At 43.1% G+C, this 72,089-nt stretch overlaps 1 long non-coding RNA gene across 1 annotated transcript; it reads left to right on the top strand.

Annotated features, from left to right (window-relative positions):
* Positions 1 to 40,751: 40,751 nt before the first annotated feature.
* Positions 40,752 to 65,771, top strand: LOC133049500 (uncharacterized). Its single transcript, XR_009691342.1, has 3 exons — positions 40,752 to 41,226; positions 47,775 to 47,855; positions 65,727 to 65,771. It is a non-coding gene; the product is annotated as an uncharacterized LOC133049500 (long non-coding RNA).
* The last annotated feature ends 6,318 nt before the right edge of the window (positions 65,772 to 72,089 follow it).

The raw sequence follows: 72,089 nt of genomic DNA, 5'->3' as shown, positions 1-72,089 counted from the left end.
GACTGCAGGGAGATCAAACCAATCCATTCTAAAGGAAATCAGTTCTGAATATTCATTGGAAGGACTGATGCTGAAGCTGAAGCTCCAATATTTTGGCCACCTGATGCGAAGAACTGACTCATTGGAACAGACTGTGATAATGAGAAAGATTGAATGCAGGAGGAGAGGGGATGACAGAGGATGAGATGGTTGGATGGCATTACCCATTTGATGGACATTAGTTTGAGCAAGCTTTGGGTGTTAGTGATGGACAGGGAAACCTGGCGTGCTGCATTTCATGGGGCCACAAAGAGTTGGACACAACTGAGTGACTGAACTGAGCTGAAATGATTGATCATCAACTTAGTCACAAACTAGGGATTCAAATATGAATAAAAAATGCTTTACTTGTCCTGACTTCCTGCTTTAATCACTGAGCTTGTTTCCTTGGTCCAGAAGAAAGTTCCATGAACCAGAACAAGTAAATCCCACTCCAGAAACATGGATAGATATAGAGAGGTGGAGAAAGGGAAGGATACTGATGATACTGGTTCTAGCCCTGAGGTTCTAATGGTACCCCAGGCGGCTATTTCTACCAACGGTTGGATGTGGAGGCTGGGGTGGGAGTTGAGACTAGGAAAGAGATCTCAACTACAGATGAGGGTTTAGGAGTCAGTTCTGGTCTTCCCCGGTGGCTCAGTGGTTAAGACTATGCCTGCCAACGCAGGGGACACAGGTTCAATCCCTGGTCCAGGAAGATCCCACGGACAACTAAGCTCATGCTCCGTAACTACTGAACTAGTACTCTAGAGCCCGAGAGTGGCAACTACTGAGTCCATGCAACCTAGAGCCTGCACTCTGCAACAGGAGAAGCCTGCACTCAACCAGAGAGGTGCACCCACTTGCAGCAGCTGGAGAAGGTCTGTGCGCAGCAGTGAAGTCCCAGCACAGCCAAAACCCAAGAAACTAGTAGATGTTAACATGTTAACACATGTTAAAAAAAAGAGTCACCTCTGTTGAGAGGAGTGTTTTTTTTTTTTTTTTTACTGCATTTGGGAACCTATGAATGTTTTTAAATATGTCTATTTGGCTTAGATTTTAATTTTCCTATCTGGCTTATAGTTTTATCAGTAAGTGTTTGATATGCAGATTTATTTATTATTGCCATCTGTTTCTGTGAAAGCAATTTTGAAGATGCTAAGCCGTTTTCTGAATGACGTTCAGGTCTGTGTGGGGGGTAATTTTGGAAATCAGAACCTCACAAAGACAGCTATTCTGTTATTGAGACAGAGATCATACACAGATCAGCTTGCATAATACTACACTGTGATCGCCACACATGTGCCATGTGTAGCTGAGTCCTGAGGATTTTCAGGATGGACTGGTAATGACTTTTTTTTTTTTTTTTTCCTGGTGGTAAATTGTTTTTTTCAACACACCTAGAACACAGCTCAGCAAAATTTATTTAGATGTGTTAATGTCTTTGTTCCCTCCTAGGCTACTTTCTTTTTTATAGTATTTCTATTGAATTATAGTTGATGGGCAATATTACATAAGTTAGAGGTGCACCCCTAGAGCCCTTAAAGGTTATATTCCTTTTATAGTTACTATAGGGCTTCCCAGGTGGCGCTAGTGGTAAAGAACCCACCTGCCAATACAGGAGACATAGAAGAAGTGGGTTCGATCCCTGGGTCAGGAAGATCCCCTGGAAGAGGGCATGGCCTCCCACTCCAGCATTCTTGCCGGGAGAATCCCACGGACAGAGGCGCCTGGCAGTTAGAGTCCACAGTGTTGCTGAGTCGGACACGCCTGAAGAAATGTAGCACACACACACGCACACACATAGTTATTATAAAACATTGGCTACATTCCCCATGTTGGGCAGTGCATCCTTGGAGCTTCTTTTATACCCAACAGTTTGTACCTCTTGGTCTCTCTCACTCTGTATTACCACCCCCTTGCTCTCTACCCTCCGGCAACCACTAGTTTGTATCTGTGGATCTACTTCATTGTTATTACATATTCACTAGTTTGTTGTATTTTTTTTTTAGATTATGCATATAAGGGATACGATAGAATATTTGTCTTTCTCTGTCTGACTTACTTTACTTAGCATAAAGTCCTGCAAGTCCATCCATGCTGCTTAGATCGCAAAAAAAAAAACAAAAAAAAACAAAAAAAACACACACACAAATTTTATAGTTGAGTAGTGTTCCCTTGTATTAATATATAACATGGGTATCGCATTTTCTTTATCCATTCACCTATCCTTGGACACTTAGGTTGCTTCTATATCTTGGTAATTATAATAATGTTGCTAGGGACATTGGGGTGCATGTCAGGGAACTGAAAATAGAACTACTATATGACCCAACAATTTCACTCCTGAGTATATATCTGAAAAACAAAAAACAAAAACAAAAATGTTAGCTCAAAAAGATACATGCTCCTCTAGATTATTTTAACACTGAAGCTGCATGTACAGAATTTCAACAAAATGTTCTATAATCAGGCATTTCAATGGGTTCATTTCTCAAAAGTTCAAGTGGGGTCTGAACTAGTGTTCTCTTGGTCAGAGTCGGTCAGTGGGTCAGAACAAATTGGAAGCAAGACATCTCGTAATTCAGTTTCATTTCACCTTGCCAACAATTCCCGGCCTGTAGAATATTTTTGGAAGGCTACGACCGGCTTTACCCATTCTATGTAAATCCTTTCTGGTTCATTCTTAATCATTCCCCGGCTCCCCATGATATTTCTACGTGTTTTGCTAACATCAGGTGCTTCCTATGAAGGGCTCTTCCTTTTCAACTGGTCTTAGAGTGAACTATTCAAAAGTCTATCTTCCTTATTTTAAGTTACTAGAATGCAAACTCAAAGTCATCACGATACCTTCTATGCCATTTTTCAAAACTGCTTTTGTCCAGTTAAAAAATCAAGCAGCTATTGCTTATAATAAGAAGCTTTCTAAAGCAGCAGTTAATAATCAAATGTTCAAACAATTCCTCAGATCTCTCCCACTTCCTTTTTCCATTTAGCAATATATCATGGACTTCCTTCCAGGTCAGCATATATAGACCTAACTCATTATTCTTAATGTTCAAGCTTGTTATCTATTTCCATGATGTTGGATATCAGATTTTCCCAGATTTGTCATAGTTGTTGCTGTCTTTCCACTATATAAAAATACTGCAATAAATATCCTTACACATATATCTTTCTTTGGGCTTTTCTCTGGAGACTAGCTTTCAAAAGGGCAACCACCAAGTCAAAAGTTATGTGTATTTTTAGTTAAAAAAGATATTTCCAGAAATTTTTTAAAGATATAATCATTCACTTATTCAGCAGAAATATGTGAGAGTGTCCTTTCCCTTCCTCTTTGCCAGAACTGGATGTTATTTCTTATCTAAGTTGTGGTCTTCCTATATTTAGAACAGAGTGGTACATAGTGTGTGCTCAGCTCTTGTTGACTAGGTCACTTAAAGCTTTTGAAGCTACATTTTCCAACTTTTCCTACATTTTCCAACTTAATTGACACTAATTTCCCTTTATTCATGTACAAAATCATAGTTTTTGTTTATAGTACAGATTTGCAACTATTAACTTGCTTCAAATGTTGATCAAATTATGCTAGTATTGATATGTATTTGCACATTTGAACATGAACCTCTTTTTTTTTATTTATCACCCCTGCCTCGTTAATACCTCTATTACTGCTGCGTTTAACACCATAATCACTAATAGCAATGGTTAGTACTGATAAGACATGTTTTCTATGGTTAGTCCACTTTCATTGACAAAATGAAATGATGAAAAGATTAAGTCTGCTTCTGATTCTGGATTCTTAAAAGTGTGTTTTGCCTTTTTCTTCTATGTGCTTTCCCAAGGTCATGCCTGTCCCCAGTGCTGCAGTCTGTTATTCTTTTGCAAGGCTCCTTGCTGGAATCAAAAAAAAGAACAAGTTCCTTTCGTCATTACTTTTGGATGATCTAATCATTTATTATATATATATATATATTAATATCTCTGGCATGGATATATATATGTCAGAATATTTAAACTTTTAATACTAATACATGTCTGGTATTTATATGTCATAAAACATGCTTTTTCAACTGATCCATATGATAACCTTATGATACTGACATAATGATATCTTATTTAAATTTTACTGACAGAGACAGTGAAGTTCCTGAAGGGGGTTTAGATAGTTTCTTTAAAGACCAAGAGCCAGTACATATGGGAACTAAGATTTACAGCAGGATTTCTTGACTCTAAGTCAAATAGTCTCTGAGACTGGTGCTCAGAATCCCAAGTGCACACGAGATCCTTCCGATCTTTCAACGTAAACAAGACTGAGTTAAACAAGCAACTGGTGCATCTACTGACTACTAATGACAATATCTCCTGAATTGTTTATTTCAGTTTCAATTAAATTTGTCTTTGGATATAATGGAAAATGAATTAATTACAAATGAGTTCAGTTTTTTCCTGAAGAAATTAAAAACCTTTTAAATGGAAGTTCATAGAATAATAACAGAAATTTTAATTGCTAGGGTGACAATGTTTTAGAGCTTGTATTTTGCATTGGCGTGTAGCTGATTGACAACATTGTCAGAGCTTCAGGTGTGCAGCAGAGAGACTCAGCCACAAACACTCATGCATCCTTTCTTCCCCAAACTCCCCTTCCATCCAGGCAGCCCCACAACGTTGGGTAGCGTTCCATGAGCTATACAGTGGGACCTTATTAGTTATCCATTTTCAATACAGCAGTGTGTACATGTCCATCCCAAACTCCCTAATTATCCCTCCTCCTCCCTTCCCCCTTGTAGATTTTACCAGTCATCTAGCTTTCCAGGTAGCTCAGATGGTAAAGAATCTGCCTGCAATGCAGGAGATCTGGCTTTGATCCCTAGGTCGGGAAGATTGCCTGGAGAAGGAAATGGCAATCCACTTCAGTATTCTTGCCTGGAGAACCCCATGGACAGACCATGGGGTCGCAAAGAGGTGGTCACAACTAAGCAACTAACACTTCCCTCTGGTAACCATAAGTTCATAGAGTAAGAATTTCTAACTTTTTTAAGAGTGATCCCATTTTCATCTGGAAATATCACTCGAGGATCAGCCCTGGGTTACATGATGCTCAGTGGGATAAGTCAGACAGAGAAGAGCAAATACCACCTTGCACTACTTCTGTGGGGCTTCCCAGGTGGCCCAGTAGTAAAGAATTCACCTGCCAAGCAGTAGACTCAGATTCAGTCCCTGGGTCAGGAAGATTCCCTGGAGAAGGAGATGGCAACCCACTCCAGTATTATTGCCTGGGAAATCCCATGGACAGAGGAGCCTGGAGGGCTACAGTCCATGGGATCACAAACAGTCAGACATGACTGAGTGACTAGAGAGAGAGATTCTCATGTCCAAATTCTCAAGTTGGACTTGTTAAATTTGTACAGCTTTATCTGTGTCAATCATATCTTAATAAAGTAGTTTAAACAGAAGGAAAAGAAAAAAAATATAAAATTCTTCTTACTTTAAAATAAAATGTACCTCTGTGTGTATACACATATACATATTTTCAGTTCTATTCCTACCCCCTACTAGTTTCTTGGTAGCATTTGTACATAATGGTTTTTATATTTTTAGAGAGGTACAGATCTAGAATCAAAGATCATCACAATTAAGCATGTTTGTAGCAGAAACTAATACTTTCTTGTGTTTCCTAAATTTCCTTGAGAGTAACTAGTAGTCATGTATGGATGTGAGAATTGGACTATAAAGAAAGCTGAGTGCCGAAGAATTGATGCTTTTGAACTGTGATGCTGGAGAAGACTCTTGAGAATCCCTTGGACTGCAAGGAGATCCAACCAGTCCATCCTAAAGGAAATCAGTCCTGAATATTCATTGGAAGGACTGATGCTGAAGTTGAAACTCCAATACTTTGGCCACCTGATGCAAAGAACTGACTCATTGGAAAAGACCCTGATGCTGGGAAAGATTGGAGGCAGGAGGAGAAGGGGACAACAGAGGATGAGATGGTTGAATGGCATCACCAACTCAACGGACATGAGTTTGAGTAAATTCCAGGAGCTGGTGGTGGACAGGGCAGCCTGGCATGCTGCAGTCCATCGGGTGAGCGACTGAACTGAACTGAATTGAACTGAACTGAACCATAGTGTTGAGATGCAATTTTCCATATATTATCAATTTGTGTGTGTGTGTATGTGAGGTGGTTGATGGAGTCCCTATTCTCTTTGGGATTATATTTACTTGGGTATAGATCTTAAATATAGGAGAGATTAATGAATTCTGAGGTTTGTCTATTAAAACTCTGTGTGCTATTTTCTTGAACTCATTTAATGATATTTTTGTGAAAAGGGAATTTTTCAAGAAAGGGAAAATTCTATAATTCTGTTATTTACCTAGATTATATTGTATCTAACCCAATAATACTTTTCACATGTACTATTTAGGGGCTTCCCTGGTGGCTCAGCTGGTAAAGAATCTGCCTGCAATGTGGATGACCTGGCTTTGATCCCTGGGTTGGGAAGATCCCCTGGAGAAGGGAACGGCTGCCCACTCCAGTATTCTGACCTGGAGAATTCCAAGGGGTTGCAAAGAGTTGAGTCAGGCAGGACTGAGCAACTTTCACTTTCACTTCACTTTCATGTACTATTCATGAGGTCCTTAGGTTGACACTTAACTATTTTTTCCCCATTTGAACAACAATGACAACAGCAAAATCTGAGTCTTTTTTGTGTTGCTCTATTTTTTCCAGTGTGTAGTTTGGCGTTGGTTTTGAGTAAGCATCCACTCTTTTTTTTGCTGTTGATATTAACACCAATTTATTAAAGGGTAAGACACCATATGTTCATTTCAGAATACCAATTCCATTTTGTTCATCTGAAATTACAGTATTTGCAAAGCAGTTTATTTACTTCTAATTTGCTATAATTTGTATGCTTTCCATTCTTTTCATTTTGACTTATTTTCAGATAATTTTGTTATCTTACAGTTCAGATGCTTTTTATTTTGTTAAAAAGATATATTTTTATTCTCACTGAAAGGAAAAAGTAGAAAAGATGGGCAGCAGAAGTTTTTGTATTTAAACAAAGCTGAAGAAGCATGGTGCTGATTTTTCTTTTGTTGTCTTAACATATCAAGGGAGCCCTTTCCTGGTAGCTCAGTGGTAAAGAACCCACCTGCCAATGCAGGAGACACCCGTTCCATCCCTGGGTGAGGAAGATCCCTGGAGGAGGAAATGGCAACCACTCCAGCATTCTTGCTTGGGAAATCCCATGGACAGAGGAGCTTGGTGGGCGACAGTCTGTGGGGTTGCAAAGAGTTGGACACGAGGTAGTGACTAAACAGCAACATGTATATAAAATACTTAGAGTGATAAGGATGGCCCTTCAGACCCTTAAAATAGCTCATCAGAAAGATCGCTAATCTTTCCAGATTAATACAACCCTCAAAGAATGTTTATACTAAAATAATTTTTGAACAGTAATTTCCTTTAAGCATCATTATGACTGTAATAATCTCTGCATGTATTTCTACTCTAATCCTTCTATTAAACCCAAGCTTCTCAAGAGACAATGGATGCCTAGTTTCTGCTTTGTTTCTCAAACACTCCTTGGGACAGAAAAACTTGATGGATATGGTAGAGGTTGAACAAATATGTTCCCAGGATTCTGTGACGCCAATTCCATTATTTAAGAAAACTGGAACCAAGGATTCAATATCTCTAGAAACTAGCTCCATAGGTAGATAAGGCTTTGAGTCATTGCCATTTATCCTGCTGGTTGGACATACTTCAAATCTAACCAATGTTTCCCTCTTTCACTACCTTCCTATGAACATTAACATCTTGTGATGATAATGATGAAAATAAAGGTGGAAATCATCACAAAAGGGATGAAATTAAATGGTTAAGTATGATGCTCTAAAGCTATGATGTTGTTTGATCCTTAAGTAAGTCAGCTGGAATAAATAAGATGTTTTTTGCAGAGATTGTACACCTGAAGCAAAAGTTTTGTTATAATTAACAAAAACCATGTCCATACTGCAAGACTAAGAAATCTTGAAGAGGACGGGTGTGACTCCATTGCAAGTATTGGGATTTGATTCTTTTCTGAGTCCCTAAACTGGGGTGAGATTCAGGTGGGAGGCCCGATGTTGATATGTTTCCATTGCTATTTTGTCTCTGGGTAATATGAGAATGTATAACAAAGGATTTAAGTGTTGGATGTTTATAGTGCTTTAGCAAAATAATAACAGTGGCCTGATGGTTCAGACAGTAAAGAATCTGCCTTCGACGCAGGAGTCCTGGGTTCCATCCTTGGGTGGGGAATATCCCCTGGAGGAGGGCATGGTGACCCACTCCGGTACTCTTGCCTGGGAAATCCCACGGACAGAGGAGCCTGGCAGACTACAGTCCATGGGGTTACAAAGAATTGGACACAACTGAGCGATTAACACTTTCACTTTTCACTTTCAAGAGCGTCAACATTAAAGGCTCAACTTCTAATATTACGTATTCTATTGGGAGTGCTCGTGGAGAGAGTGATGTAGGATACTCCCCAAATTTTAATTTCCTTGGAAATAAGTGTTAGGCAGAAATGGAGTGCAGTTCTAAATTGGTAAGAATAGATGCAATTCTAAACTCATACATGCAGATGTTGAAAAGGAAGAGCTACAGAAATTTTAGGTCAAATCACTCAGTAATTAAAAACTGACTTAAGAGCCATTCTGAATTTGTCATAATTTATAGTCCATGGTTTTATTACAACTGCTGCTGCTGCTAAGTCGCTTCAGTCATGTCCAACTCTGTGTAACCCTGTAGATGGCAGCCCACCAGGCTCCTCCGTCCCTGGGATTCACCAGGGAAGAACACTGGAATGGGTTGCCATTTCCTTCTCCAATACATGAAAGTGAAAAGTGAAAGTGAATTCGCTCAGTCGTGTCCGACTCTTCGAGACCCCATGGACTGCAGCCTACCAGGCTCCTCCATTCATGGGGTTTTCCAGGCAAGAGTACTGGAGTGGGTTGCCATTGCCTTCTCCGCTTATTACAGCAAACCAGGACAAATGTTCCTTTTCACATACCATTTCATGTTTCTAGAATTTGCATGACCTGTGTTAGACTGCCTTTTTTTTTTGGAATTGATTTTTAGTTTTGCAGATGATGTTATTTAGTTCATATTGGGCACTGGGTTTAATAATAAAAATGCTAATTCAAGAGTTTATTTTTCGAAAGCGTATTTGTCAATGCTTATTCCTCAATCTTACCTAGTCAATGTGTGGATTTTGCACACAGTTTTTTTAAACGTTCATCCTTTCCAGAAAGACAATAAAGTACTTCTTGTATGAAAATCTTTTACTTTGAGCATTTGAAATACAGTGCCCATGAGCTGAGCCAGCATAAACTCCTAAACCCAGAAGCAAGAATACAGCTTCAGGAGCAAGTTTATCAAGTCCAGTTCATCGGCTACACGCAATAATACAGAAAGCTTGAAATGCTTAAAGAAATAAAAGAACTCTATAAAATGGCATTCTACTAGTCAATCGATATCCAGCCTTATTGAATTGCTGCCATTAGTCACAAAAATAAGTATCAGACTGTGTCCATTGTGTGTTCATGATGTTCATGAAAGAATTCCAAGGTTTCTATAGAGCTTAGGATATGAGATATGCCATTCTCTATTTTTAGATGAACATTTCTGATAATTTGCTAAAAAGGAAGAGCTATGTGTATCTTAGGTGTCTGGGGAGTGGATGCCTCCAGAATGATCATGTTACTAAAGATAAACAGTTGCACGAGTATTGCTTTCTCTCAAGCATGATCTATTGCTTGGTTACTTACCAGAAAGACTTAACCTGAGTGGGAAAATGTCAGTGGGCATCTTTTCATAAAGAGGATAGATGCTATTTCACTAAGACATAGGTATCGAATCTTACTGAGACAACCCACAATTTTTTTTCCCCAATTCAATCTAACAAATACTATGTGATATGCCAGTTTCTATGCAAGATAAGACAGCATGTGCAAAAATGAAAAGCCTTAAGGAGTTTGGAATCTAATTGAGATGGCAAATGTATACAGGTTACTGTAACACAGAGCATATCATGATACCAGTATGTTTACATACAGTCTTATGAAGCAGAGAGATGAAAAGGCTTGTTTGGAAAAGTAGATTATAAAAGCCATCACTCAAGCAGTGGCATGTGAACTGGATCTGACCAGTGGAGACGGGAGAAAAAGGACAGTTCTGATGAGGGACATTGGGGGGTCAAGTCCTGGAGAGCAGATGGCTTTGGGGGGCAAGGGTGGGGAGATTCCAGTGTTCAGGAAAGGGTCGGAAGCAGTGTAGTAAGAGGTGCATTTGAAGAGCAAGGGTGGGTCCTAAGAGACTCAAGCTCAAGATTTTGGACTCTGTTCTAAATTTAGGCGATAATCGTCAAGTATTTTGAGCAAGAGAATGACCTGCCTGTCTGCTGAGTCTCTGCAGTTGTGTCTGACTCTTTGTGACCCTATGGACTGTAGCCCGCCAGTGGATTCTCCAGGCGGGAATACTGGAGTGGGTTACCAGGCTCTTCTCTGGGAGGATCATCCCCAACCAGGGATGGAACCCAACATCCCTTGGCTCCTGAGGCTCCTGCATTGGCAGGTGGAGGCTTTATGGCTGAGCCCCCAGGGAAGCAAGAGAATGACAAGAGTCAATTTGGTCTCATTTCAATACAAGGGATGAAGAGGAGGTGAACGGAGTCAGAGCCTTGATGTCATTGATCATTAATCTTATCATCAATCACCAGTCTTGTCATTTGTATGATAAACAAGTGCTTAGCACGATTTTATGCTGAAGCCTAAACAGCATCAGTAATGCCGGGAAGTGTATTATTTCCTAGCCCCCCCCAGAACAAACAGCGTGACTTAAATAACAACTGTATCTTCTCAGAGTCCTGAAATGTTGGCCAGTGACTTGTTCCCTCTGAAACCTTCAGGAGAGCATCCTTCCTGGCTTCTTTCAGCTGCTGCGAGTGCCAAGCACTCCTTGGCTGACAGCAGCAAGCCTCTGGTCTCTGCCTCTGTGTTCGCTTGGTTGACTCCCCCCGTGTCTGTCTTCTTATAGAAGCTGCAGTCAAGTCACATTAGCGCGTGCTCTGATGGCCTCAGCTTACATGGGTCACATCTGAGACGACCTGCTTGCAAATCAGGTCATGTTCACAGGTAGGAGGTTAGCACTTCAACCTGCCAGTCTGGGAGGGGTGCACTTCAACCCCTCACAAGAATGAAGAGCGGCGCCTAATGGGAAAGGCAGCAGGAAGACAGAAGCACTCTGTGACCACTGAGACTCGGGAGAGGGTAGGATGAGATGGCTGGGAGGGGAAGAAAACGCGAAAGCTCAAGAGTGGTGGGACATCCCTGGTAGTCCAGGAGTTGAAACTTCTTCCAATGCAGAGGGTGTGGGTTTGATCCCGGATGGGGGAGTTAAAATCCCACATGCCTCATGGCCAAAAGATCAGGATGAAAAGAAGAAGTATTATTGTAACAAATTCAATAATGTCTTTAAAAATGGTCCACATTAAAAAAAAATAATAATAACTTAAAAAGCTGAAGAGTTAGGCAATTGGGAGGGGAAGGAAAGGAAAAGTAGGTGATATCAGCTACAGGAGTTCAGCATCTGTGAAGTTCTGATCGCATCTGTGAGCTGACTCCTGACTTCTGTCATTCAACAATGGTTGGGGAACCCCCCGGGAATTTGACTTGTGTGTGGTAGGGGCCACAAGCATTTGTGACTACAGCCGGAGTGTCTCTATCGCACCCACATTTTGTTGTTTGTCTTACTATCGCATGGGTGGTGGTGTGGTGGTTTTGTTGCTAGATCGTGTCTAACTCTTGTGACCCCATGGACTGTAGCCCACCAAGCTCCTCTGTCCATGGGATTTCCCAGGCAAGAAGATTGGAGTGGGTTGCCATTTCCTTCTCCATAGCGTGGGTAATGATGATTAAAGCAGTTATCAGATGGAAATCCTCCCAAAGGGAAGGCATTATTAGCAAGCAGGAAAAAGAATAAATAAATAAAAATGTCATGGAGATATTTATAAGTGCAGAGGCACCTCCATTCTCTTACACATTCTGACAAGCCCTTGGCATGAAAGCTAATTCTGAGATGAATGCAATTGTATCTGGCAGGGTTGACCAAACTTCTAGGCAGATCAGAAGAAGTTCTCTCTTTGTAGTTGGTAGCGGGAGAGCAGGAGGAGGATGAGGTGAGTAGGGGCAAAGTGGTGAGTCGGGGCAGGGGACAGAGAATGGGACAGGGGATGGGGATTTAAAACATGGCCCAAAACAGCTCCAGGCGTGAGACTGCATGCAGTTAGCAGCCTGCTGGATCTTACATCTCATGCAAAGGCAGTGGGCTCCATGAACTCTTTTGAGAACAGTACTGATTTCACCAGCGAAAAATTATGCCAAGATACATGCCATCCTCTCCATGGGATTTTTCCCTCTCCTCTAAAAGCTGAGACACTTTCTTTGATACGTGATTGATACAATTATTGGTACAACTGTAGCAGTTGTTCCTTCAGGGGTACGTCCACCACATCGTCGTTCACATCATGATTGTGGTGCTTTTCTGCAGTGAACTCTCTTAGTTTCTTAGGTCTGATGTAGCAAAGTACCACGAACTGGGTGGCTTAGCACAACAGGAGTGTATTTTCTCATCGTTCTGGAGGCTAGAAGTCTGACCTCAAGGTGTCAGCAGGGTCTCGCTCCCTTTGAAGGAGGAGAGGTTGGAGGTTCCTTCCTAGCCTTGTCCCAGCTTCCAGTGGTTGCTGTCAATTTCGGTGCTCCTCGGCTTGCAGACATGTCGCTCCAAGCCCATGGCACGCAGCCCTCTATGAGCTGAAGCCTCGAGCGCCTGGCTAATGGCTCGTAAGTCAGTGGCATCACCTCCATGAACGCATCAATAATACAATGTAATTGGAACACATCAAAACAAATGGCCATCTGCAGTGGGCTCCATTCACCGAGTTCTGGAAGTTAATGATGCCTTATTGAGAAAGCGTTGCATGGAGTTCTGTGGCATATGCCTGGTGGTGGTATATAATTTCATAGTCCACAAACCATAATGATTCAATTTTCTCAGAGGTGTATTTATCTATGTGTGGTATTTATCCCTTTCTACTGTGTTCTGATTTGATAATTATTTAATGTTTACATGAGACAGAAATTGAGCAAGAGGGGAAAGATTAAGCAATGTGGAGGGTTTGAGAAGTTTTGTTTCCCATAGTTTTATTGAGAAGTAATTGACCTGCAGCACTGTATAGGTTTCAGGTGGACAGTATGATAGTTTGATTTAAGTATATTAAGAAGTGATCACTGCAATAAGTCCAGCTAACATCCATCATCTCATAGATACAATATAAAAGAAAAGAAAAGAAAGATTGAAATTTCTCCTCGTGGTGAGAAGTCTCAGCGTTTAAACTCTCAGTGAGTCTCTTAGGTATTTTTCAGTTCAGTTCAGTTCAGTTGCTCAGTCGTGTCCCACTCTTTGCGACCCCATGAACCGCAGCACGCCTGGCCTCCCTGTCCATCACCAACTCCCGGAGTCCACCCAAACCCATGTCCAATTAGTCGGTGATGCCATCCAGCCATCTCATCCTCTGTCGTCCCCTTCTCCTCCTGCCCTCAATCCCTCCCAGCATCAGGGTCTTTTCCAATGAGTCAACTCTTTGCATCAGGTGGCCAAAGTACTGGAGTTTCAGCTTCAGCATCAGTCCTTCCAATGAACACCCAGGACTGATCTCCTTTAGGATGGACTGGTTGAATCTCCTTGCAGTCCAAGGGACTCTCAAGAGTCTTCTCCAACACCACAGTTCAAAAGCATCGACTCTTCGGCGTTCAGCTTTCTTTATGGTCCAACTCTCACATTCATACCTGACCACTGGAAAAACCACAGCCTTGACTAGATGGACCGTGATTGCTTTGCAGTATTAATTGTGCATTGCATCCCTATATAACTGGAAGTTTGTACCTTTATGTCCACATATGTCCAATTCCCTTTTCCCTGCAGACCCTGCCTCTGGCAACCACAAGTCTGCTCTTTTTCTCTGAGACTGTTTGCTTTTGTTTTAGATTCCACATATAAAGAGATCATGCTGTATCTGTCTTTCTCTGAAGCCCTTACTTCATTTAGCACAATGTTTTCAAGGTACTCAAGGTACTTGTGCTAAAATGATAGGATTTCCTCATTTTTTATGGCTAAATATTATTCCATTACACATAGATATCACAACTCCTCCATCCATCTTCTGGATACATTTATAATGACATGGACTCTGAAAATCTGCTGCAAACTTGCTTTTCAGAGCAGACTTTCTGTCTGCATCTTTAATCGGTCAATTCATTTATTCAGACAGGTGATAAACACGGCTAGGCAGCCTCTTACCGGGACTTGTGCTAGCATCACACAGGACACAAAGGCGAATTTTTTAAATCTTGCCATTTAGGACTTTAGAGTCTAATTGACCAGATAAGTCATATAAACTCTGATCCGCATGTCTGCTAGTGAGGGTCCACACACACAGGCTGAAATTAACCAAAACTGTATAATTTAGTTGAGGCTACCTGGGAACTATAAAAAAGACAAGGAACATGTCATGGGTGTTCAGAGAAAGGGAGAAACATAACTTGTAAAAGATTTGCCTAAATTGGGAAATGGGGGTTTGCCCCCATCCTCCTCTCCCCTCGGCCTTCTTCCCCCATCTCTTTCCCCCTCGATCCCTCTCTTTCCCACTATTTTATCTCTTTCTCTATCACAATCTCTGTTCCTTCCATTCTTCTTGACATGTCCACCTCCCTTTGTTTAAATGATAAAATGTTTGCACTCCACGTATCTGTCCGCTACTATTTAGCTTCCTTTCCAGAATCTCCTTTCTCTGCTGCCTGTGATTCCCAGAGTTTTGTCAAAGGTCCCTGTTTCTCCTGATACCACACAGGCTTCAAAGGCTAAATCCTGTGACTTCATTTATACGACCTCCTGGAAAAGGCACATCTGTGGAACAGGAAACAGATCAGTGTTTACCAAGAGCAGAGGCTGGGGAGAGGGGTAAATGAGAGAACTTTCTAGATCTTAACTGTGGGGATGGTGATGCTACAGTGTACTTGCAAAAATTCTTACAGGTGCATACCTAGAGAGGGCAAACTTCGCTGTTACATGCATTTTACCTGAACATACCTGACTCGCCCTCCAAACCCTCGCTTTGCATTGAACGGAAAGGCTCAAACAATTTTAATTTCCTTTTCCCACCACCCTTCTTAGTTTTGGATTTAGTAGCTTCTGATTCAAATTAGAAAATTATTTTGAGATTATGGACCAAGAAATTATAATTACATAAGCATGTGTTATGTGAGTGTGTGTGTGTGTGTTTGGCGGGGGGCGGGGGGGGGGTGTTCTAATTTGTAACCGGAAATGGAAATCAGTGAAAAAAAGCAATAAAGAAGCCCTTTTGAAATGTCTCAGACTTGAGTATTGAAGTATCAATCAAAGGATGGGAGTACAATCTAGAAAATTATATTGTGTGCTATTTTGTACTGGTTGCTGTTCTAGAACAATTAGGGCAATAAAAATTTAGCTACCTTTATTTCAGTTGTAAAAAGCAAGTGAGTTTCCATGCCGGGTTAATTCATAGTTAAAGGGCTAAAGTCATATTTTTCCCAACTAGTGGTGCTGAGAAAGACTCCAGCTTACAAAGGGAACTTAGTGTTTATAAATAAAGCCCAACACTTGTTGCTTTGCGGGAAGTCAGTTAGAGAGATGGTCCTTTTCAGTTCTTTGGATATAACCTGAGTATATGCTTGTAGTGAGAGAGGCTTTTCAGAACTGAACTGTAAGGGTTCAAGTCTGTAGGACACACTTCGTGTTTTAAAGAAGCCACGGAAGTCTTCTCCCTCCCGAGGAGAGCCTCCTCACTCCTAAGACGCGTGGTAGAGCAAAGGAAGGAGTTTCTGATTACAATTTCAGAGATGCAGTTTCCAGTCCTAGCTCCGCCATGAAATGAACTCTGATTCTGGGAAGGAGGTGGGGAGGGCACCCCAGCCTTAGTGTAGTTTTGGGTTTGGTTGGTCTGTGAATGAGCAGGAAGTGGGACTATGTGACCTCTGAGGGTGTCTCCTTAAATTACAGCTTCACCAGGGTTCTGTATCTTGTTATACTGGAAATGTCCACAACCTCAGCTTCTCTCCTTCAATCCCATACTTTTGATGGTTTCAGACTTTTCCACCAGGATGGCTTGCATTTATCCCTAATACCTTCCTGGACCCTGAATTTCGTGTTGTTTCCTGACCTTCCATGGCTCCGAAGATGTAGGCAGCTGTTGTGTGTTGCAATTAAATAACTCAAATGTATTAGCAAGCACGTGAAAGTGTTCATTGCACAGTCGTGTCTGACTCTTCGCGACCCCATGGACTGTAGCCCACCAGGCTTCTCTGTCCATGGAATTCTCCAGGCAAGAATATTGGAGTGGGTTGCCATTTCCTTCTCCAGGGGATTTTCCCGACCCAGGGATCAAACCCTGGTCTCCCACATTGCCTGTCTGAGCCATCAGTGATGCCGTTAGCAAGCATGGAGGCTTTCTAAAGCTTGTATTTGGCTCATTCCAAAGAGTGTGATTCAGCATTTCAGCACACTAGCTTTTGGAATTCACTGAGACCTTAAGATTTAGAATGCATGGTTTTAAAGGACAAAAATGCTTTCTAATTTAACACTAAGCAGTATATATTTTTATATGTTTTCTGAATCAGGGTGTCATTTGACTGAGGAAGCTTTAGCTGGCAGGATGAGTTTTGGGAAAAGGGACCTGGTTTATGGATGAGTTTGTGGGGAATGAAGCAGAAAAGAAGTAGGTATCTCTGACCTAGAGCCCTGGAATCGTTACTTCACAAAATATTCGTCCTTATAGGAAATGTCAGATTTGAGGAAACATGAGGTACCTTATCTCCCATTCAATTTCCGGGCAGACTAAATTTTTTATTTTTTACAAAAGAGTCAGTTTGAGACCCGTGTCATCAGCGGGTGTGTACGGTAAGAACGCCCTGGGTTTTGCAATTCTTCTCTGGAAGGCTGTGAAAATAGAGACGGCATCCCCAAGTTTTTGCTGCTCCACGGCATTCCATATAAATTATTCCAGATATTTTGGGTTTTTTCCCAACTCTAAAGGTCCTCAGGGAGGAATTCTATACTCTCACTAGTCTCAGACAATGTGTCCTTTGCCAGAAAGTTCCTGATAAATTGAGTATCTCCTGCGTTTGTTCAGGCCTACTTCTTGCTCAGTCTTGAGGAGGAGCACGGAGCCAAAGGGAAGTTGAGCCCTTCTTTCCAGGGTGAGGCCCTGAGCAATAAGACACTCGGGGGAAAATGAATCCTTACAAGGCAACTGGGGAGATTTGAGCTTAGAGGCAGGGCCTTTAAGAGAAAAAGAGGCAATGGAGGGAAAAGCAAGACGGTTTCGGAATTAATGACTTCATTGTCACATAAAACCTTACGAAAGGAACATGGCTTGCAGGAATTTGTCGAAGAGGTACAGTCTTCGGATCTGTACCCACTAGGACGCTGGCAAGACATGCAGGAAGCATGAACTAGCTGGAAGATGACAAATAGAGAAAACTGGGTGGGTAATATTTTGGAAGCAATAAAGGATTGGGAGGAAATGAATAAAGTCAGAGAACTGTATGCTTAAGAACCATAAATGCAATGAGATGGTTGACATAGCTTAAAACAGAGAAGAAACCCATGGCAGGGAAGGGAGAGGCCGGGGTTTGGCAGCAGGACACGTGCGTGGGCTGGCTGGGCGAAATTCTGTCCTGTCAAGTTGTGTTACGCTTCTATCATCTTGGAGGAATTTGGATGTGGCTGTGATGAATGTCACATTCTCTGTATTAAAACCGTAAAATGGAAACCACACAATGCAAGAGGCTCTGGAGTCATTATTTTTTGCATCATTACCTTCTCTGTAATTAGAACCTCTCCCCTTCCACGTCTCTTAAGCCAATTATGTGTGACACAGTAGGTGATGGTGAGGCGGCAGTGGGGAAATTGGCAGGACTACAAGGCTTTCCTTATCTTTCCTTTTACTTCAGCCAACTCTTCATTTACTAGGTAGGTCTGGGCCTATGGTGCAACCCACTCAGGAGAACTCAGGCTGTATGAATAAACCTTCCCATATACTTCCATTTACCCTTTCATTCATGCAACGAGTCTAATTTGTTTTAGGCACTCCTCGAGCCATAGATAAATCTGAAGTACGCTTGTCTGATATTCTCAAAGGATCAATTCTTTTCAATCTACCAGTTCTTTGAAACATAGGTTTGAAAGTCACCTTAGGAAGCATCTTAAACCTCCGCAAAACCGATTGATTCACCTTTGAGTACGTTGTTAATGAATTCACTTGGTAAATATTTACTGAATTTACATTAAATGTCAGGAACTGGTGGAATGGTGGAAACCCAACAAGGAGAACAAAGAAGTTTCCAGCCCTCAAGGTGCTGGTTGTGCTCAGGTGTATGAGTGCATGATTAAGGCTTTAAAATGAGAGACAGGACTAAAATTGTTGGGTTAGCACACGTGCGTGAACGGGAGAGTGGGGTGCACTTGAACGGGTGTAGTCACAACTCTGATTTTCCTTCATCTGTGTGCCTTGTAACTCAATGACTCATCTTTATAAACCCATGTCCAGGTAAGCAGTCACTGTAAACAGCTCGGAGTGGGATGTCTCCTTAAAAAAAAAGTCAGATAAGGTCTATTGACCAGAAACGGGTTCACGTTTCTCAGGCTCCTTGGGAAAGACTGTAAATCACACTGTCTCTTCTGTATGTCTCTCTTCAAGCTATCATGGTCTCTTGTCATCTTGAGACCTTTAATAATAGATACTTAATACCTTAATCTCTGTCAGGCAGAGTGACATTCAATGTCCTCTGGCCCAGAACTGGGAGAATATTGGCGCTGTGAGGGCAAAACTGTCCAGAGCTCACTAGTCAAACATCTTAAAGAGCTGCAGAGCATCCCTAATGCTCGCCAAGATGACGGGTTTGATCATCAGATACGTTTTCAAATCTCTCCTCTTGTGACTGGTCCATTCCTTGACAAGCCCCAGTTTCTCTCCTGATGGTGGCAATAACTGTATCTACTCTTCATGGTTCTTTTGAGAGGGATGTGGGGATGACTATGAGAAGCCACTAATCCATACGTTTTCCTTTCACCATCAAGCTGTGATGAATTCACAAACATATCACAACAGGTTATTTGCTTTCTTAGGGGAAAAATACATGCCATCATGTGGCTCACGCAAAATGAGCCACAGCCTGTTTTTGGGTGGGTGAGTAGTAGGATGGCATGAGGTTAAATGTTTCAGCTAAATTTTATGAAAAGTATAGTTTGTCAGGAGGCTTCCCTGATGGCTCAGTGGTAAAGAACTCGACTGCCAATGCAGGAGAGGCGTGTTTGATCTCTGGGTAGGGAGGTTCCCCCGGAGAAGGAAATGGCAACCCACTCCAGTATTCTTGCCGGGGAAAGTCCATGGAGAGAGGAGACTGGTGGGCTACAGTCCAGGGCGTCACAAAGAGTTGGACAGGACTTAGCGAGTGAGCAGGAGCATGAGCGTAGTGTGCTAGAATGTAAATTCTTAGAATAGGTGGGGCTGTACTTTTCTGATTTCCCAAGTTAAATAATACGGGACTGTGTAATTCCAAGGCTCAAAATGAATTATTAATTTGTGACATGTTCCTATGAAGTATATTGCTTTTATTTTATTGTTTTGCTTTATCATCAAGTGTGTAAGATTAACCTCTAACCTGGGAGAGTTGATACGAGTTAACTGATGCAGGGCATGTATTTGTGTTTGACTCCGTGCCTAAAGGTACATAAATCATTTTCATTTCTGTCTTAAGGCAGGATGAAAGGGGCCACACAGAGAGGATTAAAATGAAGGATGAAAAAAAAAAATCCTTCAACATCTTGGCTGCTCCTTCTCTCGCCCGTGAGATCCATTTCTCTTTAAACATTCAGAAGAGGATAGAAGTTGTCATCACTCCCCCTCTGTCCTTGGGAAGTAGCTCAAGTTAACATCTAAGTGGCTTAGGAGAAAATGAAGAATCCTTCCTTCAGAGATGAACCCCAAATTTTGCTTCCGCCTGGGTCTACGCAGGCACCTTATGTCTTAATTAGCAAAAGGAACAGTTTATTGGCCCAGGAATACCAGTGTCTGGGGCACTTTACAATAAACACATTCAGCGTCTGGTTCTTCGCTGACCACACTGTAAATCAGACAGAAGACGTCTCCCTTTTAAGAGACCAGTTAAAAAAAAAAAAAAAAAGTTATGCACTTTTTTAATGGACAAAAAAGAATTCCAAGGAGAAATTTCCATATCCTGACGTGATGCTTACTGGGTCAAAATTCCAAATTGGATGTTTTTCTTTGCTTTGTTGAAGCAACTAAGCAAAATATGCACATGTCACTTACAAACGATGGTTTACTAGCCTTATGGGGTATTCACGTCTCAACCCAGAAATTTGTGGTTAAAGTACTCTTAAAGAACTCCACTTTTTTTTTTTCTTTTTAATGTATGGAGCTGCTAGTAAGGTACTATACAGTTGTATACAACCAAGAAAATACCGGAATTACACCAGCACAGCAGGAAATTAACAATGTGGTAGATAATCGTGCTTGGTTATAGATAATGCATTCAGTGCTTAAAATAGCAGTTTGCCATCCATGTGTTATTTCATACCAGATGGTTGAAAGAGCATAGGACATTTTTTTTTTAATATATTCCTAGGGTACATATAAAAATCTCTTAATAGCAAGGCACCAAAAAAGGAAAAAGATCTATAACTTAGGATAAGTGTTTGTCAAATTGCCTTCATCTATATCAAGCTCAATGATATTTTTACTTCTTCAGTAAGTAAAAATATTCTATTCAATGGAATATCAAAATTGTGATATTAAGTTCATCCAGAATTTTCGGTGGAGACACCCTTTTTCAACTGCAGTGCCCAGTTTGAACGGATTAACTGAGACTTCTGGGACAAACTTATCTGGTTATATTATTATCTCATTTTTAATTCCATGTTTCAGGAGAAAAGTCATTCACTCCAGTAAGAGTACTAGACAGGACCTGAATAGAGAACTCCATCATAGTCTACTCATTGTGGGACGTCTCCCATCTGAAGGGTTAGCTGTCCAGCCCACTCTAAGAATATTCACTAAACTCTTTAACCTTCAGTGTGTTGAGATAGCATCAGAGTGAAAAGATGAGGCTCTGGGGACACAAGTGTTACTCTTTGGGTTCTCTATATACAGCTGTGGAGAATGCAGAACTGTTTGTAGGGGGCAGACACGTGAAGCCAAGGTCTTTACCCCATGAGTTAGGAAAGTGCTTCTGGGGCGTCCCTGGTGGCTCAGTGGGTAAAGAATCTGCTTGCCAATGCAGGAGATACGGGTTCAATCTCTGATCCTGGAAGATCCCACGTGCCCTGGAGCAACTAAGCCCCTGAGCCACAACTACTGCACTGTGCTCTAGAGCCCGGGTGCCCCACAGGAGAAGACTCTGCGACGGGAGGTCCACGCCCAGCAACGGAGAGAATGCCTGCACAGCGACGAAGACCCAGCACAGCCACAAATGCAAAAATCACATGCATGTAAATGGAAGTGGTCCTTTCAAGACTGTCCGTGATACCTGGAGGCACTGCTGGTCAGCAGGTCTAGAGGAAGTGGTGCTGGCTGGCATCTAATGAGAAGTCAGAGATTCCACTCAACATTCTGCAGCGCAGAGGACAGCCCCCTTGATGAGGGATTCCCAGCTGGTCTCGGGGATGAGCCCTCCTGGGTTTCTGCTTGGCTAGGCTTCGGAACCCGATCACTGACCCAGACACTAGGTGTGGCTATGGAGGTGTTTTGTGGATGTGGTTAAAACACCCACAACCAATAATCAGTTGACTTGAAAGTGGATTACCCACCATCAGGAGTCATCAGGTGTGGGGATCATCAGGTGTGAAGTCATCAGGTCAGTGTGGGAGTTATCAGGTCAGCTAAAGGTCTTCAGAGCAAAAAGGGCTTCCCAGAGTGGAAACGAGTGGGAATACTGGGAGAAAATATGTATGTTTCCTAGTTTTATATATATCTCTTTACTGCCAGTGCAGGAGATGCAAGAGACTCAGGTTCAATCCCTGGGTCCAGAAGACCCCTGGAAAAGGAAATGGCAACCTATTTCGGTATTCTTGCCTGGAAAATCCCATGAACAGAAGAGCCTGGTGGGCTACAGTTCATGGGGTCCCAAAGAGTTGGACACAGCATAGAGACTAAACAATGGCAGCAATGCTATAACTGTACATAATCTTCCTATATATTTTATCTGTCTGTATTACAATATCTAGTCTTTCGATATCTATATCCCATTGATTTGCTCTCTCTAGAGGACCTTGTTATGTACTGAATGTGTCCCCAGCCCCAATCATGTGTTGATGTTTACATCCCTAGGTATTTGGAGATGAGGCCTTTGGGAGCTTTGCATTAGGTCATGAGGGCTCCACCCTTGTGAACAAGATCAATGCCTTACAGGAAGAGACAGGAGAGGATTTCTCTGTGCTGCGCGGGGACACAGCAAAAAGACGTCTGACTGCAAACCTGGGAGCACCCACCAGGAGCAAATCTGTTGGTGCCTTGAACTTGACCTTCAGCCTCCAGAACCGTGGGGATAAATGTGCTGTTTAAGCCCTGCAGTCTGCGGCACCCGGTCAATGCCGCCAGAGTGGACAGTTCCTGAGAGATGCAGTCCTAAATGCCAAGGGTGCCAGGCTTGAGAAACCCTGGTTTGGGGACAAAATTACACCCCAGGCTGTGAGGAGAGTCTCCTGAGCCTTGGTCAGCCTTCATGCTCCTGCAGTGGGCACACGTGTTCGTCTTTCAGTCGTGTCTGACTCTCTGCAACCGCATGGACTGCAGCCCGCCAGGCTCCTCTGCCCATGGGTTTCCCAGGCAAGAATACCGGAGTGGGTTGCCATGCCTTTCTCCAAGGGATCTTCTCCACCCGGGGATCGAGCCCAGGTCTCCTGCATTGCAGGCAGATTGTTTTCCATCTGAGTGACCAGCAAAGCTCTGATGCTGGGAAAGATTGAGGGCAGGAAGAGAAGCGTGTTACAGAGGATGAGATGGTTGGATGGCACCACCGACTCAATGGACCTGAGTTTGAGCAGGCTCTGGGGGACAGTGAAGGACAGGGAAGCCTGGTGTGCTGCAGTTCATGGGGCTGCAAATATCAGACATGACCTGGCTTCTGAAAAACAACAACAGTGGGCACATGCCCCAGGAGGGGAGTTTTCCAGAACCTTCCGTGAGCCGCACGGACTGTGTTCCCTCTTCTTGTTGCAGGCCTTTTCTATGCTCTGTTGGAAGGGCTGGGGAGCTCCCAAGACCTGACTGCCCAAGACCACCAAAGCTCAGCAGCTCCAGGGGGCACAGAGGTCTCTCCTCCCCAGGGCTGTGAGCGTGTTTGATCTTCTTCAGAAAAGATGACTTAGCAGGATGGACTCAAATATCACCCCCCTTTTCTTCCTTTCACTTTATGACTCCCGTTCTGCAAACCCCGGTGCCACCGTGTAAATCACCCTCCTTGAGAGACAGACTGTGGCCTCCAGGTTTTGGCTCATGCCTTTTTCCAGAGTTAAGGTGACCGGAGCTCTTCATCCCTAGAGACTGGCCCTTTGGCATCACCTCCACTGATTTGGTGAAGAATAATCCACGCTATTCACACGCACACACCTCACACCAGTTGAAAACACAGCGACCTGATCTTTGCCGTGAACTTGGATGAGCTGGGCTGTTAGGTGAAAAGCTTAGTGGCAAGGTTTTGAAGCCTTTGGGATTTTCCTGGAGCCGTCATTAAAAAAGAGGACCCCACGGAGGCCGAGATGAGGGCGAATCAATGCAGCTTTGTTTACCGCGGCTCCTGAGTTCTCCCATTGTGGAGAGGAATCTGAGAGCAGGAAGGACTAGGGGGGAAAAAAAAGCGGATCAAACGTGAGTGGTGTTTCTTTCAGCGCGATCCCTGTTCCCCCGTCTTTCTGCTAGAGGCGCAGTCTTGACAGCTGCCTGTCGCGGGCGCGCCGAGTCCCCCGGCATCAAAGGGCCCCTGTCAAAGGGTCTCCTTGCGGGGTTAAAGGCGGCTGGCCTCCTCGACCACGGTGGCCCACTTGGAAACAGAAATGTAGTTCCCCCTCAGGCTAGCTGCAGCTGCCAAAGCGAGCCGGGGCGGGGAGCTGGCCCCCGAGGGCGTGGCGCGGGCTGCGGATGCTGCTGGGACCTGCCGGAGCTGGTTCCCGGGAGGATGCCAGCTGCCGCCGCCGCCGCGGAGCCCGGGGGCCTGGGCCAGGGAGCGTGTTGGACTCCGTCCTCCGTGGGCCGCTGGCTCGCCTTCCACAAGACGCCTCGTCCCCTCGTCCTCCCTCACAGTCTCCCCCCCGCCCCCCGCCTCATGTTTTTCCCTTTCCCTGGGTGTCATCCAATTATCACTCCCACGCGCTGCTTGCAGCTGTACTTTACGGATGACAAACATTTCTGCTTTATTGTTCGGGGAGAGCTACACACACGAAAACCAGCCGAACCTTCACCGAGAGGCTTGGTGACAAAATCTGCCGCCAGGACCCGGAGGGACTCGTGGAGGGACACCAAGGGGTCCTGGGGCTTGCTCTGCCCGCGAAACACAGCCCCCGCTTCTGGGGGACAGTGTTTTGTCAAAGGGCAAAAATACCGAGTTTTTATTTTTTTAAATGCTGTTTTAAAAAGAAAAGACGTCATGCAAATAACCAGTTTAAGTGAAAGCCATTCACTGTGCTTGGAGCTAGTGAAATGGACAAAGGACTCCAGTGCTGGGGTCACAGGTCAGCCTGTATCCTCAAGGCCGAGGGCTTTTCCCGGATGTGAGGCTTTCAGAGGTGGAAATGGGACCATCCCAGCTTAACCCTCACAGTTAGTTGCAGGGCCCAGAATCATTTCCCTCAGAGAGGGAAAACCACTTCTCTCGCAGTTTGGATTAGATTAAAGACAGTTTCTCAACAAGGTAAGCTTTAGGTAAACAGATTGTGCTGCCTCTCTCCGTGACATATTTGGGCTATCAATAATCATTTTTTAAAAGCTTGATCATTTAAAGAGTCACAGCTTTCTAAGTTCAGAATCTCTGCATCACAGAGCTGAATCTTTGCACAGGGCTTAGAAACATTTAGGGGAGAAAAATCGCCTCCTTTGAGCTCTGGGGAAGGGGGAGGACGTCACTTGTGAGAGACCTACGCCTGTGTTAATTGGTGACGTCTGCACGTGGTTCCCATTCCTGGCATCTTGTAGAAAACACACAGGAGGACAGCACAGAGTGGCAAGTGCCGCCGAAGGAGGGAAGAAGCCGGAACACAGCGTTTTGCTTTCAAAAGATAAATCAGCAACGTGCCTGGGAAGGGAGCGGAGGGTCAACGGGAGGGTAATCTAGTTAACGGTGGAATAATATTAGCCTGACCGCCTCGCTCTGCGTCCTTTTTAGAAATATAGCACGATACAGCTGTTGCGAGGTTTCATCAAGGCCAAAGTCACAATAGCTTGTGTGCATTGCTTTACAGTTTGCAGAATACTCTCCCCTACTTCATCTTCCTTGGGCCTCCTGAAATAGCCTGAGAAGTGGGCTGCACAAAGGTAGTAACCTCGTCCTTAGAAACGCGAACACCAGCTGGGCAAGGGTAAGTGACCTTCTGAAGATCACACAGTCAATCAAATCCATTCAGAACTGAGTCCTCGGTCTTCCAGACTCGACTGCACAAGGAGTTTGTTTGATTCTTTAAAGATTGTCAGGGTGAGTACAGAACCATGAAAAAGCTGGAGGATTTGAACCCTCTTTGCATTGTGCTTTATCTTCCTAAGATAAGGTAGAAGGACAAGAAAAGGGAAAGTTTCACAAAGGAGACAGAATGACAGGCAAACTCTGCCAGCGACTGGGTTGGTGAACCGAACAATTGTTTGACCTTTTTCAACATCAGTTTCCTTGCTTGAAAAACACCCATAATGATGGTTTTTGTAAAGGTGGTTGTGTGAATTAAACAAGATAATGTGGGTAAAATGCTAAATTTGTCAAAAAAAAAAAAGGTCAAAATTTACTATTCCTGCAACGATTGCTAATTGTAATATGACAGAGATAAGTCCGAACAAGTGTGTTGCAAACGTTGACTGTGGTGGCAAGAGACACCCTGGGTCTCCTGCAGTCCACAAAGCTTTCCCAAGTATTTACCCACAAATGGGCAGGCTTCCTGTCCAGCCTGAACCATCGCCTCTAAGGAAAAAGACTCCAGCTTTCCTGTGTGGCCTTGGACTTACCGATAAGGAAACAGCAGACCGTGAAGGCAGAAAGCCAGCCCAGCTGGGCCGACAGGTGACAGTGACAAGTGACAGTGGAGCTGCTGCCCTGGAGAGTCCCGGAGACGTTCCGATGCGCCCCGTGAAGAAAGCGGTTCTGTCAGATGAGACGCGGAGTTCAAAGTTAGCCACGGGATAAAATTAAATTCGGAGTCACTCATCAGCTTTGAAAAATGTTACCTGTCGACTTTCTTCTCTGTTGAATCTGAACGTGGGTGGTAATAACCTCATGGAGGTGCCTTCATGAAGGATCTATTTTAGATGAATTAGCACTACAGATCTCTTTGTTTGCTTTTAATTTTATTCAGCGCTGACACCACTCTAATGGACAATCAGGATTACTTTTAAGAAGGTAGTCGCCGAATATATTTATTTACCTTAGCTATCTTGTTTCCTTCAAAGGCATGTGAAATCCTAGAAACAGAAAGTAACTCAGAAGGTTAACTGGCTGCTCCAGTTCATTCAAGAAAAATGGTTGGCTCTGCTGTTAGGAACCTTTCTCCAGATTCCTAAAGGGCTTTTTAATGTGTGAGGTACATTTTGTTAGCAAATCTCAGGTCCATTGTATAGCACTTTGTTTTAGGAAAGCTGTTTACATAATGTGCGCTTTTGAGATTGTCTTACCCAGCCTGAAAAAATAAAATCCAATGTTAATTCAACAGGAGGGGGAAGCTTTTTCACAATATCTGTGTATGTATATCAAGTCATCACATTGCACACTTTAAGTATCCTACAATTTTATTCGTCAATTATAACTCTAGAAAAAAGATATATTTAAAAGTAGCCAAAGACAAGAAACTAATAACACTTGAAATGTAAATGCTGTCAATGAATATTTCCACCCTTTATCTTCATCTCACTTCTCATTTCATTCCTTCCGTAAATGCTTTACCCCTCTAGCCAGATGACTCTGGTCTTCTCCCAGACTCAGTCACAAGCTTTGTCCCTGCAGTGGGTCCCTTAGGTTTGCCTTCTTTTGCTTTTAAACAAATTGGACTTTCTAGCTCATCTCTTTATTTTTTTAATTTTTTCCATTTATTTTTTATTAGTTGGAGGCTTCTTTTTAGAATCACAGCATCAGGACTTCCCTGGTGGTCCAGTGGTGAAAACTTTACCTTCAGATGCAGGAGGAGCTGGTTCATCCCTGCTCAGGGACCTGAGATCCCCCATGCCTCACGGCCAAAAATCCAGAACAGAAAACAGAGGCAAAATTGTAACAAATCCAATAAAGACTTTAAAAATCATCCATCCACATTAAAAAAAAAAAAAAAAAAAAACCTTAAAAAAAAAAAAAAAAAGAAGAAGCTTCAGAGGTAAAGAATCTGCCTGCAAAGCAGGAGACACAGGTTCCATCCCTGGGTTGGGAAGCTCGAGGAAAGGGCAACCCAGTCCAGGATTATTTCCTGGAGAATCCCATGGACAGAGGAGCCTGAGGGGCTATAGCCCAGAGGGTCGCAAAAGAGTCAGACACAGCTTAGGGACTAAACCACCACCACCAGGGATCAAAAACATAAACTAAATAAAATCACAGCATCTCCTTACTTTCTTGGGTACCTTGTCTGCCCACCAACCTGCAGCTTCTCAAGATCTGATACATCTTGGACCCTCTGTGTCCAGGGACCCTTGGAAGGCAGGCACTGGAATCAGGTGTAGTCAGAATCCAGGCTCCCAGCAGTTGGTGACCTTTAGCAAGTGACTTGCTGATCTCTTCTGCAGGGAGATGGATTGTATCAAGGGCCCATTTTTCACCCCACCCTCTCGCCACACCCTTGGAAAGGTCCCCTGACCATGTACCCCGACTCTGACTCTGGGTCTGGCTGGGGGGCTTTCTTTGATCCCTGGGATGGCATGGGGACCCGAAGAGCCCCTCCACCTGTGTACCTGCCATCTTATTCTCTGCCATTGACTTAAGGAGGATATACCTGATGTAGCCTTCTGGAGGATGGTGTGTGTGGCCCCATCTGAGCTGCCAGAGTTAGCTGAGACCCTCCTAGAACAACTATCAGCTAGCCTACCATTGAAGCCAGGGGACAAGCTTAGCGGCATCCAATCATGTGCACCTGGGCAGGTGCAGTTGTGTGGAGCTCAGGCCAGATCAGCGTAAACCTGCCTGCTCCTAGCATGTGATTGTGGTCCTGGGATGGTGAGATTTTGAGGTGCTTGTATGCAGCATTCTTGTGGCCATAGATGATAGTCACCAGCATTCCTCATCTCTAAATAGGTAAAATGTTTGCAACTAGCTCAGAAGTTACTGTGAAGGTTAAATGATCTGATTTGTGTGAAGTGCTTTGTCTTCCACCTGCCACAGAGAACGTGCTGTTACTGCCTCTCGGACACCAGGAGTTGTCATGACAACTTCCATCCTCCACTTTGCTGGGTTCTTCTTTTGGATGGATTCTTTCCTCTAAACTGATTATTCCCTTTCATTAACAAGCAAATCATTTTGTTAAGCACACCACCTTTTATTTATGCCTAACCTCAATTATTTATTTTTCTCTGTCTTATTTTCCTTGATAGAGTCTTGATTTTATCCAATCTGTTCACCTTCCTATACTATTTTAAGGAGTTTTTAATTACAACATCCTGTCTTTTATCTTTAATGTCCTTTCGGTTGGGGCTTGTAGGATTTGAGGCTTGCTCTTCTATTTTTCCCTTCCAGTTTCTTGGCAAAGTGAGTGTTAGTCGCTTAGTCATGTCCGCCTCTTTGTGACCCCATGGACCATTGCCTGTCAGGCTCCTCTGTCCATGGGATTCTCCAGGCAAGAACACTAGAGTGGGTTGCCATTCCCTTTTCCAGGGGATCTTCTTGAGCCAGGGAACAAACCCTAGTCTCCTGCATGGCAAGCATTTTCTTTACCATTTGAGCCACCAGGAAAGCCAGTTTCTTGGGATTAGCCACAAATCAGAAACATGAAATAATCTCCATTGATGGTACCTCAGCCCTCTTTCTCCAATGGCAAATGAGAGACCATCGGAGTGACCGCCTCTGGACCGGGGACCAGAGTTCAAATGCAGAAAAGACATTAACAAAGCCACTGATACACAGGGCATCACCTCTTAGGAAGCCTAAATGTTTGCTTTCCAGATATGGAAATATAGTGATCTCGGGACCTGTTGATGATAAAGAATTGTCTGAATAGGTGGCCATTTGGCACGTTTATTCTCCTGCTGTGTCCCGACAATGGTCTTGAGTCATCAGTTGGATGCAGGAGAGAAGTGAGGTGTTAGGGAGGAAGAGCTGAGTGATGCGTTAAGTAGACTACATGGGCAGTGTCAGCTGCTGGCAAAGCAGGAAGGAAAGGAACTGCGGTCTCTCTGGTGCTTCTCAAGCCCAGGGTTATGCTTTCATGGTGTCCGTGGGCATCAGTTAAAACCCAGATGGGAGTTTATTTTCATCATGGTACCTTGATACCTTCAATACGGAAAGAGTGAAATTGGTTCCTGAATATCCTGTAAACTGAACCAGGAAAATAAACAAGGGAGTCTAGAATTTTTCAAGCGTAAAACTGACAAGTGGCAATAAATAGAAAAATTGACTGATTCAGACCCTCTCTCCCCTCAATGACATCAGGTTCTCAGGCCTTGCAGAATTCACAGAGCTTCTCATCGGTAGCATTTTCTATGTTGGCTTCTTACTGTCCTAACTGATAACTAAAATGGACTGAGTTTCTGATTTGGGTTCATTTATTTGGTCAGTCAGTCAAGACAATTTTCATGAACTTCCTTCATTATAAGGCACTATCCTAAGCATCAGAAATGCAAAGCTCTATGAAACACAGAGCATCTTCTTGGAGGGTCTGTCCTAGAGCAGCAGGGTTCAGGCATGAGGGAAGTTGGAGCAGAGGGCTCCAGGAGCTCTGATGGAAGCAGGCAGAGGATGCAGGGTGTCCAAGGGAGGGAGGGTTTTGTCCTCGGAGGCAGGGGGTTCTGTCCTGGGAGGTAGGGGTTTTCCTTGAGAAGTGATGATGGATAAGCAGATGTTACAGGTGGGCCTGGGCTGGACAAAGGCACTTCTGGCAGAAGGTACCGCCTGAGCAAAGGAATGGAAAACCTGGGCAAAGTTGCCCATCCCAACAGCTGCAACTGGAAACTCACCACCATATCATGGGAATATGGTTGGAGGTGGGGCTGTTGAGACAAACCAGGGTAGTTGGAACCCAGTGGGCTTTTTTTGTGCCTCACAAAGGGGTTTGCATCTTGTCCTGTAGGAAGTGGGACCTGTTCTAAGTCAGGGGCAGTGTGATCAGAAAGGTTTGGAAAGGTTACTTTGTAGTAGGCAGAGAATGTTTTGGAGAGGTATGGGAAAGCTGGGGGAGAGGCTAATTAAGAGAAGAAAGGTGAGCGCTGACCTAGGATAGCAGGCAAACAGTTCGTTTGATTACTCAGACATAATTGACACATTATTGACCAGAGGTGTACCCAAACGCTATTGACGGAAGACATATCAATATCAAGGATGAAAGGATGCTCACACTTAGTGTCTCTAAGCAGCCCCATGGACTGTAGCCCACCAGACTCCTCTGTCCATAGAATTTTCCAGGCAAGAATACTGGAGCAGGTTGCCATTTCCTACTCTCAGGAATTTTCTTGACCCCGGGGATTGAACCTGCATCTTTTGCGTCTACTGCATTTGTTGCGGATTCCTTACCACTGCGCCCCCTGGGAAGCCCCTATCAATATCACTTACATTAACAATCGCTGGCCACGAGTGTTAGTTGCTGCAAAAATTCTCCTGGTAAATAGTGAGTTAAGAACATCTAAAATACAATTCAGCAGTGCTGGGTGCTCTAGGGTATATGAAAAATAGGACCAAATTTGTGCCATCAAGAAGGCTGCAATTTACCAGGGAAGATGCTAAGACCACGGCGTCAGGGAACGTGTGTAAGTGACATAAGAGATGCATGTGGACTGTTCAAGGGACTCAGAGGGGAAGGGAGCACGTTCTGTTGGGTCAACAGGAAAATGATCTTTTGTGAGCAGTGTGGGATTTCAGACTGGCCTTGAAAGCAGAGGAGACTTTTCAAAGGGAAAATTGTGGAGGAGGGCTTGCCAACTGAAGCAACAGCATGAGTGAAAGACAGCAGGCCATACGCACAGACCATTCGGATGAACAGTGAGCAGCCGTGTTGGTACTTGTAGAGGAGATGTGTGAAATGAGGCTGGGAAGGGAGGCGGCGCCGTATGGAGGAGGCCCTGAAATGCAAGGGTGAGCAATTCCTACTTAATTGGGCCCATGACAGGAGCTGCTAAAGGTTCTAGTAACAGCAGGGAGGTAGCACGAGCTGTCTTTGCGAATGCTTTGTCTGGCCTCCTTGGAGAGGGTGGATGAGATGGGGAGAACAGAAGAATCTTTGAATTGGGGTGGGGGAGTGGAGGCCAGAACCAGGGAAACGGGAAATGGCAGGGGGTGAAGCTGGCACTGTGTGTCGTAGTGACTGGTCAGGTATGGAGGATGGGGAGGGAGACTGAGGCAGGCGGGGATGGTGTGGAGCTTCAAAAGCTAAGGAGGTATGAGAGCCACTGATAGAAGTTAGAAGTTAGAAAGTGAGTGAGGAGATGTTTGGGAGAAAGTGTCTGACTCTTTGTGACCCCAGAAACTGTAGCCCACCAGCCTTCTCTGTCCATGGAATTCTCCAGGCAAGAATACTGGAGTGGGCTGCCAGGTGTGAATTTAATTTAGGACCAGTGGATTTTAAGAGCTGGCAGGATGTTCAGTTAGAATTCACCGGTTTGCAAGTGGGGCAGTGCTATACATGCATGCACGCACACACAGATGCACGCCCTGGGGATGCTCTGGAACGTCCGGAAGCATCTCTGGTGTCACATCTGGGGGCAGGGGGCGCTGCTGGCATCCAGCAGGTAAGCATTCTACAAGGAGCAGGTTAAACCCCCAGAACAAAGGATTATCTAGTTTGAAATGTCCTTAGAGCTGATGCTGAGGCTGAGCTAGGTGGTTCTCATAGAAAAGTAGAAATGATATTCAAGAAAGTATCGATTTTGGAAGTTATTGATTTGAAACAATGTAAATTATAAATTAAGTGACTAAAGGACAACAACCACCTCACACGATGCACAGTTGTAAGTTCCATTGGAAAAGAGTTAGAATGGAAACTCAAAGATTTTAATCGTAGGAAAAATACAAAACAAAGCATGTTTATGACCTCAACATAGAAGTCACAAATTACATATGTGTAGGAAAAGACTGATTAATCTCATTAAAATTTAGAACTACATTAAAATTAGAGACTCCATGAAAAAGGTAAAAAGTCAAGTCACAGATTTGAATATATTCACCATACTTATACCTAGAATATATCAAACACTACCCCAAATCACTGCAGATGGTGACTGTAGCCATGAAATTAAAAGACGCTTACTCCTTGGAAGGAAAGTTATGACCAACCTAGACAGCATATTAAAAAGCAGAGACATTACATTGCCAACAAAGGTCCATCTAGTCAAGGCTATGGTGTTTCCAGTGATCATGTATGGATGTGAGAGTTGGACTGCGAAGAAAGCTGAGCACCGAAGAGTCAATGCTTTTGAACTGTGGTGTTGGAGAAGACTCTTGAGAGTTCCTTGGCCCGCAAGGAGATCCAACCAGTCCATCCTAAAGGAGATCAGTCCTGGGTGTTCATTGGAAGGACTGATGCTGAGGCTGAAACTCCAGTACTTTGGCCACCTGATGCGAAGAGTTGACTCATTGGAAAAGACCCTGATGCTGGGAAAGATTGAAGGCGGGAAGAGAAGGGGACGACAGAGGATGAGATGGTTGGATGGGATCACCAACTCGATGGGTATGAATTTGAGTAAACTCTGGGAGTTGGTGATGGACAGGGAGGCCTGGCATGCTGCGATTCATGGGGTCGCAGAGTCGGACACGACTGAGCGACTGAACTGAACTGAACAATATAGTATTATATATATATATATAATATATAATAAGTTTATGCTTTATCTATATCAGTTCAGTTCAGTCGCTCAGTCATGTCCCTCTCTTTACGACCCCATGGACTGCACCACGCCAGGCCCCCCTGTCCATCACCAACTCCCAGAGCTTGTTCAAACTCAGTCCATCCAGTCGGTGATGCCATCCAACCATCTCATCCTCTGTCGTTCACTTCTCCTCCTGCCTTCAATTTTTCCCAGCATTACGGTCTTTTCCAATGAGTCAGTTCTTCATATCAGGTGGCCAAGATATTGGAGTTTCAGCTTCAGCATCAGTTCTTCCAATGAATATTCAGGGTTGATTTCCTTTAGGATTAACTGGTTTGATCTCCTTGCAGTCCAAGGGACTCTCAAGAGTCTTCTCCAACATCACAGTTCAAAAGCATCAATTATTTGGTGCTTAGCTTTCTTTATAGTCCAACTCTCACATCCATGCATGACTACTGGAAAAACCATAGCCTTGACTAGATGGACCTTTGTCAGCTAAGTAATGTCTCTGCTTTTTAATATGCTGTCTAGTTTGATCATAGCTTTTCTTCCAACGAGCAAGTGTCTTCTAATTTCATGGCTGCAGTCACCATCTGCAGTGATTTTGGAGCTCCCCAAAATAAAGTCTGTCACTGTTTCCATTTTTTCCCCATCTGTTTGCCATGAAGTGATGGGACCAGATGCCATGATCTCGGTTTTTTGAATGTTGAGTTTTAAGCCAAATTTTTCACTCTCTTCTTGCACTTTCATCAAGAGGTTCTTTAATTCTTCTTTAGTTTCTGCCATAAGCATAGTGTTATCTCCATATCTGAGGTTCTTGATATTTCTCCCGGCAATCTTGATTCCAGCTTGTGCTTCCTCCAGCCCAATATTCCACATGATGTACTCTACATATAAGTTAAATAAGCAGGGTAACAATGTACAGCCTTGAGTATTCCTTTCCCAATTTGGAACCAGTCTGTTGTTCCATGTCCAGTTCTAACTGTTGCTTCCTGACCTGCATACAGATTTCTCAAGAGGCAGGTAACAAGAGGCAGGTGGTCTGGCGTTCCCATCTCTTGAAGAATTTTCAAGACTTTGTTGTGATCCACACAGTCAAAGGCTTTGGCATAGCCAGTAAAGCAGAAGTAGATACTTTTCTGGAACTTTCTTGCTTTTTCTATGATCCAACGGATGTTGGCAATTTGATCTCTGTATATAGATAACACAAATTAAAACCTGTCATATCATCAGATTGACAAAAGTTTTAAAAACCTGGATATGCCAAGTGTTGGCAAATACATACCCCGAGGAATATGTGTTTGGGCTTTTCTGGTGACTCAGTCAGTAAAGAATCTGCCTGCAATGTAGGAGACCTGGGTTCAATTCCTGAGTTGGGAAGATCCCCTGGAGAAGGGAATGATTACCCATTCCATTATTCTTGCCTGGAGCATCCCATGGACAGAGAAGCCAGGTGGGCTACAGTTCATTGGGCCACAAGAGTAGGACATAACTCAGTGACTAAAAAATTATAGATATGAATTATTTTGAATAATATATCACTTAAGCCAACTGTTAATACTTTCTAGCATTTTATTACAGAAAATTCCCATGAATATACACGGATTCCTGTCCATCTGTCTGTCCATCCATCCTATTGCTTTCTCCCCGCTCTTGAGAACCCTACCATTTAAAAAATACTCGTGGGAACGTGGAGGATGTCCTCCCAGGGGGCCAGTGGTAAAGAATTCACCTGCCAGTGCAGGAGCTGCTGGAGACATGAGTTCAGTCCCTGGGTGGAGTAGATCCCCTGGGGGAGGAAATGGCAACCCACTGCAGTATTCTTGCCTGGGAAATCCCATGGACAGAGGAGCCCTGTGGGCTACAGTCCATGGGGTTGCACAGAGTCGGCCATGACCAAGTGACTGAGTACATACGCATGGGAACGTACTATGCTCATTGCTTTTTACTTCTGCCTTACTCTTAAGGATGTAACATGCCTCACATGGACATATAATGACCTGTATCTTTGACTGATGGTTACTTAGGAAGACTGAACATTTTAGCAGCTCTGAACCTCTTCATTCACATTCTTTGTGCATATGTGGAACTCTATCAGAGGTGTAACTTTCCAACAGCAGAATTGTTGGGACATCAGGTACAAGCATATTACATTTTTATAGGAATTACTAAATTGCTCTTTAGAAAGTTTATACCAATTTATAAAACTCCAGCGGTGTATGAGAAGGTTTGTTTTTCTACACTCTTGCTACTATTTATCATTGTCTGGTGAAAAAAATGGAATCTTGTTATTTTTGAAGCTTACATTTCTTTAGCTATGTGTGAAAATTAGAATTCAAAATTGTGAGTTTATTTTGCTTGAGTTTATGTAAACTGATGTCCATTTATTACTTTGTCTGTGAAAATTTTGCAGTGTTTCTTTGATACAGTGAGTCCCAGTACTAAAGCGAATTCAGATAAAATGCAACAGACAACTGGCTTCCAATCCTCTGGTCTTTGACTTTCAGAACTGCTGGCTTTTCAAGCTCCATCAGTCACTTGATTAACCTCACAGGAGCTGACACAGTGGTAAAGAATCCGCCTTCAATGCAGGAGACTCTGGTTCAATCCCTGGGTCAGGAAGATCCCCTGGAGGAGAAAACGGCAACCTGCCCCAGTGCTCTTGCCTGGTGAATCCCGTGGACAGAGGAGCCTGGTGGGCCAGCCAGGCTCATGGGGTCACAGAAGAGTCTGACACAACTTAGAGACTAAATAACAACCTGACTTTGATGCAATTGTGGTTCTGGAACCCATTACAAGCTTCATGGCAGGAATTTACTGTTTAAAATTCAGCATACAATTACAGAATTTTATTCAAATATCTGTTAAATTCCAATGAATGCTACTGATTTTTAAAAACAAAGGCACCATTTGTTGTAGTTCATAGATAACATATCATAAAGGAAGAACTCCAACAATGGAATTGAAAGTTGCTACAATAAGAGTATTTATAGAATAAATTATTAAGCCTCATTGACAGCCATTAACAATGGCTTAAGTGCATGGAAATTAGTCCTTATCTATATAAGTTGGATAGGCTCAGTGTCTTAAAAATATCAGATTTCTCAAACTGAAATACATAGTCAGGGTAATCCAATGAAAATCTAAATAAGTGTATGGTAGAGTTTAATAAGCTAAATTCAAAATTTACAGAGAATTGCAAAAGGCTAAGAACAGCTAAGGTTTTCAAGAAATAGCAGAACCAAGTGGGAGGACTCAGGTTAGCAAATATCAAGAATTATTATAAAACTGTAGTAATAAAGGCAATGTAGTGTAGAGGCAGAGATATATAATTAGGTTAATGGAGGAAATAAAAATGGTGCTGCAGAAGTAGAAGGCAACTGGATTTTCAACAAATAGTGATGAGAAAATTGAGTATTTGTATAAAGAAAGGTGAAATTGACACATCTGACAACATAGCCAAGTTCAATTCCAACTGTATGAAAAGCCTATATGTAATAAAATCACTGAAATGCTCAGAATATAATATAAAAGCATATCTTCATGATCCCAAGGAAGGAGACTAACTTATTAATCTTCATAATCATTAAGGGGCACCTGGATAAAAAATGACTACATCAGAGTTAAGTTCTGTTCCTCAGAATATATGAGAGGTGATTAGCTGTGCAATGAGAGAGAGCTAAGTCTATATCTGTATCAATATTCAGATTCAAATCCACATCCACATTTATATATCCAAGAAAGGTTAATATACAGAAATGGCAAATCTCACCTCTGAGAAAAGGGCTTCCCTGATGGCTCGGCAGGAAGGAATTTGCCTGCAATGCAAGAGACACAAGTTCAATCTCTGGGTCAGGAAGATCCGCTGGAGGAGGGCGTGGCAACCCACGCCAGTGTTCTTGCCTGGAGACTCCCATGGACAGAGGAGCCTGGCGGGCTGTGGTCCATGGGGTTTTAAAGAGTTGGACATGACTCAGAGCTGAGCATACAAACACACCTATGAGAAAAATCAACCAATGAGAAAAGATAGCTTTTTAACAATGGGTAAAAAGCACAAGTGACCATCTCACAAAAGAGGAAATCGAATCGGCCATTAAATATGTAATAAGTGTTGTTAAATTTCATTCTTAACCAGGAAAATGCACATTAAGACTACAGTGAAATATATACTGACAAGAATGGCTAACAGGAAAAAAGACAGAAAATTTTAAGTGTTGACAAGGTAGCAAATTAAAGCAAGCTCTCTTGAATAATTTACTGGGCAGAGGAGTGTGTACTGACTTCTTTTTGTTGATGTAACAAGTTACAGCAAATGTCATTTAAGGCAATACAAATTTATTTTCTTACAGTTTTGGCAGCTAAAAGTCCAAAATAAATTTGTTGAGGCTTACGTCAAGGTGTCAGGAGCGCTGATCCAGCCTGGAGACTCTGGGATTGACTTACTTTTCTTATGCCTTTTATTTATATTTTAGTTTACTAATTTTATTCTCATTAATAAAATATATTTTTTTCAATCACTGCCTTGAATCTAAATACTTGAGTGGACTATTGAAAGTCAATCAGCCAAAGATAAGATGCCATCTAGTTATAGCTGTGTAGGAATACAAATGAGAGGTTTTGTGGGTTTTAGGTTACAAGACTACAGCAGTTCTTTGTCCTTATCTCCCTTTCAGAAACGATCTGCAAGGAAATTCAGGAGGATGCTTTCCCTGTGGAGTGCCTAGGAAAAACCAGTTTTTCATCTGGTTTAATAAAAACATGCCAATTGCTTAAATGCTCTTGCTAAGCATACATAGATAATTGAAATATGGCCTGATGTTGCTGTGTTTTCAGTAGTCACTCCATCACGCTTGCTCGCTCAGTCATGTCTGACTCTTTGCAGCCCCATGAATTGTAGTCCACCAGGTTCTTCTGTCCATGGAATTTTCCAGGCAAGAATACTGCAATGGGTTTCCATGACTTCCTCCAGGGAATCTTCCCAACCCAGAGATTGAACCCACATCTGTTGCATCTCCTGCACTGGCAGGTAGATTTTTTTTTTTAAGACTAGTGCCACCTGGGAAGCCCAATCACTCCATCACAGGTTATAGTTAAAGTCACACCAAGAGGGCTATGGAGAAAGCCACAGTTCCTGGACATCACAGGAAAGCCAGTCTCAGTAATTTCAACCAATGTTATTGGTGAGGTGCCTCCTGAAGGTGTGTGATATCCCACAAGTGAAGAGATGCTGTTTAAAAGACAGAGAGAAGCTTTTCAGAGTGCAGCCTGGATGAATTAAGAGAGCTGGTTTTCTGGGAGTTGCCAGGCAGCAGTATCATAAGCCGCCACATGAGGGTTCTGAGTGTGTTTGGCCAGAGAAGATGATGCTGCCTGACCCCCTGACATGGCCACTTAACGACACTGTGAGTAAGCTCATGGGTCCTCCTTAGGCTGATGACTTCAGGATGACAGGCACAGAACTCATAAAGGACTTACCCCCAGACCTCTGCTGTGCCTGCATTCTGAGGTTAGACGCAGGCTGACGGTGGGCGTTCTGGTTGCTGGAACAAAGAAGGCCCGGGACTGCAGAGGCGGCAGGTTAAAGAGGCATGTGACAACCCACGGGATCCCCGTGACTCAAGTGTTCATGCTGGAACTGAGTGAAGGCCAGTAAACAGCCAGCTCGGGGAAGCAAAAGAATACATGGTTGTTGTGGAGGCTTGTTTTAGGACTTAATGATCTTGTGTCCAAGCTGCTTGCGGAAAAGTTGGGGACCTTTGGCTTAAATATTCTGAAATTTCTATTCGGGTGGGAATGGAGCTCAACACCATTATCAGGAAGGTATTTATTCTGGCTTCAAAGTCCTCTTACATCAAAGCCAAGGAATGTGCCATGAGAAAACCATGTCGTAAGAGAAACAAATTGGAAACTCACCTATTTCCAAATCGACCTGAGACCTGCTGACAATAACAAGATTTTAGAAAGATAATTGTCAGTAGGGCCCTAAAAAACATTCAGAAAAAAAATATTTTTCTTTGCGAAGATTGATATATTATTGAGAAAATTAATATACTATTGAACTATTCAATAACCGAAAAGGATTGGAATTCACCTTGTGTTTCTGGTCCTGCTACAGTTAGCAAAAATACTCAAAGCTTTAGGGGATAGCCAAAAATAAATGTAAAAAGTGTCAAAAGCCATCTGCCTGATTAGGTTGTAGAAATAAAGGCAAAAAGAAAGTCCAAACTATGGTGAGATACAACCTCACACCAGTCTCACAGAATGACCGTCGTGAGAAAGTTTACAAATGGCACAAATGTTGGAAAGCACTGTGGGAAAGGGAGCCCTCCTACACTTCGGGTGGGAATGCACACTTGCACGGCCACTGTAGGAAACAGTATGAAGGGTTCCGCTAGAACTGAAACTAGAGCTGCCATTTGATCTAGCAATCCTGCGCTGCGCTCATTCACTTCAGTCGTGTCTGACTCTCTGTGACCCCATGGACTGTAGCCCGCCAGGCTGCTCTGTCCACTGGGATTCTCCAGGCAAGAATACTGGAGTGGGGTGCCATGCCCTTCTCCACTAGCAATCCTACTCCTGGGCTTATAACTGGAACAAACACGAATTCAAAAAGGTATTTGCACCCAATGTTCATAGCAGCACTATTTGCAATAGCCAGGACATGGAAGCAACCTAATGTCTACTGACAAATGAAGGTGAGGCGTACACATGCGATGTTCATTGGCCTAGGGGGTGGGTTTTAGCTACTTCTTCATTTGTGAACTAGATGCATTGATTTTCTTCTTTGTAGGTTGGCCAATATATATATATATATATATATATATATATGTATATATATATATATATATACATATAACTTCCCCAAACAGCATTTACTTGAACAAAAGTTTTAATGCCTGGGCACCTGGTGGCTCAGATAGTAAAGAATCTGCCTGCAAGGCAGAAGACCCAGGTTCGATCTCTGGGTGGGGAAGATCCCCTGGAGAGGGGAACCGCAACCCACTCCAGCATTCTTGCCTGGAGAATTCCATGGACAGAGCAGCCTGGTGGGCTACAGTCCATGGGGCACAAAGAGTTGGACACGACTGAGTGACTAACACGTGCCCCCCCACCACCACCTCGAGGCACAGGTGCTAACGATCAGAGGCGGGTGCACCCTCTATCTCTAGACCTGCCCGCCTTCTGCTCTGTGGCCGAGCTCAGAGTCCAGCCCAGGAGAGGCCTCACCTGCAGGGGAGCTGGAGGGCGCCCGAGTCCCTATCTTCAGCCACTCACACTAATCTCTCTGTTCAGAGGCAGAGGGCGGTTTGCAGCTTCGGGCAGCACCCGGAAGCCACGCGCTCACATGCGCCGGCGCGGAGAGGCACCCGGAAGTGCTTGCCTGCAGGGTCCAGGTGCCCACTCTGCACAACGCTGTCCTCCACTCGTCCTCTGAGGGCTTGAGAGGATGTTTGGTTTGCAATCATTTTTCCTTGTGGTTCAAAGGAATCACAGGCAGAAGCCTCATATATAAAAATATGTAAAATCCGCTTTGGGCTGGAATCTCAGATCCCCGAACCCTGTGCCGCAGACATCTCCGATCTGTACCTGCTCCCCGCCCACCCCCAGGAGGTGTCGTCTGGGGATCTCTGAGTGTGGCTGTGCAGCACGTGCGTGATGGGAAGGGGAGCGGCCATCCTGGAGCCACCCCCAGGAAGCCCCATTCCCTGTCCAGGTGGGAGCGTGGGCCCTTCTTCTGAGCTCCGTTCTGAAGCCTTTCCCGTTCTGCAAGTGTCCAAGCTGCTGCTGGCAAGCCTTCCTCCTTGAGCCTTCAGGACAGATGCCTGGACGGGAGTTTGTCCTTCAGCCGCGTTTAGCAGCAAGGAGACAGGTGGGCGAAGCTGAAGGGTGTGGGAAGTGCGGCGGACGACTGGAGGAGCGGGTGGTGGATCTCTGGGTCTGTCTGGGCTCAGAGCAAACAGCGTCACCAGGGAGCATCCGGGATGAGTGTTCTCGCCTTCCTATCTGTCGCGGGGCCAGCCTGTTTTTCTGCTCTGGCTGGGTGACGCCGGTGTACTGTTCTTTTGCCTCTTATAATAGCAATTCTGCAACGGGTTACCAGACTAGAGAAGAGCAGAAGAAATGTCAGCTCCCAAAGGCCTGAGCGCAGTCAGGAAGGTATCAGAAATAGATTTTAAATATTCTTTAATGGTAGCATGATTATGGTGCTCTCATTACTGAGGTTTTTTTTTTTTTTTTTTTTTTTTTTAAGTCCTAAAAGAAACATTTTCTTTTTTCTTTTTTCTCCTTCATACCTCCCTGGGCTTCCCCAGTGGCTCAGAGGTGAGAAATCTTCCTGCAATGCAGAAGCCCTGGGAGACTCGGGTTTGATACCCGTGTGGGGAAGACCCCCTGGAGGAGTAAGTAGTAACCCACTCCAGTATTCTTGCCTAGAGAGTCCCAGGGACAGAGGAGCAACCTGGCATGCTACAATCCATGGTGTTGCCAAGAGCTGGACATGACTGAGCATACCTCCTCAAATGGAAAGGAAACTCTTGGAAAAAATAAATCTATTTTCCATCAGTTTTCTTTTCTTTTTCACTACTGTTGACCTTTGAATATTTTTTCTGGCCCATAAGACTTTAGAGTCTGTTGTCTAAAAGCTACAAGAACCCCTATATTATTTTATACAACAGACTATATTAGTCTATAATAGATTATATTGGTCAATGTCTTTTGATATACATAGTGGTAATTAAAATTAGCAAGTGAGTTGTATTGTGTGGAAATAAGTTCTATCATCTAATTTTTTTTCATTTTTGAAATATTTGCACCACATCAGTTCATTCATCAAATGATATTTAACTTATTTAAATGTTTCATTCTTCATTTTTGAAAGCAATCTGAAGCCAGTCTGAATACCTAGAATTCATTCTGGATTTTCTTCAAAACTTTCCGGATTTAATAGCTCAATTTGTATTCTGTGCCAGCCCACCCAAGGTGTTAGCAGAGATGGAATCTCTGATTCAGTGTAGTTTTCCAAGACCTGTTATGTTTTCCCTTCCTATGAGGCTTTATAAATATCTCAGTGCATGTCCGAATAGAACACCAGTTGGGCAAAAACCATTGGTTTGAGCTGATGATTTCTTATGAAATAATATTCAATGTGAAAAATGCATGATAAATGCGGTTAATACTTCATACCTTTTATACGACAGCCAAGCCAAATGTAATGCAAGTGTATAATAAAAGTTTAAAATACCATCTACTTTATTATGATCATTTTGGTACAGTGTGTGTCAGCAACATATCTGTATGGAGGCTATTCCCTAAGCCAATTGTACTTTACTGCTGAATTATATAGCTTGAAAAGCAATAGAGTAGGAATGAAATATTCGAAAAGAGGTGAAATAGGTATTAATGTTCTTATTTGACTGGAAGGCTTGGATGCTGCTCTTATAAAGATTTGCTTTTTATATGGTATTAATCAGTTACTATAAATGCAGAATGGTTAATAAAGTCTTCTAATCCAAACTGCCAGAATTACGAGCTTGATTTTTGCAAAAGCCAGGGACAATTTTTGTTGGAACAGAATACAAAATGATGGGAGGAAGAACCATATGTAACCCTGGAAAAGGCTCTCATCTTCATCCTCTGATTTGCTTGCCAGAGGACTCTGCCTTTCCACGAATTCCTGTCGAGATATTTCATCACTTCCCAGGTGGCGCTAGTGGTAAATAACCCACTGCCAGCAATGCAGGTTCGATCCCTGGGTCGAGAAGTTCCCCTGGAGGAGGAAATGGCAACCTACTCCAGTATTATTGCCTGGAAAATTCCGTGGACAGGGGAGCCTGGCGGGCTACAGTTCATGGGGTCGCAAAGAGTTGGACACGACTGAGCACATCACAGTTTTAATGAGCTAATAATAAGGATGACACTGTCTTCTATTGATACAGATTCCCCGGGTAACTTAATCATCTCGGTTAATTTTTCTCTGATGTAAACGTACTTAGCCACCTCCTCTCTCTCCGACACAGAAAGAGAAACAGGATGGGGGTGGGGAAGGTTGAACATCCAGCCCAGACTCCACTTAGGGGACCCTGAGGAGCTGAGCACCAGCATGAGAGCGCCAGGTAGCTGGGAAGGAGAATCAAGAGTGATGACGCCTAGGAAGACCGCCCGACTCTAAGAACGGAATGGAAATTTTAGAAGGCTTCTCCTGGGCTACTCTTTTCTTCTGGTCCCTGAGAATGTCACCATAGATTCCCAGAGCACGGTGTGGTGTGACACCAAAACAACAGCATTTGGTGTCTCGTGTGCCAGACTTTATACCTTGAAATCCGACATTCCAGAGTTTTTCATTTCTTTGAAACATCTCAGCACAAAAACAAAACCTCGCCAGCATACACACAGAGAAACAAAAGAAAGAAACGGCCAAGTGTCAGAGGAATTTGTTTCTAACATAGAAGCAGGAAAAAAAAAAAAAAAGGCAGCAAGCACCTCTCTCTGTCTTGACCCTGCCTAATTTAGTTCTTACACCTAAGATTTTTTTCCCACCAAAGGAGCAGAAGGCAATGAAGTTTTCTCAAGTTCTTTCTTTTGTCCCGGAGATTTATGGCAGTGAGGATGTCTCAGTCTCTGATTTAGTGTCTGGGCGGTGGTGTCCCACATGGAGAGAGGTCTCCCGACAAGCCTGGGCGGTCTCAGCCCGGAGGTCTTCTTCCAGTAACAGAGGCAGGTCCGTGCGGGCGATGGCTAAGTCACTTCTGTCCTGTCCGACTCTTTGCAACCCCATGGACCATAGCCTGCCAGGTTCCTCCAGGGGACTCTGTATGGATAGAAGACAGTATCATCCTTATTATTAGTTAATTAAAATTATGATGTGCTCAGTCGTGTCCAGCTCTTTGCGACCCCATGAACTGCAGCCCGCCAGGCTCCTCTGTACATGGAACTTTCCAGGCAAGAATACTGCAGTGGGTTGCCATTTCCTTCTCCAGGGGATCTTCCTGACCCAGGGATCGAACCCATGTCTCTTACATCTCCTGCATTGGTAGGCGGGTTCTTTACCACTAGCCTCTGTCCTCCACATGCTCAAAGTGGTTCTGATGGAGCCCCTCCTGCATTACACGAACCTAGCTTGCTAAGCTGCCAAAACCAAGGAACTGTTCATCCACAGGAGATGAAAGGGCTGGGTCTTGGCTGGGAACGCTGTGGGTAGGAGCACCTGGAGCCTCGCGCTATGGGATTACGGGGAGCACAGGGAGAGTGGGAGGTGGGAGAGGCGGCAGGCTTTGGCAGAGTGCTCGCGGGGCTGCTGTTTCTGGTGAGCACTGTGTGGGAGGCGATGCTGGGATGCTCTCAGGTTGCAGAAGCCACATTTTCAGGTTCCTGCTGTCTCCGGGGATTCCTTTCTGCTGCAGGGCTCCGGAGGGACAGACCAGTGTGAAAGCGCCCGTCTCCCTGGGACCTTGGACGTTCTGGGCTCTCGTTCTGCAGGATGAGATGCATCCTGGGCTTATCCAGGTGCTGGGTGTGTGCTCACCGACATCCAGCCGCACTGTGCAGTTGTCGTTTAGTCGCTCAGTCCTGTCCGACTGTCCTTGGACTGTAGCCTGCCAGGTTCCTCCAGGGGACTCAGTATGGATAGAAGACAGTATCATCCTTATTATTAGTTAATTAAAATTATGATGTGCTCAGTTGTGTCCAAGTCTTTGTGACTCCATGAACTATGTAGCCCTCCAGGCTCCTCTGTCCATGGAACTTTCCAGGCAATGATACCGGAGTGGTTTGCCATTCCCTTCTCCAGGGGATCATCCCAACCCAGGGACTGTACCCGCATCTCCTATATTGGCAGGCGGATCATTAACTGCTGAGCCACCAGAGAAGTCCCCAAGGTACTGCCACTGCCCTTCAATTAGGAAGGCTTGCATAAGATGGAAGCTTCCTGGGCTCCTGGAGCAGATTGGGAACGACTTGCAAGAGCCACTGCCTGTTAATCCAAAGTGAGTCTCTGAGCGCAGCAACTTTAAGATGCTTTGAAATTAATGGGATGTCGTCAGCTCTTCCTTCGTGCTCCCAGAGACATCCTCTGACGCGGGTCACAAGCCTCAGGCCTGCTAGAATCCCCCAACTTTGCATCTTTTTCTATTTTGTGAAATGGATTCTTCCATCAAGAGTCTTATATATTTTGGGGTCCAGGTGAGGTGGTGCTGGTGGTAGAGAATCTGCCTGCCAATCCAAGAGATGTAAGAGACACAAGTTCAATCCCCGGTTCAGGAAGATCCCATCGAGGAGGGTGTGGCAACCCACTTCAGTATTCTTGCCTGGAGAATCCCAAAGACAGAGGAGCCTGGAGGGCTACAGTCCATAGGATCGCAGAGAGTTGGACACGACTGAAGTGACTTAACAAGAACCCCCCTGACTGTAGGTCTTTTGCTTCTATGTGAAATATATTCCTCCATCAGAAGTCGTATTTATTTTACTCTGATGCTATTTCCTAGGATTGAGGTGGTCGTTTATTCTACAGTAAGCTGTGAAAGTTTTTATTATTCTATTCAGCACTTTGAACCTGAACAGACATCTGACGTGTTATGAACCTCTAATTAGAAATGAATTCCTAAAATTTCTCTTGAAACCATCTGATGTGACAGTAGCCCACACAGCCTCACACAACTGGTTCTCTGTCTACTTAGAGAATTGCACATAGGAATTTGGATATCACCAGGATTTCTCTCTAAAGGGGAGGACCTATAGATGCCTTGACGGTAATCCACGTAAAGCCTCCAGAGCAGTGCCAGCCCCTATTAAACACCTGGTTGGTGTCCGCCGTTACTTTTTCCTCCCTTTTTGCAGCCAAGACAGAGCTGGCAACCTTCTCTGGATCCTTTCAAGTCACCAGACATGAATAGGGTAGGTTGGGGGCCATCAGCTGCTTCTGCACCTCTCTGTCTGGACCATTGCTAAACTGCTCGCTTTAATCTATTAACATGCACATTCCAGAGGGAAGGAGAGAAATTCACTTCTTTCCACTTGCTGGGAGCTCATCGTGACCACCGATTTCCCACTGACAGTGATGTAATTCATGGAACATCTACCCAGCTGTCCTCAGTAATCAGGGGACAGGGGGCACCTCATCTTTGGGGCCAACTCTTGAGAAATATTAAGATTTTTCTTTCTAGCCAACTGTCAAACCAATGAACTTGAAAAATGATACAGGATGCGTAATGAATTGGAAACACAATGTGTGAAAAAATGTTTTCATATATATCTAATTTTGAGCCGCTCATCTGAAATGTCTGATGTACATGATTTGTTGAGGACTTTTTAATGGCAACAGATGTGGTCACTGGCCAAAACACCCCTCTGCCAAACTGTGTTTGATCAGTAATATAGATCCATCTTCTCTGTATTTCCTCTTGGATGCTGCTAGCCCATTCTCTCTAGGACAGAGGCTAGAAGATCAAGTGTCCATCCAACACAGACCCATTCCATGCTCTGCCATCACCTCCCACCCCAGGACTGGGTAAAACAACTGTCATTAAGCAACCTCTGGCTTCTTGCAGATTTTGGAATCCCAGCCCGATGTTCTCTAGAGACACACACACAACGAAACTCACTGTTGTGCCCCATCCGCATTGCCTCCGCTAGTTTTCACGAATGACTGGCTCTGACCATTAAAAAAAAAAGAATGATCTCTTTGCAGAAACAATCACACAAAGAGAAGGGAAAAGAGGGGTGGGAAGAACAGTCAGTTTGAGGACCTGGCTTTACTCTGTGATCTTGGTAAAGATAATTTCACCTCAGTTTTTGCATATCTAATAAATGGAGATAACACTTTAATCAGTCAGTTTCCCTGAATTTTTCTGAAGATCCAGTGCATCAGTTTATTTGCATGATCCACAGTGACTATACACTTTTATAAGTTATGAGCTTTGTTTCTGGTCAAGCCCCAGGGGCTGCTCTTGGTATTCCAGGAGGTGGAAAAAATATTTTCCCTTCAAACCCAATGAGGCAGGTTGCTAATTCCATGATGCATTCAAGTTTCTACTACTTAAAAAAAAAAAAAAAATCTGGACCTTTAATCCTGCCTCAGGAAAGCTACTGTCCCAATTAAGAAATGTATGCATACACGTATTTAGTAAAACATGTGCATAAAGCAAAACCCTTGATGTCTCTCTCAGAATCCGAGAATATTCTCACCAATTATAAGTGAAAATTTGTCTGCTCCATTCTTAGCTCTCTTTCCTTTTTCTACTTAATGGCCTTTCGCTCTGAGCACTTACTCGGCCAGCATTTTGACCAGTCTGCTTCCCAGATCAGGAATGTGAGCTCACCCAGACATCTCTTAGCAGGCAGACCCCAGTGGCTCCCTGGAACACCCGTAAAACCTGGACCCTGTGCCACTCATCATCATTCTGTGCTGTCCTTTGTTCTTTACAGACAGTTCATAAAAGAATGTTTGCTGAACTGGACTGAACTGAGTCACTGTGCATCCGTGACGTGATGCTACCAGCGAAACAGGTGAGTGACAAAGAGGCCCCCAGAGGGATACCCAGCAAAGCCAGGCAAAGACGTTCCCCGGAAGATACATCTCGCCGCACCCCCGGTTGCACATCAACCAGCTAAGCCCTCATTCTAGAAATCCTCTTATCCTCCACCGGGATGACCACCTACTTGGCAACAGAGACTGACTCACGGACGCTACTTCCTTGCAAGGACAATTATAAACAAGATTATGGCTGATTTGTGTTGTTGTATGGCAGAAACCAACACGACATCGTAAAAATTTTTAAAAATATTTACATGAAAAAAAACAGAATGATAAAGTGCTTTTGAAATTAAAAAAAAAAATTAGGAAGCTAGAACAATCTGGCAATCAGCTAACTAGGCGTCCTGCCCAGCTCTCGCCTCATTCACCCTGCTTTCTTTTGGATTCTAGGAAACCAGAAGAAAAAGATATTTTCAAGGCAGGCTTAACTAGCATTCCACGGATGGGTAATGGAATGAGCATTCGTGTTGACACCTGTAAAAATCTCCCTTGAATGTTTCCACATTTATATTTCATGCGGTAAAGCATTTTAGCCGCAGGGAGATAGTCAGAGCTGATCTGTCCTAAGGCAGTGAGATGACTACTTTTACTGCATGAAATAATTTCTTGGTATGATTTTTAGGGACAGTGAAACATGGCAGCTGAGGTCCAATATTTATTTCGATTGTGGACACTGCACGTTAAATAGTTCCATGGCGGTAGGTGCTACAAAGTAGCTTTTCCTCAGGAGCTTTCCTTTCGGATGTTTTGCTCTTGGAAATATCAAACATCTGCCTGAGGCAAATAGCTAAATAGCTGCAATTTTCTAGCTCCATCCTATTTTTGGCTTTCAGTGCCGGAGGCCTTCGAACACCCATGTTGGAGGTTGGATGCTCGCGAAGGCTTTGGGAACTTAGGAGACCCAAGCTGTTTTAGATCAATGCCTCCCCATGCTTAAAGGGCTAGTAAAACTGGGTTATAATGTTTACATGACTTTTTATGGGTCAGAGTTTATTACAGTTCTATTCAATGGCCTACAGCGGAGGAAAACTTTACAAGATTTTCCTGCATTTGACAGTTCTGTTTCAGCGTATCTGGAAAGGGAAAGTGCTTTTTTTTCCCCTTTTCCTGCCTTACATTCTCTTTTGCTTTCAGTTTTATTTTTTCCCTTTCAAAAGGAGCGAGCTCCTAAGACTCCCTGAATGCAAGTGGTATTTCTCTTACTTTGGAGGCTGTAAATCTACCTGGGCCCAGGATTCTATGGATGTTCAGAGACAACCGATGATTTCAGATGGTTTTCAGCCTGCCATTGGAGGTTCCCATCCACACTACTCGTAACCAGAAGGGCGTTTTCATTTTACCGGGAGACACTTGGGTTTGCAGGGATGGCAGGTGGTTCTTCTCCTTTCTACATTAGTCAGCAGCATCAGATGGCCCAGAGCCCAGCCTGTAGGGCTGGCAAACCTACCCGCACAACACTCTTCCACCTTTTGGTTGTTTATTTCTTGGGCAATTCTCCTAACCTTTCTGAGCTTGGTATTAGTGATACTGGCTTGGCTAAAATGCGCGTTTAGGTTTTCCGAATCATCTTAACAAAACTCTGAACGAACTTTTTGGCCAGCCAAAATACTTACAAGATCAGTAAAGGGGATTAAAAAATGAAATTACGCATGAATTACACAGATGGGGACAACTGTTTCATGCATTATTTCATTAATCAACCCTATTAAGCACCTACTATGTGTTGGACACTGTCATGGGCCTTAAAGCCAGCAGACAAAGTCGTGGTCCCTGTTCTCAAGTTCTACTGGGGGAGAGAGTATACAACCTCATCTGGCAGCATGAAGGGCTGTGAAGAAGACGAAGGGAAGTTGGGGCACAAGTGAGACTCAAGTGTTATTTTAGTAGATAGTCAAGAAAAGTCCTATGATGGGCTGGCGGAGGGTTAACATATATGCACTGCTGTATATAAAATATATATGCAAAGAGCCGACTCATTGGAAAAGACCCTGATGATGGAAAAGAGCGAAGGCAGGAGGAGAAGGGGACGACAGAAAGGAGATGCTTGGATGGCATCACCGGCTAAATGGACATGAGTTTGAGCAAGCTCCAGGAGTTGGTGATGGACAGGGAGACCTGGTGTGCTACAGTCCATGGGGTTGCAGAGTTGGACACGACTGAGTGACTGAACTGAACTGATACATAAAATACATAAAATAGTAAACAACAAGGACCTACTGTGAGGCACAGGGGACTATACTCAATATCATGTAATGATCTACAAGGGAAAGAACATGTATGTGTATGTATGTATGTATGCATGCATGCATATATGTATGTATATCTTTGCCAATGGTTCAGCAGGTAAAGAACCTACCTTCAGTGCAGGAGACTTGAGAGATGTGGGTTCAATCTCCGGGTCAGGAAGATTCCCTGGGGAAGGGAATGGCTACCCACTTCAGTATTCTTGCCTAGAGAATCCCATGGATGGAGCCTGGATGGCTACAGTCCATGGGGTTGTATATGTGTGTGTTTGCATATATGTATACACACACACACACACACACACACACACACACACACACATAGGTGGGCTTCCCAGGTGGCACAGTGGTAAAGAATCCACCTGCCAATGCAGGAAATGCAGGAGACGTGGATTCTATCCCTGGGTGGGAAGATCCCCTGGAGGAGGAAATGGTAATCCACTCCAGTATTCTTGCCTGAAAAATCATATGGACAGAGAAGCCAGGTGGGCTACAGTCCATGGGGTTGCAGAGTTGGACACCACTGAGGACTGAGTTGTAAGCACACATATATGTATGTGTGTGTATATATATATATATATCTGAATCACTTTGCTATACACCTTAAACTAACACAACATTGTAAATCAACTATGAAAGTTGCTCAGTTGTGTCTGACTCTTTGCGATCCTGTGGCCTATACAGTCCATGGAATTCTCCAGGCCAGAATACTGGAGTGGGGTAGCCATTCCTTTCTCCAAGGGATCTTCCCAACCCAGGGATCGAACCCAGGTCTCCCACATTGCAAGCAGATTCTTTGCCAGCTAAGCCACCAGGGAACCCCAAGAACACTGGATTGGGTAGCCTATCCCTTCTCCGAGGGGTCTTCCAGACCCAGGAATTGAACTGGGGTCTCTTGCATTGCAGGTGGATTCTTTACCAGCTGAGCTACCAGGGAAACCCACATAAATCAACTATGCTTCCATTTTTTAAAGAAGGAAAAAAAAAAAAAAAGCCCTATGATGATGTGACACTTGAAAAGAAGCCTACATTTAGTGGTTAAGTCCTGTAATCATCCAAAGAACATTCTAGGCACAGGAGACAGGAAATTCTGAAGCCTGGGGCAGTGTCATGGGGGGCTGGGGGCTCAGAGTGCTGGAGCCCATGCCCTAGAGAGGGGTGGGAGATGACCTGAGAGGTGGCCGGAGCCAGGCCAGGTAGCATCTCTTCACCTCTGGTAAAGACGTGACCTTCAGCCTGAGCGAATCAGGGCATTACTTGAGGGATGGAGCAAAGGCAAAGTGTAACCTGGTTTATGTACTGAATGGATCTTGCCAACTGCCATTGGGAGAACAGACTATAAAGGGGAAAGGGAAGACGCTGGGAAAACCCAAACAAAAACCTGTGCATGTATAGCTGGATGGGGGCAATGCAGATGCCAACAGCCCAGTTCTCTGCAGTTAATATTTTATTCTTTGATTGGATCTCTTGCTTTTATTAATACATGGCTTAGTTTCTAATCTTGAGATCATATTAATTTTGTTTATCTCTTTCTTCACCCTTTTCCTGTTATCAGCTTTAATCGTTCAAAATGGTAGAACCGTTGCTTCAGTGTTGCGCTTAGCCTCTTGTTTCAGAAGACTTTTGAGATCAGTGTCTTTCTTTCATATGTATTGTGATTTTTTTTTAAGATTTTTTGTTTAAATTAATGTGGACCCATTTTAAAGTCTTTACTGAAACTGCTATATACAGTATTGCTTCTGTTTTGTGTTTTTGTTTTTTGGCCGAGAGGTAGGTGGGATCCTAGCTTTCCAGCCAAGGATGGAACCTGTACCCTCTGTGTTGGAAGGCTGTCTTAAATCACAAGTGAAATTGACCACACATGATCTGCCTACCACTGTGATGCCAGTAGGACTGAGCTTCTTGTGTGTGGATCAACTTCATCTATGGGTTTTTTAAAAGTGCAGAGGCCACAGCACCACTGTGGGCTTGAACACACAGTTCTGCTGAGGGTCTGGTTATTTAGGCATGAAGAAGGGCTGTGTTCTATTGTCAGCCACGAATGTAACAGCCAGCACATTTCTTTGGGAGGAATGGGGACATTTTCATGGTAGGGACACTATGGAGTAATTTTACTCATGTCTTGTCATCCATCCTTAAACCCTAAACATCTCAAATAACTTGTTTTTTGTTTGTTTGTTTGTTTTATGACTATTCCCTGAGGCACGGGATCTTAGTTCCTTGACCAGGGATCGAACCTGAGTCCCCTGTAGTGGAGATGTGGAATCTTAACCATTGGACCACCAGGAAAGTCCTTAAAATAACTGTCTTTGTCTTATGAATCGTAGAGGATGACAGTCATCTCCAGAGCTGTGGAAATTACTTCACCTGGAGGCAAAATGGGGAGCTGTTTGTGGGGTCTCATGAAGGGGACCCAGATGGCAATCTGCTTGCCAATCATGCCTGAAATTCCACCCCAAGTCAGGAATGCTTTACACATTTGACCCCAATAAAAATGCAAGAGGTGCAGGAAGCATAATAAATCATTAATACCATTTTATGAGTTTATCAGCCTCTCCTTTCAATGTTGTAGGGGGGAGAAGGTGAAGGGCATGCCTGGCGTTGGAGCTGGCAGAGAAACTAGACCTTGAGCTTTTCATGACAGGGTCCAAACAGAGGCCTCACCATCAGGCGGCTGCAAGTTTCAAGTTCAAAACCTTGCTTGCAGACACCTGTGTCCAGGAAGCTAGCTATGGTAGCTAAAATTATGGTAACACCCGAATTATTGTCCTATGGCTGCACTTAGCAGGGTGATTAAAATCATTTATACGGTTGGCTTCGGAGAGGCAGTCAAGGAGCCGGGTTTAGACTTCCAAGCTTGTCTCATTCAGCTGTTGGAAATAGCAGGCCACCACATCTGTTAAAAAATATATATGTATCCTCCTGAATTTTTATGAGAGGGACTCATCACATCTCTGCTTTGGCTTAAAAAATAGTAAAAGCTAGAATATATAACTAGTTTCCATCCCCAAGAGTGGGTACACATATCATATTATGTGATCCTTGGAAGAAGTCCCTTTCTGTGCAAAATTCAGCCACACTTGGGTGTTTTCTTATGCTCAGGCTGACTCTTTTTGCCAACTGTTGGACACAGTCTCACGTTACAGGTGGTAAAATCAAAATCAGCAATGAACACATGGCACAGATTTTTTTTTTAACTTTATCATTTGTAAGACAAATATTATAAGATAGCCTTTGTGTATTTGCTTTCTATACAGGCCACACGCACAGACCAAGCAATGTATTCTTTGTTTAAGTGTATAGGACTTGTTTAAACCTTGCATTGGGAATTTACATAGAATATTAGTTTTTCTTGGAACTTTTGACCAACAGCACGTTTTTGGAAAAATTCTCAGACCCACATAATTCAATGTTGGCTGTCACACCTGCAGATGTCCAGATGGAAACAAATGATCTGAGATTCCCAGTGCAAATATAATGGAATAATGACATAGAAATAAAGAAGGCTACTTTATAAATAAATCTCCTTGTCTGTCTTTGCATCCTTCTCAGGTTAGACCCTAACGCTTGCTTGGACAATGCCTCAGTAAATTATTGCTATATGAATAAGCAAAACGGAGTGTGTCAGGTGATACTGACCAGGATGGTGTGTGGCATGGAAGTGGTATCTAATCTAATAACTGTTGCAGAGGGCTTTCCTGGTGGCTCAGATGGTAAAGAATCCACCTGCAATGCGGGAGACCAGGGTTCCATCCCTGAGTCGAGAAGACCCCCCAGAGAAGGTAATGGTAACCCACTCCAGTGTTCTTGCCTGGAGAATTTCATGGACAGAGGAGCCTGGAGGGCTACCGTCCATGGAGTCACACAGAGTTGGACATGACTGCAGTGACTTAGCACACACACAGGTACACTGGAATATTTTTTTTATTTAGATATACAGGACTGGGGACAACAATTTGGCCAGTTTTCAAATGTGTGAAAATGGCATTAACAACTGTTCAAATTGTATAAATGACAGGAAGAATGGCTAAGGGGTTGTTAGCTTCTGTTAAAAATATGCAGAGGAGGTGGACACTGATTCATCAGGTGTGGGGGAAGCATAGTGTCCTAGCTGAGAGGAGGATTGGTAATCCTTGTTAGAATCCACTTCGATTCTATTATGATATGATTTATGCAAGCCCATATATATATTAGTACCTCATTTCCTTCCCAGATGGCTAAATGTTTCTATCCGATGTATTTTCATCCTTCACATAATGCTCTTAATCACAGTGGTTATGATGTGTTGGTATCACTTGGTATATACCCATTAAAAAATGATTCCAATTTTCATAGTTGGCTTGTGGAATCAATCTTGCAATTTTAAGGTCATGCCTTGTAAAACACTTAATGTTCTGGCATGGGAAGTAAAGTGAAGTCTCAGCAGAACCCCTGAACCCTGAATTTTATGTGAATGTATCAGTAGGTTTTCTATTTGTCATGGCTGCATTGGATCAATTAATGCACTACAGGTGTTTTTATTTCAACTGACTGAATATTTCTGATAAGACAAACATCAAAGAATCAACTTCTTTCTTGATGAAAAGATATTTATCATTCCTCATTAGACATAAAAATGGACTAAAATAAGAACTAAACCATCTTTAATGTAATGAGCTATTTTTGGTTTCTAAGACAAATGGGGCCTGAAAATTAATAAGATACTATCTTGTAATTTAGAAGTTTAGATGCGGGTGGGAGGAAGATGAAGTTCATACAGAAATGACGATGGCGCTAGACGGAATATGTCAAATGACAGAGTGGGTGTATGTATGAATGCATGCTAAGTCACTTCCGTCGTGTCCTACCTTACAACCCCATGGGCTGTAGCTTGCCAGGCTCCTCTGTCCTTAGGATTTCCCAGGCGAGAATACTGGAGTGGGTTACCATTTCCTTCTCCAGGAGATCTCCCTCACCCAGGTGTTAAACCCACATCTCCTGCACTGGCAGGCATTTCTTTACCACTGAGTCCCCTTAGAAGGCCAAAATGACAGAATGGGACCATTCAAGTGCTATTTCAGTTCAGAAAAGAGAGCCAGATAATCCTGGAAAGTAAAGGAAAAAGGTGGAGTTTATGCAGGGCCTGAAGGGTCTGAAGAGTCAGCATACCTACAGATGATGAGGGGGCATTTAGGCAGCGGCCACATCAGAGTCAACACATGGAGGTAGGAGAGAGAATACGAGAAGCTATGGCTTCAGATACTTGAAAGGCATTAGTGGGAAATAGCCTCCAAAGTCAGGTGACACAAAGCCTGAGAAACTGTGGACGAGAACTCGGGCTGTGACTGTTAGCACATGGCTCACCAGAGAATACTTCCAAGCAGATAAGGGATAGCAGTTTTGTATTTTGAAGATGAATGTGAAGTGACAGAGAAGATTGACTAGAATAGGAAGATGATAGAGTTAGTGAAATTAAAAGCCATGAAATTAAAAGATGCTTGCTCCTTGGAAAGAAAGTTATAACCAACCTAGACAGCATATTAAAAAGCAGCAACATTACTTGGCCAATAAAGGTCCATCTAGTCAAAGCTGTGGTTTCTCCAGTGGTCATGTATGGATGTGAGGGTTGGACTATAAAAAAAGGTGAGTGCCGAAGAATTGATGCTTTTGAACTGTGGTGCTGGAGAAGACTCTTGAGAGTCCCTTGGACTGCAAGGAGATCCACCCAGTCCATCCTAAAGGAGATCAGTCCTGGGTGTTCATTGGAAGGACTGATGCTGAAGCTGAAACTCCAGTACTTTGGCCACCTGATGTGAAGAACCGACTCATTTGAAAAGACCCTGATGCTGGGAAAGATTGAAGGTGGGAGGAGAAGGGGACGACAGAGGATGAGATGGCTGGATGGCATCACCGACTCAATGGACATGAGTTTGAGTAAACTCTGGGAGTTGGTGATGGACAGGGAGGCTGGCGTGCTGCAGTCCGTGGGCTTGCAAAGAGTCAGACATGACTGAGCGACTGAACTGAACTGAGAGTTAGTGAGACAGCCAGATACTCTCAGAATCAACATCAGAGTTAAACATGAACTAGAAGATTAAAGCAGATAAATACCATGTAAGGTCACTTACATGTGGAATCTAAAATAAAGTACAAATGAACATATCAATGAAACAAAAACCAACTCACAGACATGGAGAACAGCCTTGTGGTTGCCAAGGGAGGGTGGTTAGGGGAGGGAAGGCTTGGGAGGTTGGGGTTAGCAGATGTCAGCTTTTATATATAGGATGCATAAACAACAAGGTCCTTCCTTAGGATGCAGGGAACTGTGTGAAGTATCCTGTAATAAACCATAATGGAGAGAATATGAAAAAAGTATATGAATGTATACGTAACTGGGCCACTTTGCTGTACAGAAGAAATTAACAACACTGTAAATCAACTCAACTTCTCTCTCTCTCTCTCTCTCTCTCTATATATATATATATATATATATATATATATATATATATATATATATATATATAAGAAACTGATATGGAATCAAGGAGAAAGACGGCTACAAGAGAGACACTGTGAAGTTAGAATTAAGGTTGACAGGATGCGGAACGTGGGTTTAGGAAAGGAGACGTGACAAGACGTTAGAAGCAGGCTTGAGGAGGACTGTGCTGAGCTGGGCCGCGAGCACCCCGCGTGGAGGGGCTGCAGGAGGCAGCACGCCTAGATGCTGGTGGGCAGCTGGAGACTTGGGACACACTTGTGCAGAGTCCCTGTGCTTCAGTGGAAATAAATTTGAAAGTGATCCACAAAGGAATCTGTTTGTATTAGCATAAAAGGATGAGATAACCAAGCAGGAAACACGACATATATTTTATGCATTATGTAAGCTTCTTAAAATACAAACTACACGCTATTTTAAAAAATGTATTTCATTAAAAGAGTGAGGTGGACCTAGAGATTCGAAGACTTTTTTTTTTTTTTGGCAGTATTCCTGTAGAGCGAAGTGGTTCTGAGAGGAAAAAAAAAAGATCTCCTATATTAACCTTCGTCTTTATTTCATGTTTATTTTAGCAATGGAATGAACATGAAGCAAAGTCTTTAACAAAATATTTATGCTGCTTAATATCTTTGTGATAAACATAATATTTTGTAGCCAAGAACTGATAAATGTTTTAATAAGCCACAATATATAATAATATTTTATTGAGATTTGAGAAGCCTGTCTTTTTAGCTGCATCTGAGCAACAGTTCTCTGTAGCCTTCTCCCAGGAAAAATTTTCATGAAAGGAAATGCTGGTTTGTGCTCAGCCTCTATGACTGCATTGAATGGGGAATTCGTTAGACTTACCAGCAATGATACCATCCTTTTGTTGCACTTTATGTTTGCTGTCCTAGATCTGTATTTAGCCACCGCCCTTCTCACTCTGTTGTCCTTGATATAATGTACTGGAAAGCAGAAAAAGAACCGTTCCTATAATCTATGTGTCCCATGTCCTCCCAGACAGAGCAATTCCACGAGACTGTGAATTTTTGAGCAAAGGACCTCAAATCTTGTGTAACGTGGGAGCAAAGTGAACCTCTCTGTCCCTTTTTGGACAACGACACATTTTCAGCACTTTCTCTGCACAGTATCACCTCAAAGGGCTACTCTAATTAGTCAAAGAATCTTTCCTGCCGGGTGTGACATTTTCGCAGACATGATGTCACCTTCCAAAATTTCTTGGCTCACTAAAGGAAATATGAAACATGTTGACGTTATGTGGAAGATTAATTGAGTTCTAATTTTTAATTTTGGAAATCTTCTTGGTCCTTTTGAGTGACAGCTGAGATCAAACCTACGAATGTATTGGAATAAATTACCTAAGGGGATACTGTACTCTGGGAATTTACAATCTTAATAGAGATGTCATACAAGCATGAGATGGCTTGGAGGCTGGGTATGGCAGACAGTCTGAACTTTGCTTCGGGTTTCACTTGAAGAAGAGATTAAACTAATACAGATAAAACTAAGCTGTTCCAGTATTGTAGATTCTAGGCAATTCCTGTTGAAGTTTTCAGACTATCTCAAGTTTCTGGAAGACTTTTGAGAAGTAACTGGCTTTGGGATTGATTGTTACTTTTTAAAATTCTATGGCTTTTTTTTCACCTTAGTCCAAAACATAATGGAAAGAATTTTCAATTCTTAAACAAATCATTAATGATGAGTTAATCCTTCTCTTGGGGCTCAGCTGGTAAAGAAGCTGCCTGCAATGGGGGAGACCTGGGTTCAATCCCTAGGTTGGGAAGATCCCCTGGAGAAGGGAAATGCTACCCACTCCAGTATTCTGGCCTGGAGAATTCCATGGACTGCATATTCCATGGGATCGCAAAGAGTCAGACACGACTGAGCAACTTTCACTTTCAATCCATTCAATTTTAATACACATATTTTGAAATTAAAATGCATGACTTTAAGTTGATTTTGTTGTTTTTTCACATCTGAGTTAAATTTACAAAATATGTGTGAATCAATTTCTTAGTTTGAAATTGAAAGCTAGTACTACCTTAGCAGCACCAACATGGTACTGTTTCCTTCGTATGAAAGAAAACAGAACAGGCTTTAATAAACTGTTTCACTCTCACCCTTGTTGCAAAACATTAATTATTTGTTAGTATTCAGAGTAATTCGTCTTCACCTAATTATAACAAGGGGGACCTCCCAGGTAAAGAACTCACCTGCCATTGCAGGAGACATCGGTTAGATCCCTGGGTTGGAAAGATTCCCTGGAAAAGGAAATGGCAACCCACTCCTGTATTTTTTTTGTCCCTGTATTCTTGCCTTGAAAATTTCATGGACAGAGGAGTCTGGTGGGCTACAGTCCATGCGATTGAAAAAAGAGTCAGACAGGACTGAGCAACTGAACAACAAGAAGCAATTATAATAATAACTTTTAAGAGTTACAATAAATATACTCATAGGTAGAGTTCTATGTATGTCTGAAGATATTAGAACAACTTGTTACCTAAAAAAGTTAAGTGATTTCAAGGAGAAGAGTAGTATTTTGTAAAGGTCAACAAGATAGAGGAGACGGGAGTCTGGAAGTTCTAGAGAAGATTGTTCTTAGAAATTCAAGACCAGTCAGTGTCAAGGGAATCTTGCAGATTAGGAAGCTCTGATATTGCTCTGAACACTGAAATCAAAACCGGAGATAGACACCAGAGCCTGGAGAATTTGGGTCCAAGGAGCGGAGTGGACCCCCAGAGCGGAGTTCTGGGGTCTTTGAGTGCCTATTCTCTAGGCTCCTGGACGCCGGGAACGGGCCTGGTCTAGAATGAGGGTCAAGGGAATCTTCATAATGGCTGACCAAGGGATACAGATGCTCTATCCCGGCAGAATCTGAAATCATCTAGGGCAGAGGTAGACAACCCAAGCGCCTAAAAAGGTCATCAGATGAACGGCTGCGCAGAGCAAGGGCCTGTGAAGTCAGCAAAGCCTGAAGGGCTGCCACCACGGGCCGGAACAGTGCCCGCTCCTAGAACCTTTAAACGGACGCTCAGATGGCCCTGCCAGGCTCGGAGGAAGAGATGCGGTCTGGAGTGCAGCAGGGCCAGGCCACAGAAGACCTCGTGAGACATGAGAGAAGGTTGAGATTTCATCCCACGCTTGATCGGAAGTCTTTGGAGGTTCAAGCAGGAGGTCCTTAATCTGATCTGAAGTTTGAAAGGACTTCCAGGTGGAGACTGGAGGGAAGGCTTTGAGAGCGGAATTGCCTGCTCCGGCAGAGATCACCGCTGTGCCGGGTGACGCAGCAGCATAGCTTGGCAGCGGTGGTGGGCTTGCGTGGGAACAGAGGAGAAAACAGGTCCAGGTGTGTTTTGCAGGCGGTGTCTGCAGGATTTACTGAAGGAGGGTGAGGAGGATGAGGGAGAGAAAAAAGTCCCGCACGAGTTCCGGTTTCCAACTTGAATAGCTGGAATGATGCTGAAGATGCCCCTCCTTTACAGGTTCTGCGATCCCATGATTGTTTCAGATCATCTGGATTTACCTTGCATGATCTTCTTGCTGCCATCTTCCTGCAAAAACCTCGGGTAATGATCACTGAGCTAATACCACCCTTTTAACTCAGCACCCAACATGTGTTGCCTCAGTAAGAGCTTAGATATGTCTTTAAATAATCCTCGTGAGGGGATGTGCAGACATCTTTTCTCATTGTCCCAAGTCTCTGGCGAATATTTGGCATGTTTTTGTTCCAAGTATACTTTAAGAGTGAAGACAGATACACATATCTTGAAAGTGCTCAGAACAATGGGGTCTTTTGAAGGTCTGCGTACACGTGGGTTGAGGGCAGTGTTAGGAGAAAACCATGCCGATGTCTGAGTATGTGCCTCCTTCCAAAAACAAACGTGGAATGTTCTGAAGAAAAAGTTGAGAGCTGGCGATGAAGAAATCTGACTCCAGCATATAAACTGTGTAAGAAGGACGCTGAAGGAAGGGAGCATGGATTGAAAAGTCATTGGATCAGAACACAGAGGAAGGTCCTTTCACCGCCCTCACGTGCAGACTTGGAATCAGGAGTAAACTTGGCTTTCAGTTCTGACCATGGTTTTAGGAACCTCATTTATCTTTCTGAACCTCCATTCCTTAATCCAAAAAATGGATGATAACATTTATTTTGTGGAGTTGTCATGCCATTTATAAATACTTGATTTGAAGTGCCTGTCACGTGTATCTTGCCAAAAGTAATTTCTTTTTATTAAAATCTTTAATAAGATGATGAATTCATTGACTGTTTTATCCACAGGTTGTTTGAGGATCCTTGGCAGCCGCTATAGACCAGGCTAGTGGCTGGACATACAAGATAAATGGAAATATCCTTGGCCTAAGATCATATAATAAATTCTAGACTCCATGTCTACTAAGTGCCATTGGAACTAAAACTTTAAAAAAAACAACTAGACATGACTTGGAAAGCTCTAGAAGGAATGGGAAGTTCCTCTGAGCAGAGGAAGCTAGAGAAAAGCAGCTGTAAATGCAGGGAAGGATATGAACAAAATAAAGGCATGAAATTACATCATCGACCTAGGGCATGGTCAGTTGCATAGTGTGGCTAAAATGTAGGGTGTGTGTGTATTGGAAAGAAGTGTTGGCTGACAAAACCTAAAAGAGAATAAGGAACCTGGGCTTGATATGATAAAGAGGTGCAGAGCAGTGTAGTTTTATTTTTATGTATTTTGATGCGGAACATTTTTTGAAGTCTTTTTTGAATTTTTTACAATATTGCTGCTGCTTTATATTTTTTTATTTTTTGGCTGTGAGCCATGTGGGATCTTAGTTCCCAGGCCAGGAATCAAACCCACACCCCCTGTATTGGAAAAGCAAAGTTGTAACCACTGGACCACTAGGGAAGTCCTTCAGACCAGCATAGTTTTAAAAGTAATTTTCAAACATTTAGCATTCACATATGCATCTTCATACCCCAAAAGTTTGCATTTTAAATACCAAAGATGCATGTTTAACCTACCCTTTACTCTGGTTGGAGAAGGAAATGGCAACCCACTGCAGTATTCTTGCCTGGAAAATCCCATGGACAGAGGAGCCTGGTGGGCTACATGCAGTCCATACGATCAGAAAGAATCAAACACGACTGAGCAACTACGCACTTAACTCTGGTTCATTGTTGCTGTAGTTCAGTCGTTCTAACGTGTTGACTCTTTGAGACCTCATGGACTGCAGCACACAGGATCCTCTGTCCTCTGTTATCTCCTGGAGGTTTCTCAGAGTCATGTCCACTGAGTCAGTGATGCTATCCAACCATCTCATCATCTATCACCATCTTCTCTAGCCCTTGCTCTTTCCCAGTATCAGGGTCTTCTCCAGTGAGTCAACACTTTGCATCAGGTGGCCAAAGTATTGGAGCTTCAGCTTCAGTCTTTCCAATGAATATTCAGAGTTCATTTCCTTTAGGATGGACTGGTTTGATCTCCTTGCAGTCCAAGGGACTCTCAAGAGTCTTCTCCAGAACCACAGTTTGAAAGTATTAATTCCTCAGCACTCAACCTTCTTTATGGTTCAGTTCTCACATCCATATATAACTACTGGAAAAACCATAGTTTTGACTATATGAACCTTTGTCAGCAAAGTGATGTCTCTGCTTTTTAGTAAGCTGTCTAGGTTTGTCATAACTTTCTTTCCAAGGAACAAGCGTTTTTTAATTTCATGGCTGTTGTAGTCACCATCTGCAGTGATTTTGGAGACCAAGAAAATAAAGTCTGTCACTGTTTCCACTTTTCCCCTATTTGCCATGAAGTGATGGAACTGGATGTCATGAACTTAGTTTTTTTAATGTTATATCTCTTTTAAAATAGCTACAATGAGGTACACTTGACATATATTTAAAGTGTACCATGTGGTAAAGTGGACACATATGTAAGCCTGTGGAGACAACGTTATAATCAAGACAGAGGACCTGGCTATTATCTCCAAAGTTCCCCCCCCCCCTCCCCCGCACCTTTGTAACACCACCCTCTCCCTGGGAAGCCTCTGATCTGCTTTTTGTCACTAGAGATTAGTTTGTACTTTCAAGAGCTTCATTTTAATGGAATAATACAGCATGCACTCTTTTCTGTGGACTTCACTCAGCAGGACTATTTTGAGATGCATCGAGGTTGCTGCATTTATTAATTGTTAATTCTCTCTTAGTGCTGAGTCATCTTCCATGGCATGAGAGTTCCACACTTGCTTATCCATTATCTGTTGACGGACTTCTGACTTGTTTCCAGCTTGGTTAGGAAACCGTTACTTCCCTCCCTTCCATTAATCAGACCTCAGACACATGATCATTGCATAGCTCAGAAAAGAGACCATGTCTTTGAACTGATTTCCCCTGACATGGAATGTAGGCAGTTTGGTGGGGTATTGCCCAGTTGTCAACATTAGTGAGCGGAGTGAAGCCTGATGCATTAGACTATCTAACTGCATTAAGTTCTCCTGGGTGCATAACGTAAGGCTGGTAGGGGTATTGACTGCACTGTATCAGAAACATGCTTGTTTACAAGTTTGGAAGTTTGAGGTTGACACATACACACGGCTATATTTAAAATGAAAAACCAACAAGGACCTACTTACATAGTACAGGGAACTCTGCTCCACGTTATGTAACAACCTAAATGGGAAAATAATTTGAAAGAGAATAGATACATGTAGATATATGTGTATCTATATCACTCAGTCGTGTCCAACTCTTTGTGACCCCATGGACTGTAGCCTTCCAGGCTCATCTGTCCATGGGATTTCCCAGGCAAGGATACTGGAGTGGGTAGCCATTCCTTTCTCCAGGGGATCTTCCTGCACTGGGGATCGAACCCAGGTGTCCTGCATTGCAGGCAGATTCTTTACCTTCTGAGCCCCTTTATTTTTAACAGAACTGCTTTGCTGTCCACCTGAAACTATTACAACTATATTCCAGATATAGTTGTTAATCAACTACACTCCAATATAAAAGAATTAAAAGTTAAAAGGAATAGGCTTCGGAATGGCACTTGAAACCATATTGTACTCTAGGGAAGTATTTTCCACAGCAGGAGTCCTTCCTATCTCCAAACCAACTCCTGCCAGATATGAAAGGCAAATTCAGAATTTAAAAGTCATTTTCCTTGTTCCATTTTTATGATTTATTCATAGTAAATTCTGATTTAATTGACAATGTAAATCTCTCTTTAATTTATCATCCGTCAGCAAAATTGTGAAAGAGAGCATTCATATGCACACGGAATATGAGCATGACCTAGAATGGCAGGTCCCTTGATTCCGTGTTACTTTATGTATATTATTCAAACATGTGAGTCACATCAGCTTCAAATCAAAAAATGTTCTTGAAAGCCTTTTTAAAAATTAAAACTTCAAGATAGTGATCAAAACCCCAAACTTTTCTCTTATAAACGTAATGTCAAAAGCACATAACCCAGGATAGTAAAATAGTTTATTTGCAAACAATTAGCATGCCTGAGTTATGTTATGGTAAAACTATCACCAAAAGGGAGTACTATATTAAAATGTATTCTGATTGTCATTGTTTACAAGGTAAATAACCATTCTTCACTTACCTCTGTTTTCCCACCCTTTGATGATAATAGCTAGCATCCATAGAGGCAGTATCAATATCATTTAGTTTTATATTGTATATGGAATGGATAAACAAGGTCCTACTGTATAGCACAGGGTACTCTACTCAATGTTCTGTGATAAACCATATGGAAAAGAATTTTAAAAGTATGTATATATCAATATCCATGTATAACTGAATTTCTTTGCTGTAGAGTAGAAATTAACACTGGTAAAGAATCCATCTGCCAATGCAGGAGATGTAAGAGATGCAAGTTCGATTTCTAGGGTGGGGAGATGCCCTGGAGGAGAGCATGGCCACCCCCTCCAGTATTCTTGGCTGGAGAATCCCCATGGGCAGAGGAGCCTGGTGGACTGCAGTCCATGAGGTTGAAAAGAGCCGGACATGACTGAGCGACTTAGCATGCATAAATCAAATATACTTGAATAAAGTAAATTTTAAAGTATCATTTAATTTTAGAATGAAAAAAAAAAAAAAGAAACAGGAAATCAACAAAAAATCCTGTAACATGTCTAAGTAACTCCAAATCCTTCCTCAAGAAACTGAAATATTAATTTTTGCCTTGTTCATCTTGTACAATCCAATAAACTACTTCAAGTAAATGGAGAGAATTAAAAATCATTTCAAGAATTGCATTTAGTGGAATGAGAGCAATGATGAGCCTTTTCCATTAAGTTCCAGGGGTGCAGTGACTATATTATCTTACTGTTGCCTCCTCCAAGATCAGCATGAAGCACTGTGGCTGAGAATGGGGTTGTCTATCTATCCTGGCCTAACTGGCCCCCTTAAGTCATTCCCAGTGGAACTGACTTTCTGATTCTAATGAATAGTGAAGTCCCTCTGTAATTCATGCCGGCATCTGAAGGGGACCCAGCCTGGTCTCAGTCAGAATAAGCAGTGGTGTCTTCTAACCATGGTTGACCATCAGCATCTTCTCAGATTGGAAGGACTGATGCTGAAGCTGACGCTCCAATCCTTTGGCCACCTGATACAGAAAGCCAACTCACTGGAAAAGACCCTGATGCTAGAAAAAGACGGGAGGAAAAAGGAGAAGGGGTCAGCAGAGGATGACATGGTTAGATAGCACCACTGACTCAGTGGACATGAACAAACTCCAGGAGGTAGTGAAGAACAGAGGAGGCTGGCATGCTGCAGTCCATGGGGTCGCAAAGAGCCAGACATGACTTAGTGACGCAATAGCAACAAAATAGTCTTCATAGAGCCCTACCAGAACTCTACAATCACAGCCACTTATTCCTAACCAACCAGGGTCACAAATACTGAGAAATGTTGATCATTACAGTGAAATATTCATGTAAGTGACTTAAAAACGTTACTCAGATCTTCTCTCTTGTCATAGTGATATCCTACACACACGTTTTGATGGGTATTCACTCACTACTTGATAAAGCCCTCTATATTCAGCATGGCAAATCATGGCACAGTCTATCCTTCCAACTACTTGTGACAAGCACTATTTACTGCCCACCTCCGTCCCTCATTGTCTTCTTTGTCTTCACAGTTGCTCAGCTGTGTCTAACTCCTTGAGACCTCATGGAATGAAGCCCACCAGGATTTTCTGTCCATGGAATTTTTCAGGCAAGAAAACTGGAGTGGGTTGCCATTTCCTCCTCCAGGGGATCTTCCAGACCCAGAGATCAAACACTGGTGCCCTGTGTCTACTTCATTGGTTGGCAGTCTCTTTACTACTGTGCCACCTGGGGACCCTCTCTTCTTTGTCTCCAGAACCTAATTTTACGAGGCATCTGAAAGAGGCTTTTCTGTCAAGTCATGTGTATGTGGTGTGTGTTTAGTCACTCAGTCATGTCCAACTCTTTGCAACCCCATGGACTCAGTCTTCCCCTATGGAGCTCACCAGGCTCCTCAGTCCGTGGGATTCTCCGGGCAAGAATACTGGAGTGGGTTGCCATTTCCTTCTCTAGTCATGTAATATATTTAGAAAATAAAACTCCTGGGAACGTCTGGCAGAGTTTTCCCCTTCTGACGGCAGCCACATCTTCTTCCGTTTAAGCTTTGACTCACACAGTGGACGGTCATCTCACAGGCATGAGGGAAAGGCTAAGGCCAAGGGGATAACAGAGATGCCAACCCAAAATCACCATGTGGCTGAATAACACCAGGATGCGCCAGCTCTAACATGCTTTATGTGAGAAAAGCATCCCTGTTTTTAAAGCTGTCATTAGTCAAATAAACGCCTTCCTGAGGGACACACTGTTTTCAGAAAAGTGTCCCCTTCTGTTTCCTCCCTCATGTTCCATGACCAGGTCTCACCCAGGGCACGGCGTCCAGGGCACGCTGTTGCTGTCAGTGAGCTCAGGTTTGGGGGCTCGCCACTCAAAGGTCAGGGCTTCTCTCATAGCTCAGTGGTAAAGAATCTGCCTGCAATGCAGGAGACCTGGGTTCAATTCTTGGGTCAGGAAGATCCCCTGGAGAAGGAAATGGCAACCCACTCCAGTGTCCTTGCCTGGAAAATCCCATGGGCAGAGGAGCCTGGAGGGCTACAGTCGGTGGGGTCGCAAGAGTCGGAAACGACTTAGCTACTAAACCACCACCACTCCAAAGTCAATGATCCAGAAGCTAGTGTCTGTAGAAGGGATGGATGCTTTCATCAGAAAAGCCGGCAATCTGGGGAGGATGTAGACTCATGTCTGGAGAACAATGCTGAAGATGCAGCTCAGCTGGCACAGTTTTCAAAGGGAAACATGGGGGAAGAGGAGACTCTCAGTGAGTCTTGGAGGCAGGAGGCTGGGTTCTGCTTCCTTCTCCGTTGTGCAGACTGGCTGACTCTCTCCTAGAAGGTTCTCTTGCCCATGTGATTGCCCTGTGGGATTGCTGAAGGGGCACTTGGGGTAGAGATCTAGTCATTCTTTCACCGCTTAATTTCTTCTTCTTGCTTCTTTTAATCTAGGAGAAGAATGAAGAGGCTAAGAAAGGCATAGTGTGTTTTGAGGCAAACATAAGTCAGGAATTGGATCCAATTGCCTAGTGATCTTGTTCCTATAATTAGGCTATTTTAAGGTTAAAGGGGGACAGTAATGGGCAAAAGGGAGGAGGGCAAAAGAGCTGCTTTCACTGCTCATTTTGTTTTGAAATCACATCCTTTAATCTCTTAGCCTGGAAGGCCCTTCTCTGCCACATGGCTGCTTACTCATCCTTGAATACCTGTTCAAACTAGGCTTCGCAGTGAAGTCTTCACCTGGGCTTAGCCCAGATTTGCTCCATGTTCCCATAACCCTTGATGCATATCTTGATTTTTACCTTCATCTATTTTTATTGTCATTAATTATTTATTGATACATTTAGTCTATCCCTTTAGAAACCAATCACCTTGTCACCAGAGACCACAGCTTATTCTTTTGCATGTATTTTTGGAATACTTGTATGTGCTCAGTAGTGTCCAGCTCTTTGCGACCCCATAGATTGTAGCCCACCAAGCTCCTCTGTCCTTGGAACTTTCCAGGCAAGAATACTAGAGTGGGTTGCTATTCCTGGGGATCTTCCTGGCCCAGGGATCAAACCCACATCTTCTGCATCTCCTGCATTGGCAGGTGAATTCATTACCAACTGCTCCATCTGTGAAACCCCATATTTTTGGAATAGTAACCAGTAAGTATTTAAGGAATGAAACAGAAAATGAAGAATAATGAAGAAAACCCACCTTAAACTTGTATGCATTTTGCAGCAAAAGTGTTCATTTGATCTTCAAAAGTATGACAGGGTGCTGTCCATCCAGGTGGCAGCAAACATTTTGGGGAGTAGTATTGGCTTGAAAGTCTTAGGTGACTTCATAATTTGCTATGGTTACTTTAAAATTCCATTTGTAATTTTATTACAAATTTTAAAAGCACTTATTTTATGTATATAAAATTTGCACATATTGTCACTTATTTTATGTTTGGCTTTTTCAATGATGAAATCACGGGTACCATCAACAGGCTATATGCCAGGTATATTTCCAGGTTATAGATGAACCAAACAAGCAATAACTTTGCTTTCTTTGATTTTTCATTCTCATGAAAAATATGTCTGATATACATATGGCTACAATGAGCTAAATATAGGGTGGTCATATCACAACTGTTTTTGTAAATTTTTTCTTTATGTTACATTTTATGAAAGACACATTCAAGATACAAAACTACATAATATCTGCCTAGTATAACACACCAAATAATTCAAAAGTAAAGGCTTCATTAAATAAAACATACCAATATTTTATAGAGAATCAAAAGATTTTTTTTTAATTGCCTGCTATAAAAACTGTGACTTTGGCTAAGAAGAGACTCAGCACACTGACATCTGCTCCAGAGTGGAGCAACACAGTTGGGAAGATGCCTGCAGGATTCCCCTGCTTTCATCACTGTCAAAAACTTACTGTGATTTTATAAGGTAAGTCATCTTGGAAGTACTAACATGTTTCTTGAGTGTATGGTGGGGAAAATGCATGGCATGGAGACACAGGTTTTCAAAGAGTCCTCCATCTCATTCCACATTCTTTCAGCTCACAACACCTCTCACCATGTTTCCACCATTGCTTATGGGATGGTCTCTCGTTCCGGTTCTTTCCCAGCACCAGGTCTCTTCACCAGTGACACCTACTTTCAAAGACCCACCTGCCAATGCAGGAGACAAAGAAAACTCAGGTTCAATCCCCAGGTTGGGAAGAGCCTCTGGAGGAGGAAAAGGCAACCCGCCTGAGTATTCTTGCCTGGGAAATCCCGTGGGCAGAGAAGCCTGGTGGGTTACAGTCCAGGGGGGCCACAAAGAGTCAGACACAACTGAGCAACTGAGCATATTCTGTTAGTAAAATATATATATATATTTATGTATTTTTTTTCAAATCAGTGTTTATTCTCTCCCTGCATCTTGTCAGATTTATTTGAAGGGAATTCTTTTCTTCTGTATTTACTTCTCTTAAAACTGTAATCAGAGACAATTTTATGTTTTGCATTTATCTGCTCTCTAAGTGTAGGCTGACTTTGAGGGTCTGGTGCCTAGTTAGGCAGCTCTGTACCTTTTCTTTCCCTAATCTTAACTCCCTCCCTGCTCTTTCCTTATCCCAAACCCTGACAGTTTCAGTGCAAACTTATCTTAAATTCATTATTATTCGTTCCATTTTATTTTAATTATTTAAAATGATAGCTAAAGCTCATATTACTCTGGTTCTTCCTATTTTATGGTATTAATTAGAAGAACTAAATTCTTTCAGGAAGAGATTTTATCTAACCTGCAGATGGTTTGTAAATCACATTCTCTTATTCTTGTGTTGTTACGTTTCCCCTCAGTACGATTTCTGACACATTTTATGGGAAATCTTTTTACAGAACTAATTACTGTCAATAACAAATTTCTAATCCTGTATCAACTGTTTACTGGATACTTAACCAAGAAGGTTTGTGCTCTCTAAAAATACACGTATCTCATCTACATTTTCTCATTAGGAAAGATTTTTTTAAATGAATGCTCATGAAGATCTTTGAAAACTGAAAAAGTCTCATTCAAAACAAATTCTTTGTGCAAGTGCTTGTTTCAAGTACCTTAGGTTAGATTGTATAAAAGGCTATTTCCCTTCCTGGGTGCTGCAAGGTGGATTTCTTCATTTATCAGTATCTCAATCTGACATTTGGAGGCTGAGCAGTTACAGAGAAATACCCATGACACAGATTTCATATCCTTCCTTCTAGGATGACTCCTGACTGTGCCAAGCTTTTCACAAAATATATTTTGTCTGTGATTAGCCATTTGAACAATAATATTGGCTAACAGATGTTACAAAAAAAAAAAAAAAAAAAAACTTAGAATTTGTCTATTTGTTTTCCTATTAATTTTGGTTTAAAATATATTTGCACTTGTCTGTTTGACTTGTGTGTTATTGACATTGATTGATGTATTAGAAGTTACTCTGAAAGTGAAAGTGTTAATCGCTCAGTCATGTCTGACTCTTTGCAACCCCATGGACTGTAGCTCAACAGGCTTCTCTGTTCATGGAATTTTCCAGGCAAGAATACTGGAGTGGGTAGCTATTCCCTTCTCCAGGGGATCTTCCCTACCCAGGGATTGAACCCTGGTCTCCTGAAAAAAACCTAGAAAATGAAAAATCCAGAAAAAAATGTTTAGTACTTGGCATTAAATTTTTACCTTATGAACTTAGAAAGATGGTTTCAGTAGATAAAGTTTAGAGAATGTACAGAATTCCTCCTTCTTCTTTTTAAAAAATTATTTAAACTTTATCATCCGGAAAAAAAAAATTTTTTTAGTATTTTTAAAATTCATTTCATTTATTTCAATTTTCATCAGATTTGAGAGAGGCATTTTTGTATGTTGGTAAAACATGGAGAACTACACAAGGAGGTATTTATTTCCCACAACTTTATTTTTGTATGACTTCACTGTGTCATGGCTTCTATGAATAACATTTCTGTGCAAGTTGATACAACACGGTAAACTCTATCTAGGCGTTCAGACTGCCTGCATTAGGGGCTGTCTCTACATGCATTTACAGTGAAAACTTAGACTACTTATTTATCCTTTCTAAGTTTCATGTTTTTAATTTAAAAAGCTAGAATCGTAACTCCTGGATTTTTTATTTTAAGAAAAGAAAACACACACAAAACATAGTATTAGATGCATAATATACAAGCATAGATGCATGGTATTAAACATAAAGGCAAGATATTTTGCTATTTTAAAGATAAAATATGTACAGTTCTAGTAATACAACGAATCCAGAAAAAAAGAATCTTTGCTGGGACATCTTTCTTCTTTTCAAGACAGCCCCAGAGGTAGGGGGTGCCCAGAGGTAGCCCCAACCTTCATGGTGCACTAGTGGGGCACAACAATTTATCACCTGGCCTTATTCCAAGACTGAAGGTAGGCAGAATAAGGCCGTTAAACACTCAGCCCCCTAATGCCCATGCCCTGATCCCTGGAACCTGAGTATGTTGTATTACATGGCGAAAGAGACTTCTCAGACGTAATCAGGACTGAGAACCTTAAAATAGTTAAATGGTCTTTGGACTTCACCTGGCAACATGAGCTCTTTACTGTCCTCTCTCCAGCTAGACAGAGAGACGCAGCTGGAGTGGGAGTCAGGAGAGTCCAGGAGTGGGCAGAATCTGGGGTCCTGTTATCAGCTCTGAGTTAGGGGGGTGCATGACAGGACCAGGGGAAACCCTCGGAAAGAAGAGCAAGCCTAGCCGATGGCCAGCAGAGAAGCAGGGGCGTCACTACCACCGCAGCAGGGACCTCGATTCTGCCAGCATCCTGATGGGTGAGGAAGAAGATTCTTCTCCAGGGCCTTCAGTTAGGAGCCTGGTGGACCCCGGACTTTGAGTTTATGAGACCAGGAGCAGAGACACCAGCGACCCAGGCATCTGACCTGCAGATCCATGAGAAAATTGCCCAGAGAAGAGGCTTTAATGCCCCAGGGCTCCTGCCCTAGGTACTTTCTGCCCCAGTTTCTAGGACTTTAAAGCAAATCAAGCAGCTGCACTAAAGATCCATATAGTCAAAGCAAATGGTTTAAGAAATGGTTTCTCCAGTAGTCATGTACAGATGTGAGAGCTGGACCATAAAGAAGGCTGAGTGCAGAAGAATTGATGTTTTTGAACTGTGGTGCTGGATAAGACTCTTAACAGTCCCTGGGACAGCAAGGAGATCCAACCAGTCAATTCTAAAGGAAATCAACCCTGAATATTCAATGGAAGGACTGATGCTGAAGCTTCAATACTTTGACCATCTGATGCAAAGTGCAACTCAATGGAAAAGACTCTGATGATGGGAAAGATTGAGGGCAGGAGGAGAAGGGGACAACAGAGGATGATATGGTTGGATGGCATCACTAAATCAATGGACATGAGTTTGA

This window comes from Dama dama, chromosome 30, assembly GCF_033118175.1.
Source record: "Dama dama isolate Ldn47 chromosome 30, ASM3311817v1, whole genome shotgun sequence".
In the NCBI taxonomy this organism is placed as follows: Eukaryota; Metazoa; Chordata; class Mammalia; order Artiodactyla; family Cervidae; genus Dama; species Dama dama.
This window is presented reverse-complemented; position numbering and strand designations above follow the sequence as displayed.